The sequence below is a fragment of the Dreissena polymorpha genome, chromosome 1 (assembly GCF_020536995.1).
Source record: "Dreissena polymorpha isolate Duluth1 chromosome 1, UMN_Dpol_1.0, whole genome shotgun sequence".
NCBI classification, from domain to species: Eukaryota; Metazoa; Mollusca; class Bivalvia; order Myida; family Dreissenidae; genus Dreissena; species Dreissena polymorpha.
Window position 1 is genome coordinate 23,758,093 of NC_068355.1, and position 72,089 is coordinate 23,830,181.

A 72,089-nucleotide genomic window follows, 5' to 3' on the forward strand; every position below is an offset into this window, starting at 1 on the left:
GAGCCTGAAAAAGTGAGGTTATTTTAGCCATCAAATAGTAAATCCATCTCCTAATTAAACAATTTGAAGTTTTTGGTCAAACAATATATTTTGGACCAATTTATAGTAGTAAAAATCACAGTTTTGTGCACAAAGCAACGACTATGTAAAATGTCCAATATGAAAATATTTAAAACAAATCCTTAATATTTCGTATTTTTTTAAACCTAAAATTTAGTTGTACTTGGCCTTTTTCAAAAGGCGTTGTCACGTGATCATAAAAACCGAGCCTTCTGCTCGCAGACGAATATTAAGGTCACAGCTGCCATTCCTGTTTATTGATGAAAAACACATTTTTAAGACAGAAGGTCAGTGGTAATAGTGAAAAGGGGCTTTTTTGCTCTCATAATGCAAAAACCAATCGTAACTTACCCGTTTAAAGCGCATTCCGACAAAAAAAATCGTTCCAATGCACGGAGAATGACAGTTAGTAAACAAATCGTCAGACGGCTTTCCCGGAAAACCCGGATGTTCACGTGATACACAAAAATACGCAACGTCACGAAATTGTAAGTCTAACGAATTTGGATAACCCGACGATATATTAAGTTTGGAGCAATATGCATAATTAAAATAGCATATACTTCAGTGAAACATGAACCAGTTGTAATGAAATCTTTCAAAAAGAGTAAATAATCACATATTTTCACCTTAAAAACCACTTTCTTCCTGGACGACCAAAGTCCTTATTTTCTTATTTTCTTCATAAATCCACTGTTACCAGCTGGAACATACACCACTGTAGAACAAAGTGTAAGAGTATTATTAAATTTAACACACTAGAAACACTGAAAGAAACATCCTTTTTTGTAAGAAAAAATGTAAACAACTGGAGTCAAAAAATAGTACACTTGAACAAGTATGGTGGGCCAGAAATGATAATTTACACACAAGAAAATAAAAGATACAGAAATATTGAAAACATTTTAATAAAATCTCTTTAATTTTATAGCGTATATAAATTAATTATATATGAATAATGATATATGAATATGTTTGTTAAAGTGATGTTTTACACATCAGGGCTCAACATTAACCTAAAAATCTACTTGCCCTGAACGTAAAGCCACTTGCCCAAACATGAAATATCGGATTAACTGTAAACCTCATATTTTTTAATAAAGATCAAAATGATACACCACAAAACCTTTTTTATTTTTGCACATTTAACAAAATAATTTCAGCAATTAAAGTCGAATTAAAGTCTAAATGAAATGCTCATTTTACTTTTTTGCACTTGCCCGGGCGGACAACTACATTATGAAATAACTTGACCGGACCCAACTTTTACTTGCCAGGGGCAATAGGACAACAGTTAATGTTGAGCCCTGCACATTTTCAAAAGTTTTCAATAAAATTTATATTTATCATTTCTGGTCAACCATACTTTTTTCTTTCTATATTTGGATAAAAGGATGCTTTTTTCAAAGTTTCTAGTGTGTTATATTTAATAATACTCTAACACTTTGTTCTTCAGTGGTGTATGTTCCAGCTGGTAACAGTGGATATATGAAGAAAATTAGAAAATAAGGAAGAAAGAGGTTTTTAAGGGGAAAATATGTGATTATTTACTCTTTTTGAAAGATTTCATTAGAACTGGTTCATGTATCACTGAAGTATATGCTATTTTAATTGTGCATATTGTTTCAAACTTAATATAGAAAGCTTATATAGGGAAATATTCGTTAACATTACCCCACCCACTTCTGACCATTTCAGAAAGTGTTATGTCCTTAATTCGGAGCACTGAGAGGTACCCGACAGGGTATTGTAACTCATTATGCAAGACGCCAGGGACAATTATATTTCAATTAACACGTTTGCATTATTTTGTTGAAAGTAACCATGGTTAAAAATATTAACATCCCTACTCTTATTTGGAGTTTAATATTTATAAATAAATCGCTTCCATTATTAAATACACATTCAATTGTGTCTTAGAAAAAGGACATTGCAATCCATTACGTAAAAAATAACTTCCCCACTGGGAGCCCCATTTAGAACGCGGTCAAGTGAGGAGCACGAATCCAATGAGAATAATCTTCTGGATGATGCAGATCATTGGCCTTCACCATCACGAGTTGAAAAAAAAGAGTAAATATGTAAACAAAGACGATTTTCAGATGGTTTAATACTGAAATAGTATTTTAATGAGGATATAAAAGTTATACAAGGCTAAAAATACTTGTCATTGTATGCGCATGCGCGAAATACATAGTTAACGGGCACGAATGTACAAGAACATAGCATACTCATAAAAGCTCAGAGCTTTCAAGAAGAACTAGAGGGCATTGGACGTTTCGTCCCACTGATAATTTATAGGCGGACAGGTGTGACTCATAACATCCTACTATACTATTCATACACACATCAGATAATTGCATTGCAGAATATATACAAAACATACAACATCATTCTTTACTATAGTATAGATCTACATACATGTAGAGCTGCACAATTCAGATATATTGAATTGCAGAATTCTTCATCGTCATGGGTTGTGCCCGGTCCCAGCCTTTGGCATTAAATGAAGGAGTAGCTGCTGACACTTAAGATGCTGGTTTGTCAGAAGAATTTCCTTCAAAATTTGAAAAAGCAGATGAATCACCATTTAACAATCTTCCAGATGAAATTATTGTGAATATTTTTTCTTACTTAAATGCACAGGAACTTTGTAAAAATGCATCACCTGTATGTCACAAATGGAGAGCATTGGCTAAGGACCATTCTTTGTGGCGTGTTCTGGATTTCTCGAATAACCGTAGCTTGTCATTTTTGGATTTTCTGCAAGTAATTAGACGTGCCCCATTACTGAAAAAACTATCCTTGAAAGGAAGGTTTACATATACACGTTCGCCTTCGCCTTTTCTAATATCGCCGGTTGAGATGGGAATAATTTGCCAATTATGCCCCAGAATACAGGATCTTGATTTGAGTGACTGCAGAAGCATCACGGAAAAAGTAATACAGATTGTTGCCGAGAACTGTTCAGTTCTTCAAAAGATTAATGTTGATCATATCGATTATTTACAAACAGGATGTTTTCAAGTGTTGTCCCAATGTTCAAGTTTGACTGCTTTGAATTTTGGTTACTGTAGGAACATACAGAACAGTGATGTGAAGAAATTAGCAGAGCACTTGAAAATAATTGCAATTAACTTGGATGGTAATGCTTTGATCACTGACAGGTTAGTTTAATGTTGTTGTTTTTTATGCCCCAGAAGGAGAGCAAAGAGTGTTCGGACCGTCCGTCTGTCTGTCCGTCGTCTGTCCTTCCGTCACACTTTGCGTTTAAGTTTCTCAACATTCTCATAATTTCTTATGTCCCTTGAGATATAACCTTCATGTTTGGTATGCATGTGAATATGGACAAGGCCTTTCTATATGCGCACAAACTTCGACCTCTGAAACCTTGACCTTGAACTTATGGTACGCGTTTAGGTTTTGAAATCTGCGTTTAGGTTTCAAAAAATGCTCATAACTTCTATGTCCCTTGAGATATAACCTTTATATTTGGTATGCATGTGTATATGGACAAGGCCTTTCCATACGCACAACAATTTTGACCCCTGTGACCTTGACCTTGAAGTTAGGGTCCGCTTAGGTTTCGAAATCTACGTTTAGGTTTCGAAAAATGCTCATAACTTCTATCAAAGCGTTTATATGGGGCATATGTCCTCGTATGGTGACAGCTCTTGTTTAAATAGTATTTATATCTGAACTCCATTAAGATATACAACACATTTTTATTTGATAATATTTATTCAATAATCAAATTAATGTGTACATGTATTTGAGAATGTTTAAGTTTAATGATTATGTTAAGTGTTTGATCAAGCTCGATTGGTCATTTTCGGCTTCGGTAATACTTACATGTACCCAGTGTAATCTAAAGTATACTTACATTTACCTCAAGTACGGTAAATATATACTTAAACATACTCGGTTGATATTAGACTGTACCCATGTTGTTTTTCTGCCCATAATCCGATTTCGTAAAACGCACTACCGATTACAGTAAAACAATATTGTTTTCTTAAACAAACTTCTCTTTTAAAAAAACTGCATCAATATGTTTTTGAGTATCAGTTTCAATAATAAAGAGGCTATTTAACAAAAAATTGACATAAATGTGAACATAATTTATTTTTAAAAAGTAGCTTACAAAAACCGATTTAGCATAAAAATGTCTGGGTACGGTTTGGAATATTTTCCGTAACCGGGGTACATGTAAGTATACTTAAGAGTACCCAGGGTACATGTAAGAAGTACCGGAGCCGACAATGACCAATCAAGCTTAAATTACCTGTTTAAACCATTGTTTAAAAAAGTAGTTATCCTCTGTAGTAAGAACAAATTACCTGTTATTATTAAGATTTAAATTTTTAGATTGATTAAAGGCTAAGGGGAAACATATGCTTATGTATAATGTATCATGTGTCCCGTAAAATTTGGAGAGAAAAAAAGGCACAGACACACACAAAGATTGAACTATTGCTGTAGAATAGTACACTTGGTTTGTTTAGTTTGGCTACTTTAAGTTCATGCACACAGGCCTTTTCCGCCCTATGCTACGGGTCAGAATATGGGCCCCATTCCCAATGCCAATCTGGTTGTTTTTTCCCCAATTGAAAAAAAAATTGAATCCCAACTTCCAACGATTGCAAAGTAGATTTTTTTTCGGCCGCTAAAAATGCGCAAAATAACGTTACCTTAATTTGCAAACTAAACATTGGGTATTTTGAATACTGACACTGTGTTTATTTATATTTTATTGTCATAGGCATGGCAATGCACACTTATCACAAATGGGCATAATATTTTGTAAAATTTTAATAATATGGACTGGTTTCAAAATAGTGGTTATTTACCAGTTAACAGCTTCTTTGAAATATAAAAAACACTATTTACATGCAATTATTTTTCCCAATTGAGCCAGTTTTGAGATTATTATTTTTTCCCCACGCGAAATTCTCAAAATTCCAGTGTGGCGTTTTCCCAAAATGGAGCGGAAAAGGCCTGGCACACTATTTCTAGGCGTGATTTAAAATCCTAGGGAGGCGTGTTTCAAATGAATATTTTGGGTGGAAATTAAAAAAAATGTTTACCTTCATATATCTGCTACTAAATAAATATACTTTAAAGAAGATGGAATATGCTGCGTTCTTTGTAACATTTTTATTGAATAACGAATACATATGCGGTGTTACGGATGGTCCGGTTGACAATATTTTGTATTGTATTAACCAGAACTTGCACCTAGACAGACTTTAAAAATTGAACAATTTGAAAGAGCAGTTTTTAACTATTTTATTACTAGTACCAGGGACCTTTGTTTGTATAGGTCCCTGCTAGTACTTTACTAAAAGTATTTATCTTTTTTGTTTTAAAGTATATATGTATGTAACTGTAGCTGATGTCTGGTTTGTTAAGTCACACCCACAACCTTGATTGTATTCTTTATTTTAAAGCCATGATAATATTTTATAAGAAAATGATACTGTTATAATGCTTGTTTGTAAGTATATATTATAACTTAAATCCAATAGATATACATTTGATACAACATAGAAAAAATGAGGTTCATTTTTTTCTTTTTGCCATCAGTATCATTTTGCGGAAAAGTCCGTGTCTGTTTTGGCTATTTTTTTTTTAAAGGAAAAAATGATGGCTTTTATTTTCTGAAGGCCAGTGTGAGCACTGTATGCATAGTTTAAGATGTTTTATATAGGGGTAAACTGCCTTCTACTGGTTGTGTCCATATTCCATAAGCCCTTGTAAATAATTATATTTCAAACAACAACACAGTATAAGATTAATAAGTGTTATCATGCTTTGAAAAACTCACTTGAACAATTAAGTACTGAGATGTATTGTAAGCATAATATTGAACCTTTCATTTTCTAGTTACAACCTAAGCATATTCAAACACAGAACATTACTTGGTATTCATATAATTTATTTAATCTGCAAATAAAACATTTTGATTAAATGTTTATGATTTAATTTCCCGATATTCTTTACAATCAATTATCTTTGCACAATTTAAAGTAATGAGTTGCTATACAATATGATGTTAGAAGACTTTTATTTTCTTATGAAAGCTGCATACATTATTGCAGTGGAGTCCTTAGCTTGGTAAAGTTACAGTCTGCTCACTTGCGAGACCTCAAGCTTTATGGGGCTGAGATTACTGATGCAAGTTTGTACGCTATCTCGCAGTGTAGGGATCTGCGATGTCTGGAAATCTCATCCTGCAAGCGCTTGACAGACCAGTCACTGCAATACTTGAAGGTTTGGGTGACTTTATATTAACTCTTTCCGTGCTGGAACCGAATTTTGAAGGCCTTTGCAAACAGTTTGGATCCAGATGAGACGCCACAGAACGATCCAAACTGTTTGCTATTCTGATGGTTGAAAGGGCTTGTTTACAGATTGTAGCATTTGTATGACCCTGATAGGAGAGCATATAGCACTCTGCAGGGCATAATTTGTTTTGAGAGTTGAAATTATTCATGAATACTTTCACATATTTATCTATTTTTGGTGTGTTAGTCTACCTGTATTTCATACAGATCAAATTCGAGTTTTATTCAGGTCCATTGATTTGTGGCAAAGTTGCCGGCTTTGGACATGAAGTTTTCTCTAGCATAACAGTTTTCAAGACATTTTTTTCACAACAGTTGCAGATATTTGGTCTGTAAGTCTTCTTGCATGACTAACAGATTAAGGTTGACTTTCATTCTGGTCCATTGATATTTGACAAGGTTGATGGTCTAGGACTTGGGAATTTTCTTTTAAATAAATCTTTTCCAAAATTCTGATTTGAGATACTGACCCTAAATTTGGTACATGTGAGTTCACCTACACGACTTAAGTTCCAGTTTTATTACTGTTCATTGACAAAGTTACAGGCCATGGACTTAATAATTTTCTCTGAAAAAAACTTTTTTCCATTATTATTCATCTCCCACCCAAAACTTATAGGTTAAACAATATCTCCTATGTTTATTTGCAGAACTGTCATAATCTTGAACACCTACGATTCAAGGATGGCTCTGGCTTCACTAAGGCCGGATTGAGTGCATTCTTCAAGTCGGGGACATTGGCACATCTTCATACCCTTGATCTGTCTTGGTGTAAAGCTATCAATGATAATGTGGTGTTGGACATTGCTCAGTGGTAAATATTGACTTAAATACTAAGTATAAAGAATGATAGTTTTCCTCCTTTAGGCATTGCCAGCTAGCTCAAATGATAGAGCACTGGAATACAAACCCGAGGATTTCAGATTTGATACATAGACCAGGGGGCCATTTTATAAAAGAGCGTACAACAATTTGAACTTACAAGAGAATTTTGTTGTCTTTATAAGTACAGGAACTAGTTCACCATGCTCATCAAATATATACGGCGCTAGAGATGCCAATACAATTAATTAAGTACTGAAAATGTATAATCAAATGATATGGACTTTAGCAATAATGCATCTTCGAAAAATTTATGGCATCGTAAATGTGTACTACGATGTTTATTGAAATGGTCCCCTGGTTATGAAATACTTTCCATTCTCCCCCTATGTCTGTTTGAAGTAGACAATTTGTTAGTTTCAGGCCAAAATATATAAGTGCCTTTTATCTTTCAGACCCAGTCAAAAAGTGTGTTAAACAACTGACTACTGTCATAATACTGTTGAAAATGACAAAACAATGCCCCTAAAGGCTCTTCCTGATTTTTCTCTGAGAAATAAATATCCTGCATTTGTTATAAATTATTGTTTTCTAGCGCCTGACTGAAATTATGCTGTATTTATTTTACATTTTTTAAAACAAAGATTCAAGTTGGTTTCATAGGAGTAATATCTTTTGTATGTCACCTGAAATTAACATAACACATTTTTATGCCCCCAAAGGAGTACATATAGTGATCACACTGTCTGTCCATCCATCCGACTGTCCGTCTGTCACACTTTGCGTTTAGGTTTCGAAAAATGCTCATAATTTTTATGTCGCTTCAGATGTAACCTTCATAGTTGGTACGCATGTGTATATGGACAAGGCCTTTCCATACGCATACAAATTTTGACCCCTGTGACCTTGACCTTGAACTTAGGGTCGAGTTTAGGTTTCGAAATCTGCATTAAGGTTTCGGGAAATGCTCATAACTTATCTAAAAGCGTTTATAGGGGGCATATGTCACCCTATGGTGACAGCTCTTGTTTATGCTGTGTTCATGTACATACCAGATATCTGTTTTGTATTTCCCAGCTGTGGCCCTTGCCTGTGCAAGCTTGCACTGAGGGGCATGCCGAAAATCTCTGACAGGGGACTGGCATCTATTATGGATCACTGCTGGTAGGTACTTGGTACAGAATTGACGTGTTTGTTAAATCTTCACTATCAGTGGGTAGTGAAGGAAAGTTATATGCATATAAGCACCCCCAGCTGTGGCCCTGGACTGTTTGAGCTTGTTGGCTACATTCCACTAAATCATTGTATTATCCTCTTTGGTCAATTGGAAAATAGATCCTATTTCTACAGAGTTATCTCATCTCTGCTATTATAAAAGCGATTTATGAATACAAATGTGCCTTTTGTGTTTTTTATGGCCCCTTTCGAAGAAAAGGGGGCATATAGTGATCGGACTGTCTGTCTGTCTGTCCGTCTTTCCGTCACACTTTGCATTTAGGTTTCGAAAAATGCTCATTACTTCTATGTCCCTTGAGATATAACCTTCATATTTGGTATGCATGTGTATATGGACAAGGCCTTTCCATACGCACACAAATTTTGACCCCTGTGACCTTGACCTTGAACTTAGGGTTCGCGTATAGGTGTTGAAATCTGCGTTTAGGTTTCTAAAAATGCTCATAACTTCTATGTCCCTTGATATATAACCTTCATATTTGGTATGAACGTGTATATGGACAAGGCCTTTTCATATGCACAATTTTTTTTAACCCCTGTGACCTTGACCTTGAACTTAGGGTCCGCGTTTAGGTTTCCAAATCTGTGTTTAGGTTTCGAAAAATGCTCATAACTTCTATGTCCCTAGAGATATAACCTTCATATTTGGTATGCATGTGTATATGGACAAGGCCTTTCCAAACGCACTCAAATTTTGACCCCTGTGACCTTGACCTTGAACTTAGGGTTCGCGTTTAGGTGTTGAAATCTGCGTTTAGGTTTCGAAAAATGCTCATAACTTCTCTGTCCCTTGAGATATAACCTTCATATTTGGTATGCATGTGTATATAGACAAGGCCTTTCCATACGCACAACACTTTTTACCCCTGTGACCTTGACCTTGAACTTAGGGTCCGCGTTAAGGTTTTGAAATCATACGCACATAAATTTTGACCCCTTTGACCTTGACCTTGAAGTTAGGGTCTGCGTTTAGGGTTCAAAATCTGCGTTTAGGTTTCGAAAAATGCTCATAACTTCTATGTCCCTTGAGATATTACCTTCATATTTGGTATGCATGTGTATATGGACAAGGCCTTTCCATACTCACACAAATATTGACCCCTGTGACCTTGACCTTGAACTTAGGTTTCGTGTTGAGGTGTTGAAATCTGCGTTTAGGTTTTGAAAAATGCTCATAACTTCTATCAAGCGTGACAGCCCTTGTTTCTAATTTCTGTGTACATGTATTTTTGCAATTGAGGAAAAGTTTTGGGGTACATTTTATATGGTACTGTGCTTTGTCCATATTTTATTTCAGAAACCATGTTTTCTAAAGGTTTCTTTATTCATTAGAAATTCAATGTCTTAGAAATTGAATGATATGCCTTTATAGCTCACCTGAGCACAAGGTTCTCATGGTGAGATTATATGATTGCCTTTTTGTCATATGTGTGTCGTCGATATTGTGGCGTCAACATTCACCTTGTTCACACTCTTCAAGGCCACATTTATTGTCCAATCTTCATGAAACTTAGTCAGAACATGTGTCCCAATGAAATATTGGATGAGTTTGAAAATGGTTCCAGTTAGTTGAAAAACATGGCTGCCAGGGGGCGTGGCAGTTTTCCTTATATGACTTTAGTTAAACCTTGTTGACACTCATTTATTGTCCAATCTGCATGAAACTTTGTCAGAAAATTAGTTCTTATGATATCTTTTATGAGTTTGAAGGTATTTCTAGTTTGTTAAAAACATGGCCCCCAGAGGACAGGGCATTTTACCTTATATGGCTATATTAAAACCTGCTAACACTCTAGAAGTCACATGTTTTGCCCAATTTTCAGAAACTTAGTGTTTCTTGATGGTTGAAAAACATAGCTTCCTAGCGGCATGGAAATATTGCTATAGTAGAACCTTGTTAACACTACAAGTCACATGAAACGTAGTCAGAACATAAGTTCTTATGATATCTTGATTAAGTCAGAAAATGCGTCTGGTCTTTTGAAAAACCTGGCCGCCAGGGAGCAGGGCGTTTTTCCTAATTTGGCTATATTAAAAGCCTTGTGAACACTCTCAACTCACATTTGTAGTCCAACCTTCATGAAACTTTGTCAGATCATGACCTTGTCCCAATGATATATTGGATGAGTTTTAAAATGGTTCCGTTTGGGTAGTTTTCCTTAGACGGCTTTAGTAAACCTTGTTATGTTACATTTATTGTCCAATTCTTTATAAAACTTGGTCAGAACATTTGATCTTATGATATCTTGAATAAGTTCGATAATGGTTCCGGTCTGTTGCAAAAAAAATGGCCGCCAAGGGGCTTGGTATTTTTAGCTGGACTTTTCGAAGAAAAATGAGAGCTATACTACTCCCCCCGGCGTTGCCGTTGGTGAAAGTTTTTTATTAAGTCAAATAACTTTAACACTATCAAAGATAATTAACTCAAACGTGGAATATTTCTTTATGGCAACAAGACAGTTGTGTATGTCAAGTTGCATAACTCTGTCAGCATTATTTTTAGAGTTATGCCCCTTTTACTACTAACAAAAATGAAAAATTGGTTAAGTTTTGTGTTTAGGTCCACTTTACTACTAAAGTATCAAAGCTATTGCTTTCATACTTGCAACACTTACTAACTATCATAAGGGGACTGTGCAGGCAAAGTTATATTACTATGTCTAGCATTTTGACAGAATTATGGCCCCTTTATACTTAGAAAATTGGAAATTGAAAAGTTTTGTGTTTTGGTCCACTTTACTCCTAAAGTATCATAGCTATTGTTTTCAGACTTGGAAAACTTGCTAACTTTCATAAGGGGACTGTACAGGACAAGTTGCGTAACTCTGGTTGGCATTTTGATGGAATAATGGCCCTTTTTTACTTAGTAACTTTTAATATTTTGTTAAATTTTGTGTTTAGATCCACTTTACTTGTAAAGTATCAAGGCTTTTACTTTCAAACTTCAAATACTTTCTTACTTTCATGAGGGAACTGTACCTGGCAAGGTGAATTTGACCCTGACCTTTGAATGACCTTGACTCTCTTGGTTAAATTATTAAAATTTGCTCAAATTGCCATAACTTCTTTATATATGATCAGATTTGATTTATACTTTGACAAAACAACACTTATCTGACATACCACAATGGACTCCACCCAAACCATCTTTCACCCCCAACCCGAGAATCCCCCCCCCCCAAAAAAAAAAAATAATAATTTTTATGCCCCCGGTAGGGTGGCATATAGCAGTTGAATTGTCCGTCAGTACATCCTAAAACTGTAACATTTGCCATAACTGTTTCAATATTGAAGAAAGCAACATGATATTTGGCATGCATGTGTATCTCATGGAGCTGCACATTTTGAATGGAGAAAGGTCAAGGTCTTCCTTCATGGTCAAAGGTCAAATATACGGCGTCTGTCAGTCCCTCCGAAAAACTTAAACATTGGTCTTAACTTTTGCAAAATTGAAAATAGCAACTTGATATTTGGCATGCATGTGTATCTCATGGACCTGCACATTTTGAGTGGTGAAATTAAAAGGTCATTCTTCAAGGTCAAAGGTCAAATTTTGCAATATTGAAGATAGCAACTAGATATTTGGCATGCATGCGTATCCCATGGAGCTGCACATTTTGAGTGGTGAAAGGTCAAGGTCATCTTTCAAGGTCAAGGTCAAAGGTCAAATTTTGCAATATTGAAGATAGTAACTCGATATTTGCATCCATGCGTATCTCATGGAGCTGCATATTTTGAGTGGTGAAAGGTCAAGGTAATCCTTCAAGGTCAAAAGTCAAGGTCAAATTTTGCAATATTGAAGATAGCAACGTGATATTTGGCATGCATGCGTATCTCATGGAGCTGCACATTTTTAATGGTGAAAGGTCAAGGTCATCCTTCAAGGTCAAACGTCAAATATATTGCTTCAAAACAGCGCAGTGGGGGGCATTGTGTTTCACAAACAGCTCTTGTTTTTTAGCTCACCTGTCACGAAGATGAAATTTGGTCAGATTGTTTATCTTGATGAAATCTGGGTTGGGATTTTATTTTGGTCATCTGGAGTCAAAAACTAGGTCACTAAGTCCAATAATAGAAAAAAGCAACAATTTGTTCGTGTAGACAGTAGAGCACACAGTTTTCATCCAATCTTAATGAAATTTGGTCAGAATGTTTATCTTGATGAAAACTGGGTTGGGATTGTGTTTGGGTCATCTGGGGTCAAAAACTAGGTCACTAGGTCAAAAACTAGGTCACTAGGTCAAATAATAGAAAAACCTTGTATAGACAAAAGAGGAGGCAGTTTTCATCCAATCTTTATGAAATTTGGTCAGAATGTTTATCTTGATGAAATCTAAGTTGGGATTGTATTTGGGTGATCTTGGGTTAAAAACTAGGTCACTAGGTTAAATAATAGAAAAACCTTGTGTAGACAATAGAGGTCACAGTTTTCATCCAATCTTCATGAAATTTGGTCAGAATGTTTGTCTTGAAGAAATCTGGGTCCGCATTGTATTTGGGTCATCTGGGGTCAAAAACTAGGTCACTAGGTCAAATAATAGAAAAACTTCTGTAGGCAATAGAGGTCACAGTTTTCATCTAATCTTTATAAAATTTGATGAAATATGGGTTGGAATTGTATTTGGGTCACCTTGGGTCAAAAACAAGGTCAATAGGTCAAATATTAGAAAAACCTTGTGTAGACCATAGAGGTCACAGTTTTCATCCAATCTTTATGAATTTGGTTAGAATGTTTATTCGATGAAATCTGGGTTGGGATTGTATTTGGTTAGTCAGGTGAGCGATTCAGGGACATCATGGCCCTCTTGTTTCCTTATTCGTGATCGGACTGTCCATCTGTCTGCGTTTAGGTTTCGAAAAATGCTCATAACTTCTATGTCCCTTGAGATATAACCTTCATATTTGGTATGCATGTGTATATGGACAAGGCTTTTCCATATGCACACAAATTTTTACCCCTGTGACCTTGACCTTGAACTTAGGGTCCGCGTTTAGGTTTCAAAATCTGCGTTTAGGTTTCGAAAAATGCTCATAACTTCTATATCCCTTGAGATATAACTTTCATATTTGGTATGCATGTGTATATGGACAAGGCCTTTCCATACGCACAAAATTTGTTACCCTGTGACCTTGACCTTGAACTTAGGGTCCGCGTTTAGGTTTCGAAATCTGCGTTAAGGTTAACATTTGTTCTAATGATATCTGGGCTGAGTTCGAAAATGTTTTCTGTCCGTTGAAAAACATGGCAGTCAAGGTGCAGGGCATTTTCCTAATATTACTATTATGTAACCTTAATAACTCACTAGTAGATATTTTGGCCAAGTTTGAAAATGGTTTCAGAAACATATTAAAAGTTGCTGAGAGCAGTTCAGTTCCATGAAGTTTCAGGTGAGCGACCATGGGCGTCCGGCTCTCATGTTTCCTATATTACTTCACTTCTATCAGTTAATGACTTGGTTGTACCAAGTATTGACAGAGCTCACATGGAGTTGAATCTAATATAAGTTATATACATAAAATTCTGGATGCTGGGAATGAAGGTGATTATGATGATGCTGCTGCTGCAGTTGATGATGATATTGGTGAAGATAATACTGCAACGCAGGACAATGACTGTTTTAATTAAAACAAAACATAATTTCTCTTAATCCTCTTCCAATCTTTACTCTTCTTTGTACATTTTAGCAAATTGATGGAACTGGATTTGCAAAGTAATGACAATATCCTGGGTGAAAGCCTAGAGAGAATTCCAGAGGACTTGCCAAAACTGATTTACTTAAACATACAATACTGCCAAAAGGTAAGACTTTTATGGATTAAAACCCTGAAAGACATATCACAATAAAAAGAAGATAATAATTAAAGCGCTGAACGTCTTATAACCACAGGAAAGCACGTTTCGCTATAAAAAGTAATTCCCTGTATAACCCTTTGCATGCTGGGAAATTTGTCGTCTGCTAAAATGTTGTCTGCTGAATTTCTAAAATTAGCATTTTCTTCGATTTTTTTTCGAAGAATACAACAGAATAGCAAACAGTTTGGATCCTGATGAGATGCCACATTTTGTGGCGTCTCATCTGGATCCAAACTTTTTGCAAAGGCCTTCATAATTTGGTTCCCGCACTGAAAGAGATAATCAACTGTCAGTAGGACTATTTTGGGGAAGTTGTTGTAAAAGTTTGACTTGGTTAATTATGAAAATAAGTCTTATTAGCTTCAGATAACAAAATGAGTATCAATAAATGAATAAATATTTTTGTTTATGGATGTATATTTTTTAAACAAGTATGGTTAAATTGATTACAATAATTATAAGGATAATGGATAAAACCATAAGTTTGATTTTTTTTATAGTTGATGCAAAACGTCTTTAAAAAACCCACCACTGTTTTGGTCATTACATTAATTGATTGGTAAATATTTGTTTGTAGATTTGTTTGCTCACTGCTTTCAGATTGTTGGTAGCATAATAACGGACGTGGAAAGAAGAAAGCCAAACCTTTGTGTATGCGTAATAACTAGGGACTTCATCTTTTGTTCACTGAAATAATGTAATTATATTAAATAAACATATAATTATGTAAATGGGCTTCTAAGTATCAACTACGAATTACACATTTTTCAGGCATATGTCTTCTTACTTATGATAAAATTGTACATATCATATTATCATTGAACTCTTGCTATGTTCTTATACATATATTATATAGAAGATGCTAACTTATTCATTGAACTAAGTATGTTGCTCAAATATTTCATTGTCTATTTGTATAATAATGATCACGTTATATTTCACACTGTTGTTAAGGTGACTTATAGGCCTATTAGGCCGGGTGTTCTTGTATGCATTGTATATATGTCTGTTAATCTCCTGTACGTAAACACATGTCACTATAATAAAAGATTATCTTATCTTATCTTATCTTATCTTATCTTATCTTATCTTAATGTCTTCAAGATGATTATAGATTTTTATTTCAATCTGGCGTGAGCTTTTCAAAGCCTGTGTATTATTGGTTAATGCAAACTAACAATATAGCAGACACAATGAGACAAACTTAATGCTATAAATTACAGACCGATATCACTCACATGCATTTGCTGTAAAATACTTGAACATGTCATTGCAAGCTCTATCATGTCTCACCTAGATAAAATAATATTCATATGACTTCCAACACGGGTTTAGACTGTCCCGTTCTTGTAAAACACAACTGATATCAGTCCACTTAACCGTTTGCATGCTGGGAAATTTGTTGTCTGCTAAAATGTTGTCTACTTAATTTCTAAAATTAGCATTTTTTTTCGATTTTTTTCCAAAGAATACTATCAGAATAGCAAACAGTTTGGATCCTGATGAGACGCCACGTTTTTCATCTGGATCCAAACTGTTTGCAAAGGCCATCAAAATTCGGATCCCGCGCTAAAAGAGTTATATTGAAGCTCTTGGTCTATGGGAGCAAGACTGGTTGATAAAATTCCACTCTGAAAAATGCAACATCCTCAGCATTACTAAAAAGAAACCCTATAATATTCTCATATAAATAACATGATCACATCCTTGAAAATGTTAATCATGCCAAATATCTAGGTCTCACGTTCCGAAGTAATCTCAAATGGGATTAACATATTAACTCAATCACTAATAATGCAAACCAGGCACTAGGATTTCTTTGCTGCAACCTAAAAATTAGCTCATCAAAAGTCATGCCTAAACTAGCATATTCCTCCAGTGTCTAACACCCAAATTTAAAAGCTCAAATAAATCAACTGAAAAATGTACAAAGACGTGCGGTAGATTCGTAACAAACATTTATCACATCAAAGATCAGTAGTTATAATGATAGACACCCTAAATCGGGCTTCTTGACACGATGATAAACACGCAGAACAGGCAGAACAAATTTCTTCTTAACATGTTACATAAAATTACCCGCCACATAGTTGGCGTCACACCTCCAGATAATCTCATTGTTCCTGTCGACTACCGATCTAGGCTCAGCAGTAACCATTGTTTTAAACAATACACGCTTCATAAGACTTTCGCATTCTACCCAAGATCAGTAATACAATGGAATTCACTACCTCCCCACATACATGAGTCAGCCACAGTAGAAGTTTTCAAAACCCATACTCCTGTGACAGTCATTGTCCCCTGAAAACACTTACAATGTAAATAATTTTGAACACCCAACTGAGCACCTTTTGTACAGTTTTCGTCCCTTAACCAATAGGCGCCGGCACAAAATATTCTATTTAAAAGGGTAGCTGTATCAGAAGAAGAAGCATATGAGTCGTGTTCTGAGAAAACTGGGTATAATGCATGTGCGTAAAGTGTCGTTCCGAATAGCCTGTGCAGTGTGCACAGGCTAATCAGGTTCGACACTTTCCGCCTCAATTGGATTTTTGCTAAAATGAGACTTCATTTAAACGAAAAAATGTCATTAAGCGGAAAGTGTCGTCCCTGATTAGCCTGTGCGGACTGCACAGGCCAATCTGGGACAACACTTTACGCACATGCATTATACACAGTTTTCTTAGAAGGCGACTCATATAAAAGAATGTCACAATATTGTGTACATCTCTGCTTGATGGCATTATTTATTTGATGATTTAAGTAACATTGATAATTAAGCTGTTTTTGCCAAATTGTATTTACATTGTATATGTATTTCTTAAATTCATGTTAAAAAAACTTTTACTAAGAATATTACAATGTTTTCTTTACTCTGTATATTGATATGCTGTTACTTTATTAAATTTTTTGTCAATTTAAAGTGGATAATGATACATTAGAAACCAAGATACTGTGTATTGTTTATTGGTAACTCGAGGTGCTGCTTTGTAATCTTTGCAAACTAAAAGTGCTAGCTTCTGCCTTCTTTTTACGTGCTATATATGTATGTGTTTTAAAAATCCAAGTTATTGTGCATTTTCTATTGGTGACCAAAATGTGCTGTGTTACGTATATATGCTTATTATATGTGAAATGTTTAGTAACAACGCTGCAATATATATTTTTTCTGTACTTGAAATATGTGTTTAAACCTCTTATTTATTTACAAGACATTAAGTGGATATTTTATTGTTTTCTTAATTTATCTGACTTTTTAAGCAGACAAATCTGATCTTTTTTAATTACCATATTTGATGTTATAATAATGATGTTATAATATCATTCTATATATTTTATGTATATTTGCCTTATTTATTTACAAATTGTTTTCAGTCTTTCAGCTTTTATACACTTGCTATATTTATTCACCATGCTTTATAGTCGGTTGTACAAGCTGCCCAGGTTATGTTTGTTGTTTTATTCACTTGCCGACTTAAAATAAACCTATCTTATCCTATCTTATGTGTTTTCCGGATTTCTATTCAAATGAAACAAACACATTTACTCATAGCCCTGGTAGGGTTATTAGATTCCGAGACAGACAAACTTTCAACGTAACATAGGAAACAGAGTCTTACATTTTGCGATGAGTCATCGCAGATTTTAAGCGAGGCTGTTGTCGGATAAAAACTCCGAGCTATTGTCATAGCCAGTTCGTCGTGTAGTCCGCCGTAAGCGTCGTGCTAAAACCTTTACATTGGTTCTAAAATCAAACAGAACAGAACAGATAGTTTATTTGCGACTTAAGCATATACAGCTCATCGTCAAAAACAATAAATCAATCATAAATACATATACTTACACATGCGTCAAACTAACAACAAATGTTTATGCATTTTTACACATAGATGATTTTTGTGAGAGTGCAAAATGAAAGAGAAGGCTCTTAAATGTTAAACAAAGTTAAGTAAATGATTATGATCCGTTAGTAATTAAGAAAAATAAAATATAAACATTACGCATTTAGAAATTATTTACAAATTCACAATTTTGGGGAAAAACTATTCTCTCATAAGACTATAAATTTTCGGCTCTAAGTTTAAGTAAGTCATTCAGCTGATTTATTAATTAAAATACTTTTCGTCCGCTCATTAACATACAGTTTAATGATGCCAATTAAATAATAAATGAATCTGATACCATATGTCGGTATGCATATTATGATGTGATAACCATCTTTGATTGTTGAATTATGTTTTGCTTTGCACACAGCTGAACTGGAATTGGCACATTTTTATATTTAAAATGTTCTTAAAATAAGCACTAATTCTCTTAAATATCAGCGCTTTTAAGGAGATTTTTGTTTTGTACAGCATCAATTAACTATGTAAAGAACGTCTTCCTTAACTATTCGTTTGATGTCATTGTTTAATTGATGTACACCTTGCGTTAGCACGCAAATAAACAATATACTTGTACATATAAATGCGTCCTATCAACATTTTTATTATATGCAGTAAGTGATTTTATAAAATGCTAACTTACACTAACAAAAGCGAAACATGTCAATGGTTAAGTAAATGTTTACAAATATTTAGGAATATAATGTATGATCATGTTGTTTACTAAACATCGACATAAGGGATTGAAGTCCACTGCTTTTTTTGCGATTGTCAGTTTATTCTTCATTATCTTATATTTAGCAATTCTGAAAAGTATTACCGACTTTTCATTGAAATGCTTTATACTACAGTTGGTATTGTATCCATTTACGTTCATATGTATTATATATTTGTTAATCGAACCGTGAATCGTCTATGCAAACATTTGCATTATATCATATAAACAATACTATATAAAAGGCAGAATTAAACAAGATGATTTAACCATATACTGTCAAGTATTTGAAATAATGATTGCTTAACAATGTTAATTTTCTTTTCACAATACCATTGAATTATTAATGTAAAGAATTGTGTCAGTTACTATAGGCATTATACAATAACACAACAAAGACGCAGTACGCTGGATACTTGAATTGAATGATTAAAAAATAAGTGTCACTTTGTTCGATATATTGTTATTAATATGGCTTATCTAATATACGTTAAGAGGTCTTGAAATCGTAAGGAATTATTTATAAACATTGAGTAAATCCTGGTGTAGCACGTAAGTTACTTTATAAGTATTTCCACAAACGTCAAACGAAATTTGGAGTAATCAACCGGACACCGTTTAACTTACACAATTATATTCCTATACAGCTTCCTTAAGGTGGTTGAACGTAAACGATGCATCAGTAAGTTTGAAGTAAGATGTTGATGTCTGTATAGTAAAGATGGTGGAATTTTAAGGACACATTTTAACAAGCGGTATATTTTCATTTCTTTGTATTTTAAATGTGTGATATTTTGACCATGAATATTCAAAAACCTCAAATGAAGAAACAAGTTGGGGAAAGTTTGTCGACATGATGCTGATATTGACTGTTTTACAAAAAAGATGTATTGTTCTGTTGTGTATAAATACATTCGATATCACAAACGCGATCATAATTGTGTGCATAATTATGTGTGTTGTACGTTGCCAAAACAAACACATTTTTTATCACAATATGTCAAGTCTTTTTAATGTCCTTTAAGAATTCATACTAAATGCACAAGTAAGTTAATCAAATACAATTCGTTTATTTAATGAAAATATTTTTTTCAACGAATTTCTGTGCATACAAAGCAGTTTTTCGTTGTCATATATTCATGTCAGATGGTAAATTATATTTGAAGCTTATATTTTGAGATGAATAAACATGTGATTTTAAGTATATTTTTCGTGGCAGTATTTGAAGTAGCAGAAATAAAAGTTGTCAATAGTGTAAGTAATCATAGGCTCAAACAGTAGATAAGGTGCATTAATAATTTTAGAGGCTTATTTAGGATTTATGTAATTTGAATAAAAACTATTCAAAAAGTAACATTTGATATTGTTTAAGCTTGTTTTCGTTTTTAATAACTTAATAAGAATAGATAAAGATTATTTGAGCTCACATCATAATCTCACGTCACCATATCTATTTGCGACTATTTTAACCTTGTTCAATTGTACAAAACAAAGAAGCTCTCGAGCGTTTTCACAAAGTCTGCCACACAATTACATAGAATGCTGGAAGTGATCGTATGCAACAAAAAATAGAATAGACTATATTGAATAAACGCTTTCGCTAGTCAGCTATTAACCGAGTTGTGGCGTTGTAAACGGCAAACGTTTAAATATCTGTAAACGATTTTTCGTCGAAAAATTTAAATCAAACAATGCTTTCAGATCACGAGTTAAATTGACAATTATATTTTCTGATTTTTCTAGCAATTAAACTACACTTTGACCCCATGCTGACCGATTGTCTTAAATAACTTTTTTATCAGTGCGTTTTTCTTTAAGCAAACAGCGTCTTCATGTAACCGGATGTTGTGGTTATAGAATTGCCATGTTCAAAATATATATTACACAATAAAAAACCTCACATAATGAAAATGTACCGCTTTTTAAATAAATATCTTTATCAAACATCAAAATATCGCTTACGACCAACTACAGCATTACGTCATCCCTTTGTTTCTGGGTCTAAAACAGTCAATAACGCATTATGCGTCATTTTCATATTAATTCCCATGTCTTTTGTTTTTTTTCCAAAACACCAATTGTGGCTTTCAGTTTGTTTCTGTCCTCGTACATGAGTCTTGATGTTTTTCGGAGGTAAATAAAGACATGGAAATAATCAAGGAATACCTCTGAATTGTGTAAATGTCGGTTCTTTAATTATTCCCTGTTATGTCATTCATCTTGAAATTTGCATGGGTACTGTTTTACTTTCATTTCTTTAAATCACGGGTTTTGTTTTGGCCATATCGGGTTAAATCCCCTCGATTGTACATTATGCAGATGAGAATTGTTAAAAAATAAAACGCCTTGTAACAACAGGCGAAGTTTGCAATAGACATTATCATTTTGGAACGAACTGGAGAACTACTTTTATTTATGTATAACCTCAATGTAACTGTTGTGATCATTAAAGGTTATTCACCATTCATCCTCTTACATCAACTCTGGAAGAGGCTATACATAAATATATGCAATACGTATTCTTTATGTATAACTTATAGTTGATATTGATTTTTAAACATTTACCTAAAACGCCCACTTTATCTTTGAAAATTATTATGTGTTATGTTTTATAATATAATAAATCAATTTTAAATACTCGAAGTTTAGGCGGCTGGAAAGCTGTGTCAGGATAAACGCTAACCTGTTGGATTTATGCATGGGTACTAAGGAGGGCAACTCAAATAACGGGAACCCTCAGAATATAAGTCGATCACAAAGAATTAGAGACTTTCTTTACATTTGATCAATCTGACAAAGCTTGAACCAATCGACAATTTCTATAAGTAAACTCGCATTACCAACACTTTAATCAAATTATTAAAATGCGCTCCAAATTATTTTATCGTATTAAGCCTAATGACTCTCATAATCTACTGCATGTATGAGGAACAAATTAAAACAGGCGTAAGAATATATAAATTAGCATACCCATTTAGTCTATTAAAACAAATACAACTAAACATAATTATATGAACAGCTGTCTTCACAACCCATCTCTAAGTAACGTTCCTGTGAAGAATTTCTTGTGTAGTACGCAACTTTATTATATACATGTTTAATGCTTTTAACAAAATACAGGTTGTATCAATCGTTGAAATAAAAAATCCCGTATTACGCTACTCGCTGTTTCCAATTCCGTATTACCAGACTAGCCGGACTACTTCGACCCATTTAATGACGTCACATTACACGCACCGAAAATAGAAATATCGGTGGTCACATGACGAGACTTATATACCCTATTACGAAATATATTACGTAGTACATCGTGTGACGTCATTTCTGTGACAAAACACACTAGTTTTATCTAAACTCTGTAAGGATATGTCGGACCTGGTGTTTTTTAGCAGTAAACTATGTGTTAAAAACGTATTTTGGAGGGTGTGTTTATCATGCATAAATGTATATTTCGATAGGAATACAATAAAATAGTGTGGTTTAAACTAAGTTTCGATAAAGACACGGAAGATAGAAGTGGAGTGCATATCGTTTAAACTTTTTTGTTATAAACATCGGATTAAAGTTGTCAACTTAATTGTTATAAAAATTGGATCAACGATGGCATTAAGGTAAGCGTGTCGGAAACCTGTGTTTTCCCGGTTCGAATGTTTACACGTTAATTTACATAAACTGTATTCATACGCGTTTTAAATAAACTATGGCGTACCGTTTTAGTCATTGTTTTGTCAATTTTGTTAAAGTAAGAAATACATTTGTTAACTGTTTTCGTTAGTTGTTGTATATAATAAAAGGAATATTACGCTAGTCAATTGTTCCAAGAGTTTGTATCACTCTCGTGGCTTGTGCTATTTCGCATCACACTCGAGGCTCCGCCTCTCGTGTGATATGTCATCACACAAGCCACTCGAGTGATACAAACTCTTGGAACAATTGACTAGCGTAGTATTCCGTATGTATAAGGTGTTCTTGCTATATAAATCCTGCATCTGAAAGCGTACACGCATTCCAAACATAAATATAGACGTTTAATACGTATGCATGCGTTTTCGAATAAAGATTGCTACCTATACATATATATTTATTTATGATAACGCGTGTTTGTTAGAATCTACCATGCATTTTCCAGTGAATTTTAAATCTTTTGATAAGATTTTTAAAAACTTTTGTCTTTAATTACAATTTCGTTTAGTATGAGTCGGTCATTTATCAATTAAGTATTAAAACTAAGATGTCTGTTATCTAATCGTTGTCGTGAACAACTTTAAACATCGAAACTCTTGATACCAGTTTTCAAAATATTTTTCATAACTGACATCAAACGGCGGTTATTCTATTATCCATATCACATTAATATTAACCAAATGAAGTCACTGCCGTGGATTACACAAAGCCTATTGACACTTTACACTGGAGCTTTATTGTAATTCGTAGTTGACACAGGTGATTTGGTGATTATTCAAAACTAAACAATGTTTTAAGTATTTAAAATATTATATTTAATATCCAAAATTTTATATAAAACATAATGCAAAGTGTGTATATGTTTTGGATAAGATCTTACGTTTGTATTTTTTAAAGCTGTGTTTTCGAAAAAAAGTTGATTATATACCGTTTTTGATACACATCAGGATCCATACAATAAAAGAAATAGAAATCCTCACTTCAGAATATATTGCATAATAAACAATAGGCAGGCAACCTGTACATTGACCTCAGCCTTCAACTCCGATATAAGTACCAGGCATTTAAGGAAAACACGGACATTGATTCAATTTGTATACAATCAAACACATTTTTATTTAAATAGACAAAATCCCAAATACTTATGTGAATGAGTTATGCCCATTCGACCGTTTTGTGATACAATTGTTGTATTGCATTCCTCCTTAATCATGTCATAAACATATAAAGAAGGTTTAAACAGGACACTATATTTTGTAATATTTAAAACGTTGCTTCTTGCTTCAGTTATATAAAACGAATCACGTATGGTATTTTTAGTGTTCTGTACGTATAGTAATGCATATTTTTACATCGGCTGACGTTGATTGCACCATGATAAGGTCGTTTATGGCAGTCTTGACGAAGACCTTCATAGAAGAACACCCGTAATTGCCAAATCTAAAATTTATTCAGGGATAATACATTTATATGCTTGCATTTCTAACTAGTATTATTGTATTAAATTAGAAGTCAACGTAAAATAATAACATGACATGATGTTATGTACGTTAAACTGTGCAGCAATATTATGAAGAAAGCTGATATAAGACAGTTTGTGCATTTTCAATATATTTCTGTAATGTAATTCGCAATTCAAATATGTTTGAATGCAGCTTTTACAAAACTTATGTACTTAAAAAAACACTTTACACAGAGTTAGAGTGTATCTCAGAAGAAAATGTAGACTTCCGACAAAACGAAGAGGTAGGATTGAAATGCAATATCGTTTATGAGTGTGTTTAAATGTACTGAAGTCATGAGTTTACAAAGATAAGTATTGTGTCTGATAGATATCACTCAAAACAACATTTGGACACGGTCATTGTGTTCCATAATTTGATTAAAGTCGTGGACTCGTTGAATTAGAAATGCGGTTACAGAGTCAAGTATTGTATCTGACAAGTACGTAGAGCATTGAAACAATATTCATAAATGTTCTATCTTAAATTGACGATACTTACAAAAATAAGGACAAGAGAACGTGAAGCTCAATGACGTCAAACAAGTACTTGAACGAAATAAACTTTAAGCGGTAACTGCCTTTGTCAAAAGCGGCTGTGCAAGAACTGTAATCTAATTCCCCTCTAATGAACATTTTTAATAGTTTCACGAAAATCAATATAAATAGTGAATTGCTATTATATAAAAATATATGTTTAAAATGTTGTCTCTTGCCGAGAAAGCCGAATATTTCGTTGCGATAGGGCTTACTCCACGGTATACTATTTCTGTCAATTTACTGTAGGCCCTACCTATATGACCTAAATTCCGCTATACACTTTTTAAGCATCCTATACGCAGGTGTTGTGACTTTTTGTAGGTTATATGCAGAGGTTATACCGTTGTATATATACTCCATTACATATGTATATATGCATATAAATATAATTTTTATATACATGTGTGAGTATGAGTGTGCATGCGTGCGTACGCGCATGCGTTTGTATCTGATAAAAAGATGTGAATATAACTTTTTTTGCTCTACTTCATGCAAAAGCTGTATACTGTTTTAGCATGCTATTATTAAGGATTGTTCCCCACTCGATAACATGTTTGCATATTATGCCAACCAATTGTGCACACATCATTGTCATGCAAGGATTGTAATATATATGTAAATGTGTCAGGGGCCGAAGGCCTATATAAAAAATAAACAGAACAGACCCAGTTAAGGCTTATACATTGTGGTGTGTTTCCGTTTTTCAACAATATGCTAGATCAAGTGCAGACCATGATATCGATAATCAAGATGAGACGTTTAGCTTAATTTCCATAAGTCGTTTTGAAATGAACAGAAATTCCAAATAAGCAAACCAACGAATGTATAACGTGAATGTACAGTTTAGAATAATTACAAAATTAATACAATGCTTTATCAATCTCAGAAATAGAAGTAGACTTACTAATATTTCGACTATTATGCTTCTCGCCATTTTATATTTCCATACTAGTAAAACAATGTCAATGTAGTAATCACGGAATTTTATAGGTTACCATAAACAATCTTTATCGATAGACTGACCGAACCAAAAGAGTCATTTTAATAAACGAACACGCTATCCAATCAGTTTGAATGTCGGCTACAATGTCGCCTTAATTAACCGAGCTTTTAACCCATCTTTAAGGCAGCATTGTTTTTTTCTGATTTGCAAGCAGTGGCATATCTAGTCGGAAGCGCTAAAACCATAATATGTGGAATAAAAAAAGAAATAAAGGTTCATAACGTAATGAGTATTAAATGTGTGTATTGTCTCTATCGCCCAGATTTCTTGTATATTGTAAAATAAATAATTATCGGAAAGATAACTTGCATTTTTAAGAGTGTTTAAGATCATATTACTTATAGTGCATGTTCACAAAATGTTTGTTGTTGTAAGTACGCCGATAAATGCAACTACATACTCTATACATATACAAAATTATATTTGCGTACACTGGCATATACCGGATGTAGTTTATACTCTGAAATACGATGGTACCATTTGTAAAATGTGTCATTGGGGCTGTCAATTTCAACTGATACATATACAGTGAAAGTGACACACTATGTGTGTATGCCATTATAAACTGAGCTGCACATCTACTCAAGAATATGCGACAACCTTATCTGTAATTGTCAATTCGTGATCATTTTTCTTAAAAGTCTAAATAAAGAATAACCATTTTCCTTTCAAACACGATCCATGTTTAAATACACATACATACAGTTCACAACAAAATATACCATAATGTAAAAAGGCACTTGTCTTCCATTATATTCTGCCGACATAATAGTTGCAAATAGAAACAAAATTATCCTTAATCAAGGAGCACGATTTTAAATGTCTGTAGTTTCCTCACGTCGTTTATTAACAGAACATAATCAAACCACACGTTGTCTGCATGAGTTTACATATGATCCAGTGTACCGGAAAAAAATTGTATGTATTACCGCAATGTTACTGGCTTGAGCTGTTGGTTGATTTCGCCATATGTGGTCGGCACTGTTGGTCCTGATGAAGACCTGCATTGCCACTTCCTGGCCTTAAGTAAACGGGTTGCATCCTAATTCCTTGATGTATGATTTCGAGACCAACATACGTTGACGACTGAACAATATAATGTACTGTGAATGCATACACTCCAGGTACTGCCACAGTGAACCTTCCGGTTTTCGGGTCATAACCTTGACCTTCATTGACAAGCACATTGGTGTAGAAAACGTCTTGACCGATATCAAGGGTACAGTCTGCTGGTGTATGTGCGTGGAAATAAATATATGGAATCGTCAGCTGGTCTAAAATAAATGGTTAAAAAATATAAGACGTTCATTATCCGTAAAAAGAAAGATTCTATAAAGAATGTTCGTCGTAGCATGTCATATATTGAATATACAAAACAGATCGGAACAATTTTTTATTATGTTTCATAGGTCACATAATGCATTGAACATAGATGTTTGTGACAAAAGATGAGCTGGTATAAATAATGTAGTTACACAATTAAATGAATCATAGACAAATCAGTAGGAGACAAAACTATATCAGATGCATTTGGGGGAGGGATAAAGTGATCTTAGGAGTTCAATCAGCTACCGAGATGAAACTAACTATATAAGAATGAGATAATGTTATAATTAGCAAGTATGTAGGTTATATTTTAAGAAATTACAGAAAACAGCTAGACGTCCAAATTAACAGAGGCTGTATGGAACTACTAAACAACTGTGTTGTGACAAAAAATAATCCTAATTTTCAATTAAAAAATAACGACGAATATGAATTAGAAAAGAATAATTATAGTAAATTAAATTAAGTGAAAATACAGTAACAATGATCATCCTTATTCGAAACTATTGAGCTATCTGCATTTAAAGCAGTTAAGCAACTAACAAAGAAAGAACATATATAAGGGACTACAATAAAAAAAGACCCGTTACAAACCGTTTCAGTACCCTGTATTGAAATCCATTGCATACCAGTTATATTTAGTTATTGTCTACAGATTGTCAAAAAGTATCACACTATTAAATTGGAAATAATAACAGCAAACATCGATCAGGCAATACAACCAACTGAATGGTACGCCGTACCTAACAATTGACTTATAGTAAGCTATCTGAAGTGCTGGAGCAACTTTACTAGGATTCTGAGTCACATAATAATATACATAGATTTAGAGAAAGACACCATTATAACTGGTTACTATTGTTCAATTGTTAGATATACGGCGTACCAGTCTGTTAGTTTGAACCTTAATGTTTTTCATCGACTTTCACAAGGCGGTAACCACAGATGTAATCATGTTGTTGAGTTTTTTAAGTCCTGTCCTGTAGCAGTATTTACCTCTTGGTAATGTTTCTGGAATTTTATTATCCCTACCTATTCATTTATTATATGTACATATTATTATCGCCAGATTTAACCACTTCAAATGCACTTATGTATGCTTACCATTTGTTCGTCGTGTAAAAGTTTCTCTACTAGTATACTGCTTGCCATATTTTGTTATCTTTGCTATTATTATTTTATAGAAATATTATTGATAAGTATTTGTATTACCTGAACTGTTTGATGATCATTTATTTGCCTCTTAAAGATACACTCAGTCACATTATTTTTTTAAAACTTTTCTTCCCATAATGCACCTATCAAAAACCTGCAATTACTTCGTTTGACGTGAACATTGCCATGCATTATTACCTTATTCAGGTTCTCTGTCGGTTTGCATGAGCAAACCGGACATTAATGGTTGTTTGCATACGAAGTCGATTTAAGACTTCCGACTACAACGTGCGATGGTTCATCGTAGAATTCGCGAGTTAATGAATGCACCCATGCAGTCATGTATCGCATACAAGATAATCGCCAACCAAATACAGTATATTTCAAAACACAAGACTCAATTGGAAACGCCAAAAAATTGTTTACTGACCTTGCTTTCGTTTCATAACAATTTCTTATTGGGAATGCTTTATCACATGTTTGTACTCAATGAATGCGGTATATCAACATAATGCATACGCATACTAAATCAAAAAAAATCTTCCGACAAAACGTCTTCTTAAAAAAAAGATAGTTCGACTATGTATATTTAGCGATAATGATCGAGGTTCCCGGTCTGCGCGCGCATTTCAATAAGCGAGCGGTATGTCAGCGATTTAATTATGGGTAATGACGCACTTCCGTTGCATGAGTAAATGGCTAGTGGCGTATCTAGTCAATATCTTTATTCATAGTCAAACTATTTCTTTTTAAGACTTCCGACTACAACGTGCGATGGTTCATCGTAGAATTCGCGAGTTAATGAATGCACCCATGCAGTCATGTATCGCATACAAGATAATCGCCAACAAATACAGTATATTTCAAAACACCAGACTCAATTTGAAACGCCAACAAATTGTTCACTGACCTTGCTTTCGTTTCATAACAATCTCTTATTGGGACTGCTTTATCACATATTTGTACTTAATGAATGGGGTATATCAGCATAGGTTTTATTAATTTCAAATTAATCAGTTTCAGTATGTATCATCGATAGCATGTTGATTAAATGGTATTTAAGCTTTGATAATCACTGTACGCAGCTCAAAACGATATCGAAAACTATAGGCCCAGAGCTCAAGATAAGATGCGTATCTGCGTATTTACGCATTGAAAAATAAAATTAAAAACAACGCTTTAAAAATTGGCCCAGTAGGTAACATTACCCAATTAAAATCTTGGTACGTATTTTTGTCGATTAAAGTGCGTAATCGGTTTAACCAATAATCCAGTTGAGTGTTTAGTGTAAATTAACCTTTGAATCAAAAGTAAGTCAATCAAAAGAACCTTGTAATCAAAATGGTTGCCCATCGTGTTCTAGGTTCGAAAAAGGCACATGCGCTCGATGACAATGACTCAATGATCGACTATCCGTTATGACGCAATTTTAGTTACCCGTTGTTTATTATAATGCATACGCATACTAAATCAATAAAAAATCTTCCGACAAAACGTCTTCTTAAAACAGATAGTTCGACTTTGTATATTTAGCGATAATGATCGAGGTTCCTGGCCTGCGCGCGCATTTCAATAAGCGAGCGGTATGACAGCGATTTAATTATGGATAATGACGCACTTCCGTTGCTTGAGTAAATGGCTAGTGGCCTATCTAGTCAATATCTTTATTCATAGACAAACTATCTTCTTTTTACGAAGACGTTGTGTCTGAAGATTTTTATTTATATAGTATGTGTTTGCATTATAATATACAACGGGTAACTAAAATTGCGTCACAACGGAAAGTCGATCATTGAGTCATCGCCATGTCATTTTTTAATAGAAATGGAAAATACACCTCATTATTCCTAAATACTCTTTATGGCTGAAACAAAACCCTTTAACAATAATATCAGGGGGTAAAATACCCTTTAAACTAAATCCTTATCTGGAGCTCTGATTTATTGTTAACCTATAGTGACTTAAGGTTAACAATAAATGAAATATTTAAAATCCGCAAAGTACCTTGTAGAATATCTCGTTTTACATTATTCATGTATCGATATCAAAATAACATACGCAGGTAAGACATGATGCACGCGTTCTCTCTCAATCAATCTTCCATGGAATATTCACGTGCACGTTGCTTGTTTTTTTTTCATAGAATACGTTGAAAACCATCGGCTGTTGTGATCAAGTATTACAGCGAATGGTGGATTGTCTACAGATAGTATCGTGTTGAAAACATTTCACAAATAGGTCAATGCATTTTCACTAAAGCTGATAAATACCGTATGCATTATATATAAGTCTGATTTATCGTTAACATATGATTTATTTATATTATTGCCATTCAGCGCAAAATCCTCGCTTCACTGGCTTTTTTTTCCTATACATTGACAAGGACGACCATGATAGACATATGAGTTCATAACAGACACGAGTAGACCATAATTTATATAAATATACGCATGCATTTTGATGCATGCGTATATTTATATAAATTAAATTAATTGATTAAATTTTTATTTGTGAATTATTGTTGTACTCAACCCAAAAGTGAGAAATATAATTTTATGTACACCACCATGTTGAAGCGGAATAAAAGGACAAAGTAGCTGAAAAACCAACTGGTCGCAATATCGATGTGATCAATCTAAGCTGGGGCGATACTCAACGCAAATGATTGACGCCCTGGTGTCCCAGGGCGCGGCTTATATGTTTGGTTTTCAATTATCCCTTTTAAAATTTTATGACATCTGGTGTTTGTGTCGCTACGCTCAATATAGTTAAAATCTGCATAATTTCACGCAAGCTAATCTTAATTATTACTGACTTCACCGAACGTTAACTTTTGATGTTTTTACGCGTGTGATCTGACCGCAATGTTTAAATCAAAGCACTGAAGGCACTGAAGTTGTTCGCTATTTTATAATCTTAGACGCAACTCAGTTTACAAAATTAAATTATAGCTTCTTATATCGCCAGTTTGAAATGAACACACCCCATTCAAATTTATAAAAAGTGTGTTTTAAAGCACAGGTTGAGATGTGTTTTTTTTTTAAATCATTAATATAAAAAGTAATTTAAGCTTCATTTTGGGAAATCATGGCTTGATGCATATGCATTACTTGTCATCCCAGTATTAGATACTGTCTTTAAACGAAAACACCATAAAATCATGTGTCGTCCTTGATTAGCTTCTGCGCATTGCACAGGCTTTTCAGTGTGCACAGGGTAATCTTATTTGACATGCATTAAGCCCCGTTTTCCCTTAAAGCAGCCAATATGTACATATTTCAAAGATAAACACTAGACTTGCCAATGTTGTCTTACAAGCTGTTAAATACCATTGATTAAATACACACACTGCAGTAGTAAAGCAGACGCTCCTAGCATTCGTCGTCTGCATAAAATTCTACTGCAGGTAGTGAAGACAGGCAGTGGTTATCGTTCCTAGCGTAGCTTACAGCAGACTGACTTGCAGTTATCGTTCCTAGCGTAGCTAAAGCAGACTGACTTGCAAAATGCCTCTATAAATTAGTTGTGAGCTTACGCTAACGCTAACAACTAAAAAGAACTAGAAATGGGAACGAATATTCGAATATTCAAAAATCGGCCAAATAATTATGAGCTCGAAAAGCAATATTCGACTTTTCGATTTTAATGCAAAGAAACGTGCAAAAATTATAAGTGCAAAGTCGTAATTTTGGTAAGATTAAAGATGCCAACAATTTATTGCCATCCCGGAGGGTATCATTAAAAAGTTAGTGACGTTATTGGTTTAATCTGGGCGTTTACGTGCATGATAATACACCGTAATGAGTAGTTTATTGCCTTAGGTAATTGCCATTTTTTTCGGGAGGCGGAAAACTACAACGGACTAGGCATGGTCAGGGGTGATAACCCCAACAAAGGGTTAGGGTAAGGGTTAGGGTTAGGGGTCGGGTTAGGGTTAGGGTTGGGTTTAGGCTAACCTAAACCCTAACCCGACCCCTAACACTTACCCTAACCCTAACCCAAGCCCTCTAACCCCCCCCCCTTGCGCAATACCATACCATGCCTCGCCCGTTGTAGTTTTCCGCCTCCCATTTTTTTCACATTACAGTTTCGTAATAAAGATAACAGTGCCAACCTGACTTGCTTATCTTCAAATAGCCAATCAATTTAACAACTATTAACTTGTATTTTATCTATTATTATCAATTCAGAATTAAGTTAATTAAACATTAACCAATTAAATAATCGTTGTTTTGGAGTCCGTTAAGAAAAAAAAACGCCCAAATTTTACATAAAAAATCTAATCGAAATAATTTAGTATTGGATGGATATAAGAGAATAATGGGAATACGTTTTCCAGAAATATCTTATATATGTCGAGCATCAAATGAACTAAGTGAAAATGAAGAACATGAGAAGAATATAATAATCAATTAACGTATTGAACAATAATTACCCATTCCCCCTTTTCAAAGCTGTGTATAAGATACAATTTATAGTCGTATTTGTCGCAATCAAGAACAGTACTTTGTTTCGGACGTTCGTAAGTTCATCTAAAACCATGGTTTAATAATACGAATATGCGAATTTCACTTTCAGTTTTCTCTTCTATCCCCACAATATATATATATCTTTTCGATTGACTTTATTGTATATTGTACTTGATGACGGTCAAAAATATCGTCTTACTTTAATTTGATCTTCCTTTGAGCCTTTTCTTATTTGTTTATGTATGTAGTAATCAAATAAAATGAAATGGTGAAATATAAAATATGCCTACTGTAGAAAATGAAAACCGAATCCGAGACCTTAAATAAGTTTTGCGGATATCATACCCAATGCGAAACTAATAACGTTTTCTGCTAACACGTGTTTCGTTAATACCATTGCGTTTCAGCGTTCGTGTCACCCTACTTGTTTGGTTAGATGATGCATAAAAACACAAAATACGCTATATCAACAAATCATGGCAGATATGCAAACCGGTCAGTAGCTTAAATATAATGTTAAGGTCTTGCTTTAAATACAATACAAAAGTTACACGCAAAGTATTCAAAATAATTTTTACTATATTGTCAGCTTGGGCTTCCGTTTATTTCAATTATGTAGCCAGTTCAATCAAAATTTATCCAACGTGAATCAAATCTTAAATCTCAACATGGTGCCAAAATAAATAAATCTGTCTATATAGAAGTATTTCTGTTTGAGTTAAAAATGATATAAATTAACGTCTAGTGCGATAAAACAGCACGGTGGTCACATTAATTACAAGTTATTGGCAGTTATATCTCGAATAAAGTTATTTTGTTAACTAATAGAGCTTTTTTGTTTTATTTGTTTTGAGATATTGTACATTATCAGCGCCCGACAAACTCTGAATTATTGGATCTACAAATATGTTCTTAAAATAAACGCTCATTACGTTTCACGATGTAAAACATAAAAACGAGATAAGTTATTTTGCATCCTTTTATATTGCAGAGTTTTATCTTATGACTTTAACACTAACCAGTTGAAATATTTTCAATCACATTTGTTTATTTTACACTCGTCCTAATGCTTAAAGGGGCGAATCTATGTATACATTATAAAATGATAGCATCTCTGGTAATCGAGTGCAGTGATGCCATATAAATATTTTGAGCATATCATTTGTATCATGCTTACACCATATTCCACTTCATATACCTTATTATATTTCTCTTTTTTCTGCTCATATGCCTCGCCAGCAGTATACTTACTCAAATGAATTGATTATGTTAGATTGACACGTGTTATCACATGTCATTGTTTTATAGTCACATTGCTCGGTTTAGGTTCCTGACTACGAAACACTATTCGAAAATTGATTAAAGTGAGGGTTGTTATTTTTTCTTTTGAATAATACAATAGCATACTGAAAACAAAATATTTGTAACTCACAGCATTGTCCTAGGCATTTTATAATATTTTGTAATCATAATATTTAAACTAATAACATGTATTGCCGAAGAAATGCAATCAACAACAGATTACCCTTAACCGCTCACCTTCCTTTGTTATACGTTTAGATCTAGAGAAGACCATTTCTAAACAAACTATGAATAATTTGTTGGTTTGTAAGATTCAAAAGATAGCGACAGGAAGGGAAAAACTATTCTTAAAATGGTCAGTAACAATTATTTAGGACAATTCAAAGGCTATATTAAAAAGCTGCTTTGTTGCTGTCTATCATTTTGCTTAGTATTCCAAAATCTTTATCATAGAGTTTAAATAAGATAAAAACATTCAATGAATAGTTTATTGTCTCAAAATTCATGACTTTTTAATTAGATTACTATGTGCGAGTTTTTATTCGCGAAAGAAAGAGGAATTTGAGTTCCCTTCAGATGAGGGTGTATTGTCGATTACGTATTCTACACTATTGGGCTTAATGGGATGAATACAATTTCAGGACATTGGTAAAATATCTGCATTTTGCCTTAAATAGAAAAGTGCCCACATCTAACCTGCTTTTACCCATGGCCGATTACAACTAAGATTAAAATCCATTGAGAAATGAACTGTGTATATCGCAAAAACAACGTTATTACTATAACGCCTCTACTTATTGACAGCGCAATAGAGGCAATCAGTAGAGCTTAACATTTAAGAATACACTTCCAGTATTTCGCTTCCAGTATTATATGCAATGTAATTCATATAAACGCGCTGTATAAGATATCAAACACCCCTTTAAACGTGAAAGCAACACCCAATTTACCTGCAAAATAACGTCATATTAAAGGTTGATATTCATTTTTTATGCAGCGTATATATTATCACGTTAATATTCGTATTAAGCTTTCTAGTGTCACATATTTTTTAAAGGAGGATACCGCCATATCGAGTCCTGATTTAAAACATAAGGACATCAGTCAATTAGCTTGTTTACTCCATAAATGTTCCATTATTGCACTGATTATCTTCCACAAATACAATAGTTACATTAACCGTATACTATTTCCTTTTTTATTTCTTTGTTAAGTTAGGTTATATTATAACTTCAAGAATACTGAATGCAAACGAATGCATAAGTACCAGCGTATATGATTTCTTCAAAGTGTATCAGATACGACTTATTATCACATTGAAAGTAATAAAATATGAAATAAGACGAAGTGTAGAACAAAACCAATAGTTTTATTTCAGGTGTTAAAGTATTTCTCAAACAAGATCCACCCACCCTGCTACCCCATGATAATAAATAAAACAAAATAAAACCAACCAATCTCATGCTTCCACCTTTAATGGCATACTGTGTTTATTACTTCGAAAACCGACTCCTCTGCATTTGCATGTTTGGGACGCAAACAATCAGCGAAAATGCGATACGTTAAATCGATCGCTCGCATCACGGTTTTGTTCTTTGCCTGTAGGATCCTTAGGGCATCTGAACCAATGTGTTTGTCACGTTTTGACTACGACGAGAAAATGTTGCTTAAAATACTGAGATTTGAAGACGCTCTTGAGAAGTTCGACAAGAAGATTTCCGACATTGTTGATATGTTTGACAACAACGAAAGAAAGAGGAACAGTGAAACAAAGGAAGCAGTGGATAAAGCGAAATTAGATGTGAAGCAGATAATGGAACACATACAACAAAACATTTCAAATGTGCTTATACACGACTCAAGAAATATTCGAACGCAGTTGCAGGAAGTAGAAACACTCAGAGCTAAGATGAGAGAAGAGCTGAAGTGTAAAGGTATTGTTTCAACAAAATGCAACAATATTGATAAATGCCTACAATTATAAAGGGTTTTAAAGAACGACTTTTTTATCATAATTTTGATATATTGTTTTGTACAATATATATGGAAATATATCGGTATTTCGTTAACATTTGCAACGCGAGTTTTACATTCGCACATTTAACAATTATCAAGGCTAAATAATGTATCGATTATTCCCAAACAAGGCTCGCAATGTGCAGTTCTAGCTGATCTATTTTGTTGATTTATGTATGTGTATATAGAAAGGATTAATTTACACATATCATCTATAAATACGCATTATATGTTCTCCTTGATTAATACATTAACTTGTATCTAAAACTATGATTAGTGTCATTTTATTAATAGAGCGTCGAGAAAGAGAGACACTTGTTTTTATACTAGTTTTCTTTAAGTTAGACTGGCAGTCGACGTACTTCTGTCATACCCTGTCTTATAAATAATTAGATCCTCTTATGAACACATGTGTGTGACGAGATTTTGTATTATGTGTCATTATTTGAAAGTGATTTGAAGATTACACACGTGGCAATCAGATAATCAGCATGGTACTTGATTAACTTTGGTTTATATTTATTATTTGTACGGATCTCTTTAAATATAGATTAATAGAACTCGGAATCGAACACACATACACATAACGAATGAAGTTTTAACATTTTGTTTTCAAACCATAAATGATTTGTTATTTTTCGAGTAATATTTGTTTCATTTATTTTCACGCCTTTCAATATGCTCACAAATGAAGGTTACACATATAATTGATGATCATGGTTCATTTATTGATGCGTTTTACGCATTTTGTATGATCGATGTTTGTAGCATAACACGTTTACTGAAATATGTTTACATTATTTATCCTCGCTTTTGTTTTTATGTTGCAAATTAAATAACTGAACACATTATATGTCAAAACATAATTTCTATAACAATGCGAGCATACAATTAAAAATTGTTGTAGGATATAGTATTATTTATTCGGATCATTTAGTACCATACACTTATCTGAAACAAGAGGTCGAATCCGATGTGTTCAACTTTGGTAGGGGAAATAATTAATTATTGTCGTTTTGAAAAAACAAAACATTGTTGTAGCACATTGATGGAATGCCATTTCACACAACCCTCCAATTAATTGAAAAAAACATTCAAAAGAACATAACAAAAGTCTGTTCATACAAGTGACATTATAATGATCAATACTTTAAACGCCTGAAATTGTGTGTATTAAATGCATACATAAATCACCTGCCCAATACTTGAGTATGAAATGTTTTGAGTATACTCTTAATCAATAATGCTTTAAAAAACATAATCAAAAGAGCGTGTGTATCTTAAAAAATATTACATACACAGTTCTATTATTTGCAGAGCAACCACAGGTTATGTTTAATGCCCGTGTCCTGTCTGGCGATTATACCTTTGTAAGAAACCAAGACGTTGTATTCAAAGAAGTCCTGATCAGCGAAGGTGGAGGCTATAACTCTAACACGGGTCACTTCACGGTGTCCATACCTGGAGTTTACATGTTCAATGTACAGATTTGCTCTCTACATGAGCAGAATTCTTGGTTTGAACTTGTTCATAATGGCAGTCCACTTCAGAAATCAGCACATTTTGGTGGAAAAGGTTGGAACACGTGCGTAGATATGCAAGCCTATGCTAAAATTGCCTTGGGAGGCAAGGTCTGGGTGCGGAGTACATCTAATAGTAGGATGTATGCTGATACCGACAGATGGAACACCTTTGCTGGGATGTTAATTCGCATCTAAAAAAAATAGTAACGATTTGCTAAAATTGTGAATATAGTCATATATAATAACATATATTTTGAATTATGGTTATGTCTCTTAAGTAAATCGACAAACACACAGTGTTACACTCTGTTCGTACTAAGAATCGATAGTTATGATAGTCGAACCAATTTATTGATATTCATTCATGTTCAGTCCTTCATCCGAGAAAGTCATAGATGTTAACGTTACTTCATCTAAAAAACAAACCATATTCTGCTAAAGGTGCCCCGTCCAGCAACTACTTCTTATATTTTCGCAACTTCTTAAATTCTTAAACACTACGACTTTGATATTGTTTTTACTAAGTTTAGCATATTACAAATTTACGCAGATAAATGCAAAGTTATTGCCTTTGATATCTAAAGCTGTATTATAATGATCCACATTTTGTATCATAACTTGTATCATTAATACACTGTATACTAATACCTACGAATAATCTATACTTGTCATTGTTTTGTAATTCCGTTATATTGTAATTAAAATTCTACGCCTCTATCTTTTTTCTCAATTCTGTCACCTCGTACGTTTTAGAAATAATTATAAGCAATATAGAAATACTACCAGTTTTGCATATTTAATAGAAAGTAGCATATATGTTTGTATTGTATTGCTTTCATGATTTTACGAATAACTTAATAAATATCTTTTAAAGCAATTTATTGTTTTGTCGGCACCAAGTATTTTCGAAATAATTTATAACTCAAAGAAATAGTTTGTAATCAGTTAAAAGTCATAAGCAATAATGCAAAGTTATAAAATTAAAAAGTACATTTAATAATTTCATGAACTCGGATATTATCATTACGATGAGTTAAAGATCATCTTTTACAATTACGTTCACTATTTGGAAATATGCTAAATGACTCAGGGCTTCACTTATCTAGTTTGCGAAGCTCTAAACAATCAACTCAATGAATTCTTATATATGCGACAAACCCAATAATTTACATTCAGCACTCAAAATCCTGAATGACACAGGTTCCCGATCATTGATAGATGCATATTTAACATAATATATATACAATCCACTTATTTAAACTATGTACTATAGACTGGCGCCCGGAATGTTAATGATCTCGATATGAGATGGTAAATGTAGATGCACCAAGAAAATAGCCTTTGATTGAAGAACATAAGAGGTAGCTCAATAGCTTCGCAGGCTGGGACACGACAATAATATTCTTTCCCAGGCTATTGCTAAAGCGAGCGCACTGTAGAGGGAAGAAATTGCTTACATTCACAACAAGGTCACACATTCAAGAATTCCATTTGAGGTCACTCATCGGGATTTGCCTAAACATTTCTGCATTTATTGGCAACCACTGGTCCAAAACCATGACCTCGACAAAACTACAAAAAGTATTCCCTGAACAGCCATGTACAGCCCAGAGTACCACCCGAACTGTGAAAACTGTTTAAAGAGAGTCAGTCCCATGCAACACTGCTCATTGCCAAACATGCAAGATTATGCAACCTACACAAACATTTAAGAGTGTCAGGCGCCATTACGTTCATCAAGGGTACTCACAACAGGAAAACAGTAAATGCAGCATACCTCATGTCGTGTAACTTATACAACAGACAATGTGTTGCGGGACTTAAATGTCTTTGAGCAAACGCATAAACTTGCATAGGTCTGATTGGAAAACACGTATATTTAAAGCGGGTATATACGATTTTTATATGTGCTGAATTGTAAAATATTGATACAAATATGTTATAATAACACACAATATGCAAGAAAAATGATACATTTAAGACGAATTTCATAAAATACAGCAAATACAAATTAGCGCCCCGAGCCGATTGTGACGAAGATAATTCGTAATTATTTTCCTACAATAACCGATGCATTCGTCTTTTTAGTAAGTGTTCGTGTGTCGTATGAATCGATATCGCTGCAGGAATTTCAAATGAACCGTTAAACTAAATTTAGATTCACATCGTACATGCATGATATACATGCTGGCGAATTCGGCTGTACAGCCTTTTTCGATTTCAGAATTAAATATCTGGCTTATTTAGCATTTTTCGACACATGTTCTTTTTAACTTTTATTTTAGTTTATATTGAAATATATGTATTATAAGTTTTTACACATTTTATATTAATAAATAAATATTTGACAAGATCGTATATACCCGCTTTAAGAGATACCCCGTCGCAGCTCATTTTAGTGTGATCACACGTTTGATGACATCGTTATGTGCTGTATTGAAGCTAATAAAAAATCGTCAGACTGTAACGTAACGAATATTTTGGGCATCATTGTATAAATCAATTTTTATATAATCTTTTATCAAATCGACCATAAATATATAAAAAATAATCACATTTTGAATTTAAGAAATTAGTAACGTTATTTATATCAACATTAAATAATTTAATTTAGAAAATGAGAAATAGATGTTTTATTATAATGAATGTAATAGTATAAATTAAATTAGAATGGTGATAAAAAATATTTCCTGAAACATAAGAAATGAAACGCAAATATGTTTACATTTAAATGCACCTAGGATATTGCCTTGCCTCAGGTATATTTCTCCAAATTAAATGTCAAAACATTCTGTATGCAAGGGTCAAAGGGTCAAACGGATAAAGTAATTAAGTAAATTTCCGAAAACGTTATTTAATCGCTTAATTGCGAATCAGCCAATCAACGAATGCGGAGTTATATTGCCCAATTTAATTTGTATACAGCCATGTTTGTTAGAATATTCACTTAAGTAGGGCGAGCAGTCCTAGATAGACCGCTGTACAGATAGGTCATAATTTCTTGTTGTCGCGGGCGCAGCCCGTTAAGGGTCTTGCTGTTATCTTGTATTTAACGAACATTGGAAAACGTTGTGTTAAAATTAAATAAGCAAAAACGAATCGCAATAAAACGGCCATGGACTTGTACACTTTATCGTGTAATTTATTGGTTTTGACTGACTATGTTACAATTATTTGTACACAAACATCACACAATCAGCTTATCGATGCAAATCGATTCAACGCATCTCGGTTTCCGGAAATTGCCGCACACAAGTGGTGTGAGCTTCTTTTATGGAAATTGAAAATGATATGTTTTATAACAGGAGTTTTACATGAAAAAATAAATCCACTTGCATACATGCCACAAGTTTGTTATAACTGTTTCATTTAAATGTCTGTGTTGCCAAAATAAACTATCACTAATCCTTTTATAACCTGCTAAGAACAACACTCGCTATCTTAACACCTTATCAGCATCAAAGATCTATTGATTTTGTCAAGTGCTCAAGCTATTGCGATATGACTACGACCGCGATTTGGTATCAATACAAATGTCCATTGTAACTTTATTATCCAAGGAAAAAACACCCTATTAGTTGTTTTCTGACGTCGTGTCGCGTTTATCATATCAATAGCATCTAAAGCAATCAGATTATTTACCCGCAAAATATGCGCAAAAAGGCGCTATGACGTCAGAGGTAAAAAACAACAACAATTGATTTGTGGGTTTACTTTTCACAACTCGAAACAACTGACTCGTGACCGTTGTTCTTCTGTTCAAAAATGACATTGGGAGTGAAATATACTGGCCATTGTTTGTTATATACAGTTTACCGTTATTCTCAAGTGTAATATATAATGATGATTTTAGTCGGGGGAAATCCAGACTGTTTGTTTTGTGCAATTGATCGCTGTTTTCAGTTGACTGAAAGGTCAGTTTCGAATCTACTCAAATGTATTCTAATTCGAATTATATTCTATTCGAATATGTCAGGATTCTTTCGAATCCCTTATGAAAACCTTATGTTGTGAGTTCTTCTCAACCGCAGCCAGCTGTTGTATGCGGCTCTGACATAGCAGGGAGGTCTCCAACATAAGTTGTATGTCCACGTTTGATGCCTTCTTCCCTTCTTGGAGCACAGCTTCCAAGCTGCAGAAGACAATCATTGAAATGACCTTCTTTCTTTGGAAAAAAATGGTGCATAATATGGGTTACCTTTGTTTGAACCTAAGGATAAGTATTTTTTTCTAAGTCTAGGACCATCTGGGAAAACTAGGCTTGATGCATGTGCTTAAAGGCGATATAATAATATATTTTATGTATATGAAATTAAAAAAGAGTTTATGATACCTTGATAAACAAGATAAACAGAGTGTGGGCTAATGAAAGTGCATATCCAACACCTGGTTTATTGTCTTTAGTGTAGACTTTAAGAAAGCTCAAAAACAGTGTAACCAATTCGGTCCGAATGAAATGAAATTTACTGTGCCAATAATATGTTACACATGCATTCATGTTCTGTCATCTCTTAAAGCAAAGTTATTTTTCGTTGTTGTTAACATCCATGAACATGAAATAAGAATTATTAATGGTACACAAACCAACAATAGAGTGAAATAATATATGATTATATTCTTTATTAATAGCTTAATAATAAACACTGATTTTACTATATGCACAGACAAAGTAAAAATAAAAGCCCAATGAAATGTTAATATTAATGTTCTAGAACATGAAGTTTTAGAATTTGAAAAAAATAAAAATAAAAACAGTATAATGGCTGATATGTTTGCACTGATATGAGTTTGTTTTAGTATCAGTTACATGTAGGACTGAGTCAAACAGGTCCCAGGCCACTGTGTTCTCCATTACATTTTAAGTAACAAGTAAGATTTTCAAAGGAGCTAGAGACTTAGCACTAAAAAAGGCTTTTTCTTGTGCCGTTTCGAATAAATATTATGGGGAAAAGTAGCCGGCGCCTAGATTGGTAGTGACCAGTTAAATCGCCTGCTACTTTTCCCCATATTCAGACAAAATTGGTCCCAGGCCAAATTCCTGCCTGCCTGATGACCATCTATACATTAAGGTCATTCAGCTGGGAACAATTGAATAATATCTTTCATTCATATAAAGGGGAATTGGATACACATTTTTAAAGAAGAGTTGAAAACACAAGCTTCAGAACGGACGGACTAACGGCAAGATGAACAAGTGCAATACTTCATGACTCCCACTCCATGGGAGGCATTAAGAAATAAAATGAAAAAAATTAGAACTTTGTTTTTTTTGAGAAATGAACTCTTAAAGAGTCACACACTATAAACAAAATTTTAACATATATAAAACAATACTCACCATGCTTTTACCTCTGTGAAGACAAAATCTTATTTCCATTTATATGCTAAATGGGTTTGGATGATAAAAATCATTTTTAATTTACATTAGTTATTTTTTAAGAACACATATGGGGCAACTTTTCAATGATAAAATGCTACAATATAAAGAAGTGAAACTCCAGCTGCTGGAGCAGTATTGAATTTTCATTAAAAACAATTAGTTGGTCCTTTATTTAAGGCAAGTGACCGATTGCCCAAACAGTACAAAACAGCACAATACAGCACAATACAAACCAACATAAACACAAAATATGAATAAAGCTGGGGTCACCGCCTTGGAACGGTCAATGCAAAGCATTGGGGGTTTAAACCTGGTTATAGAGCGCTCAACCTCACACTTGGCCTAGCAATATTCATAATACATTCAAGTGTAAATAAAATTTAACGTCATAGCATTGTAACTCAAATTAAACAATAATAAAAGGGAATTAAAACGCATTCAATTTAATTACTATTTAATTACTCAATTGCATTGAAGATACAAGAGTAACAGAATTACAACTTTTTGACGAACGATCAAATAAAACTATTAACAATTGTCAACTACATTCCTTCTTTATAGAAAAGATTTGAGAATGGAGAATCATAGAGTTAATATCTCAGATAATCATCGCGCAAATACAGGAAGAAGCAAGCCATTCTTAAAATCAAAGCGATATTGGCCTCTTCGAAAATTCGGAAAGCCCATATTTACAATCCTCTGTTAATTACATGTATCGCTTTACTCAACTAAAGCCCGCCTATAGCGGGGTGTCGTATTGGAAAATCAAAATTTGTATGAGAGACAGCGCTGGTATGCAGATGATACCTGCAGTTAAATCAAGCAGCTTTTGTCTCAATAAAAAGAGCGCGAAAATTATGCAGAATGTACAACGTTGCGTTATTTGCATGGAAAGGTGTATTGATTGTTGTATAAACAAGGCAATGCATGCATCACGTTGGTTGTGTTGTCTGCTTTTTTTTTCAAAGTCATTACATTTATGTCAATATTTTGTAAAATGACCTATATACTATCGAAACTCATACTCATAAAAGAAAGTTGAGGCAGGTTTTGTTTAAAGAGAATTTTATTTTTTATTTCGTAGTGGGTTCGTAGACATTCGATTTTGGGTGGGAATACAACTGGGGTAGTGGGTTTAGACATTTAAGCATTTGTTGAAAAGCATATGATGAATATTTTATTACAAAATCATAAACATAGACTCTTTTTTCTGTAATTGGCCAATACTTAAATTATGTTTTTTATACCAAATAAAAACATTTTTGACAGAAATGTGGCTAGTAATTTAAGTTTGTATGTTTTCACAAAAAAATAAAGGCAAAATAATTTACACATCAGGTATTTCCATAGTATAATTAATTCTAATTCTAGGAAGGAACCCTAACAACACTGATTTGTTCATATCTTTCATATCAATCTGTAGAGTGATATTTGTTATAAGAAAACACCATTTTTGGTTATAATTTTTATATAAAGCATTACATTAAAATTATTAAAGACTTATAAACATCAGCATACTGTTAATATTTTTAAAATTACATGTATAGGAATAACGCAGCATTTGTAACAAGTTTTGATTATTTTTAGCTAAATTATTTGTATCTGAAGAAAATCTGTACTTCACATGTTTCGAACAAAAAAATCAACTTCCATGAGAAATAATTTTCTTAAAAAGTTCAATAACTGAAGTTTCATCATAACTATGTCATAATTTCCAAAATAAATGAGTGGCCAAATCTTAAGGGATGGATGAAACTAAAAGAAACAAGCAAATTTGTTGAATTCATATCCCCCGCCACATACATTTGGTTTGTGATGGACTGACGGACGGACCAGGCCCGTACCCAGGCACTGGGCCCATGGGCCCACCCCCCCAGCTGGCTGTCGAGTTACGATTTTTTAATAATGGGCCTACTGCAAAATTTTCTCTCATGAAACGGCCCACAGTAAACTTCCCCGCAAAACAAATGCGCAGATGTGTTTTATTGCCCCTGATACACAAGGGAATAAGCGCTAATTTACTCGCCGGTGGAGATGTTTTCTTATCACCTTGTATACACATCCCCGATCTGTCAATTACCCGCTGTGCTCAATGCTTCAGCTATCGATGGTTGGTGTAACACGTCTTTTGATTGGCCAAGGAAAGAGAAACAACAAATGGATGGAACTGGTACAGAATGTCTAAACGATAATAATATTTTCTCTTTGAATTCAAACCTCCTCTAGAGTCATACTTTATGAGGCATTTCTGTGACAACTGTGTTGTAGATGATAAACATGATTTTATTATAAATTTACTTTGAAACTTTGGAGGAGGTTCGATTTCAACGAGAAAATACTAGTAGGTTATATGTCAGTTACTGACATATAACCATAATAGTATTACGTTTGTATAGGTCCCTGATTGTTCATGTAATACCGCAATCTCCAAGCGGAGTTGTCGTTCCATGCTCTTACATACAATCTCGGCCATCACGAGAAAATCCTAGGCTTACCAGCGTTGATGGTATTTTTTCTGAAGTATTATTTTATAAAAAGAAGTATTTTTTTCGTTTATATTTTGAAAATAGTGTAAAAGTTTAGGCTCATAATACACCAATATATTACCGGTACTTTAAATAAAAAGGGAAAAACTCACAACGGTACAACCATTGTTTCACGTAGCAAGGCTAGCATCACGTGGTTGGTTATAAAGTCAGGGATTTAATCTAGCTATGCTGGTTCCAGTCGTATATCTGCGCGGAGGTTGGTAATACCGGTACTCTTATGTATAGTCTACAGTTTGTTTTTGTAGAAACTAGTTGAAAGAATCGATTAGCTGCCTTTCGCTTCCAACATTGACAAAAGGAAGGGCGTTCAAACATTTCTGTTAAAGTTTCAACTATCGATAATTTAGCTAAATGTTGCTGACAAAACACATCGTATAACTATATCAAATATTGTGAAAATAATTTGAACGCTAACATACATAACAGACCACTTAATTTTTTTTCCAAACACATACATCATACATTTAAGATACGCTTTGTTTCACAAAAACAACGCTGTCTGTTGTTGTTTTTTTCTCGTGGAGATTTGGCGACTGCAATCAATTAATGAAGCATCGCTCTAAGAAAACTGGACTTAATGCAAATACGTCAAGTAACAATACAAATGCGCAAAGTGTCGTCCAGATAAGCCTGTGCGCACCGCATTAGGTCCCATTTTCCAAGAGCGGGGATCAATTGTATTTTCACTGTCAAAAGTTATGAGAATCACATATCAAGCTACTCAGTGATGTGTTATAGATTTACTCATCTACTCTATATCGCTGTTGAGCGCAACACTGTTCCGACTCCATTTTACAAAAGTTTTCAGGAAGAAGAAAAAACTGTGGTTTTATGTTGCTCCTTTAGATATGTCATATGTTTTTTCTTATAATGATGTAATATTCAAATACTATAAAATAGCTCTTTACTACAAAAAAATATATATTTTAAAAGAGATATTAAACATTATTGCAGTTAGAACAATTTTCCCACTTAAAACTGTGTCTTTATGGGTTTTTTATTTAGTGGAACACTGTTCTAACTCAAGTTAGAACAGTATTCCACCTAACAATTATTGTTGTTTGCTAATATTTAATATGTGCAACACTGCTCCAAGTGACTTTATGATTCTATCTTGTTTAATTATGGTTGTTTTAAACAATAATCATTTAACACATAAACTATCAGGTTATTTATGAACACTTTATATAATTTCTGGTACACAAAACTTTACATAATATATTAACATTTTGTTTGTTAATAATGCAAAATGCTCGTCATATTCTTAAGTATTAATATATTACTATTTAAATATCATAATGAATATTCAAAGTATTAAACACATTCAGTTGCTAATTTCAAAGAACACTGTCAAAATCCATACTTAAGGCAGCTGTTGACAAAAATACTATGAATAACATACTTGTACATACGAAATGAAAGGCAATTAATGCAATTAACTACGTTGATATAACTTGATACATGATTAAACAATATAAACACAGAAGGTACAGTTATGGTGGCTTAAATATCTCAATAAGAATACTTCATAGGAAAAGGTTTCAGAATAGAAAAGTATGGAACGCCATATCTGACTTTATATGAGCACTGTCGCTGTTTGCAGTACATTCATCATTAGTTTCGGTGGGATAAGCTCATTGTCGTGTGAAATCTTCTTTACGTTCTCTACATTCGTTATTATGTGCAGTACTAACAGCATTACATGCAGTAGTTACATCATCATGTTCTGTCAAAACTTAATTACATTCGGTACATTCGTCAATATGTGCAGTAGTTACAGCATTACTTGCAGTAGTTACAGTATTACGTTCCGTGGACAAAGTTTTATTTTCTGTGCAAACTTCATTATTTTCTGTGCAAAGTTCTTGGCGTTCTGTACATTCATCAAGAGCGGTAGTTACAATATTACGCGCAGTAGCAGCTTCACTGTTTGCTTTGCAAATTTCATTATGTTCAGTACATTTGTCATCGTGTGAAGTAGCTACATTAGTATGTTCTCTCCAAATGTCTTTATGTTGGGTACATTCAACATTTTGTGCAGTTATTACATCATTTCGTGCTGTGCAAACGTCTTTACGTTGAGTACGTTCGTCATTATGTGCAGTTGTTACAGCATTACTTGCGGTAGTTATAGCATTAAGTTATGTCAAAATGTCTGTACGTTCGGTACATTTATCATTATGCGCAGTAGTAACAGCATTACGAGTACTAGTAACAGCATTATGGTGTGAACAAATACCTTTACCTTCGGTACATTTAACATTATGCGCAGTTGTTACAGTATTACGTACGGTAGTAACAACATTATGTTCTGTCCACATAGATTAACATTCGGTACATTTATTGTTGTGTGCTGTAGTTATATGATTACGTGTTGAGGTTTTAAAATTTTGTGCTATGCAAATTCCATTGTATTCAGTACTTTCGCCGCTACCCGTACTGGTTACATCGTTACGTTTGATAGAAACGACTTTATGCTTGGTAGTTACGCCTTTTCGTTCGGTGGATAGGTCTTTCTAGGAACATTTATACGTGTCACCGGATGACGTAATTTTCCCGCAAGTGTGAAACAGAATCTTTGACTATTCACCCCAAGACAATTCACCCCCTGTACAATTCACCCCCATAATCTGATTTCCTTGGACAATTCACCCCCAAAGACAATTCACCCCCAAGACAATTCACCAAGATATTTTTATATGAGATTTTAGTGTAATTTGCTTTTGTCATATTTGAAAATAAGTTGTGAGCAGATGTTTAGGGGTTATAACTTTGACTTTGCAGCAAAATTTTTACTTGAAAATAATAAAATGTAGTATGTCAATGAAATATGACATTGTACATTTTTGTCAAATGCAATTCAACCATTGTTTTTTTTCTATAAACTGTGTTACAACATATAAAATTGAAATAAATGAAGTATTTTTATATAATATTTGTGCATTCGTTTTAAAAAATATTATTAGGTTACTATTTTATTATAAGTACTTTGTCAAATATTGAAGTTGATTTATTAATTTCATTGAATTCTTAGAATTTTACATTATCATCATTACTTATTTATATATGTTAGATGGGATCATTAATTTAATAAAATACAATGGTTTAATTGCGAAGAAAACATTAATTAAAGAAAGGAAATTTAATCTGGTTGGGAGCGTGCCATTAATTGGTATTACAATCAAGCATTCACTGGGCATTCTAAAGGTCTAACATCTATAAGATAAAACAAACAACTTCATAAACATTAATTATGACTTTTATTGCAAATGTCTATAATGTCTACGTAATGCTTTAACTAAGTGCACATAATGATGTGTAATGAACGAAAAGACACAGCACGTAATGTTTTTATAACAGCACACTGTAACTATTGCGCATAATGACGAATGTACCGAACGGAAAGAAGTTTGCACAGCACGTAATGTTGTTACTACTGCACATAATTATGTAACTTCTGCACGTAATGACGAATGTACCGAACGTAAGACGTTTGCACAGCGCATACTGATAAAACTACTTTACATAATGTTGCATATACCGAACGTTAAGAAGTTCGCACTGTATGGAATTATGTTAGTACAGCTCATAATGATGAAACTATTGCACGTAATGACGAATGTACCGAATGTAAATAAAGTTTGCACAACACGAAATGATGTTACTACTGAACGTAATGCACATAATGACAAATGTACTGAGCGTGTAGACGTTTGCACAGCAAGTAATGATGAAATTACTGCACATAATGTTGAATGTACGTAACATAAAGAGGTTTGCACAAAACAAAATGATGTGACTACTGCATGTGATGATGTAACTACAGCACATAATGACGAATGTACCGAACGTAAAGAAGCTAGCACAGAACTGAATACTGTAACTACTGCGTGTAATGCTGTAACTACAGCCCATAATGGCAAATGAACCGAACATAAAGAAGTTCGCACAGCACGTAATGATATTGCTACAGTGCGTAATAATGTAACTACATCACAAAATGTCGAATGTACAGAATGTCAAGAAGTTATGACAGAACAAAATGTTGTTACTACTTCGCATAATGCTTTAACTTCTGCATATAATGACGAATGTACCGAACGTAAAGAAAATTGCACAAAGCATAATGCATATTCCACTGAAAATAATGATTCATGTACTGCAAACAACGACAACAGTCATATGAAGTCAGTAATGGCGTTCCATATAAAAGGGTATTGCTTTAACACATTTTCCTTATTGAGACCTTTATTAATGATTATATTGATATACATAACCGTCTAACGATTTTATAATGTGCATTGTATAAAAAGACTAACTTTTGCCTTTAACTTTTAATATACGGGTAATATCTGTTACAAATTGTAACAGTATGCAAAAGTAACTATAATAGCTGCAACATTTTATAAATCTACAAACAACCTACAAACTTTGTATGAAAAATGTCTTTACATTATCCTTATAATCTCACAATAAATTGTGACAATCATGGCGTTTATTTTGAAATATCTAAACAAGTCTGGACACAACATAGTTAATTCCCAGCAGTTTACCCACAATTATGGACACAATTTTGAAATATATCAATAAGTCTGGACACAACATAGTTAATTCCCAGCAGTTTACCCACAATTATGGACACAATTCTGAAATATCTCAACAAGTATGGACACAACATAGTAAATTCCCAGCAGTTTACCCACAATTATGGACACAATTCTGAAATATCTCACCAAGTCTGGACACACCATAGTTAATTCCCAGCAGTTTACCCACAATTATGGACACAATTCTGAAATATCTCAACGAGTCTGGACACAACATAGTTAATTCCAAGCAGTTTACCCACAATTACGGACACAATTCTGAAATATCTCAACAAGTCTGAACACAACATAGTTAATTCACAGCAGTTTACCCACAATTATGGACACAATTCTGAACAATCTTAACAAGTCTGGACACAACATAGTTAATTCACAGCAGTTTACCCACAATTATGGACACAATTCTGAAATATCTCAACAAGTCTGGACACAACATAGTTAATTCACAGCAGATTACCCACAATTATGGACACAATTCTGAAATATCTTAACAAGTCTGGACACAACATAGTTAATTCACAGCAGTTTACCCACAATTATGGACACAATTCTGAAATATCTCACCAAGTCTGGAAACAACATTGTTAATTCACAGCAGTTTACCCACAATTATGGACACAATTCTGAAATATCTTAACAAGTCTGGACACAACATAGTTAATTCACAGCAGTTTTCCCACAATTATGGACACAATTCTGAAATATCTCAACAAGTCTGGACACAACATAGTTAATTCCCAATATCTTAACAAGTCTGGACACAACATAGTTAATTCACAGCAGTTTACCCACAATTATGGACACAATTCTGAAATATCTCAACAAGTCTGGACACAACATAGTTAATTCACAGCAGATTACCCACAATAACAAGACCAAACATAAGTATGTCATGACATCATACAATAATGACATCATACAATAATGACATTATAGCTTTACTATGATGTAATTCTTTATTCTAGTGAGGTTATAGATTTCAACAAATCTAGGACAGTTTTGCACTTAAAATCAAAGTGATCATGATCATTTTAATTTGCGCAACACTGCTCCAACTCAAGTTGGACCAGTTTTGCACTGAATTAAACATATTAAGTGAGATAGAACTAAATGCCAACTGGACCTTTTTGACCATTATATTTAGAAATATGTTTATTTTTTTAAATATTATGTGTATCTATTTAAACCAGTGACAAAAATGCAAAAATGTCATTTTTGTAAAAAAAGTGAGTTAGAACAGTTTTGCGCTGAACAGGCGATATGTTCTTCTATCTGTCGAATTTCTGTCTGTTGAGTAAAAGGACGCGATGTTCAAACTAGCAGTTCTTGCAGTGCTACTAAATTAGCATTTCTGAAATCAGCAACGGGTTGAATGTGCCTAAACGATATTTCTAACGTTTTTAATTACTACGCAGTAATGCATATATTGGTAAACAACTTTTAGATTTCCGAAATGGATGTTGGACCCGGGGAACTGTGCGATTTTTGGACGACGTGATATTAATTGATTAGAACATGGACACAATCAGCTCTCAAAGATCACAATATGTTTTTATGAGAATCGGGGTAGTTCTTAGCTGCATAACAGCCACGTCAATTACGGGGTGGTGCACACGTTTTGCTGATTTATTTCTCAGCATTGGGTACTTTTGATATTATATACATCATAAAGCATATAATGTGTAAATGTAATACATGTATATACATAATAGGTAACCTACCAACAGCCAATAATCCATGCATAAATCAAATATGTGTGCGCGCGTTCTTCGAAAAATACTGTTTAAGTGGTTTGCCGTATACAGCTGTTTACCTCGAATATGTATATACTAGTATCGTGAGTCATCGGGATGATGCTAAATATATTGGTCAAGTCGTCAAGTCGATGAATTATTCTTATTACATTAATCCAAAATGGTATCTTAAAACACATCAATCTTCTATTTACCTGCTGTGTGCATAATAATAATAACATTCTCCGAATATTTTTTTTAAGATATTGCAGGTCGATTAACGCGATTGCGATGGTCAATATTGTTATTTTGAGTGTCTGAATGTAATGCATACATTATATTTGTAAATCTGTGATTTTTTATTGTCATTTCCCCCGGGTTCAATCACCGTTCCGGCGCATGTGAGCTTGGTTTTTGGCCATCTTACAGGACAGGTGAGTTTTCCTCCATGCGCTCTGGCCAACCTCCCGTCGCACAAGACCACACCGCTATTGAATATCTTTCAGTAAAAACTCAATAGCTTGAAAGTGCAGACATAATTCGAAAATCGACCTAATGTTGGTGAGTCTTGTATTTTTATTAGGTAGATGTGCTGTGATTCACTCCAGGTCCTCACATAATGCAGCCCAACGCGAAACGACTACATAAATACACGCACATACATGTATATATAGAAAAAGGCCGACATTATACATTTAATTACTTTGAAAACGATACATTGAAACATACATGAATATACGTAACTTACGTAAAGATATAATTAAATGTGCGTCCTTGTCGTCCTCATTGTCAAGCTTGGTCGAAAGTGTTTAAGATTACGTTAATCATACAGCTTTGTGTCGTATATATTTAATGGCACTGGTGTTGATTTGTCGGCATCGAAGTAAGCATTGTCTTTGATACAATACTTCATGGAGTCTTGTGAAAGACTCGAATACTCGTGTACAGCAGTTTTGGTAAGAGCTTCACATTTATTGTTTGGCGACGATCCTAACATGAATACGCATATATGAGATATATCGACTATGTACATAAATAACATTATAGTTGAAATATATATGAGGAGGTAAGCATAGCAAGTGAAATCTATCGTCTATATGTCACAATAATTTCGCTCTTTCTGGGGGTGCAGTAATTTTATTATTCAAATATTATGTAAACGGACGACTGATATCCCAGTGATCGGGGGGCAAATGTCAAAGTCGATTGAATATGTATATAGTTATCAGACTATAAACACATGCATTTGCATTTTGCATTTGCAAAACAAATATTCAGCTTCACCTATTGTGCAGGTTTTATAATTTGTATTTGAGGTTTTATTTTGTCTCCTAAAATATATGCACAAATAACATTATTATTATTGCTATTCTAATTTCTCGCTAATTTGAAAATAAATAATGTGTTGAATGATTGATACTTCTATTGGTGTTATTAAATGACACTTCTTATCGAAAATTAATACATATCATAGTACTTTTGCAACTCAATAAGCATACATGGAATGTATTACTATCATTATAAAGTTAAAGAATAATAGGGCAATGACAACAACAATATAAACTTGTTTGATGTCACGTGTTTCGGTATGTTTGAGGAGCTAACCCAAGATGAAGTGAAAAAGATCATCAATCATCTTCAAACAAAATCATGCGAACTAGATGTATTGCCAACAAGAGTACTAAAATAATTTTTTAAAAGACTAACTACCGTTTGTAATAAAATTGGTTAATCTCTCTATGAGTCAAATTGTTTTTCCTTCAAAATTTAAACAGGCAATAGTAAGACCACTTCTTAAGTAAATTGGACTAGACCTGAGTTATGCCAACTATAGACCAGTGAGCAACTTATCATTTCTATCGAAAGTGATTGAAAAGTCTGCTCTGTTTAGACTTAATATACACGTAAATGAAAACAATCTCCTTCCAAAACATCAGTCAGCCTACAGACAATTCCTTTCTTCTGAATCCGCTTTACTTAGACTAGTCAATAATATACTCGAAGGTATGGAGGAACAAGAGATTACAGCACTTATCGCCATTGATTTGAGTGCTGCCTTCGATACAGTCGATTATGACATTCTACTGGACATGTTGCAAAATAATACGGTGCATGTGGCACGGCACTAAACTGGATAGACTCGTATCTTCGTCCAAGAACTGCCGCATAAGTGTTCATTCAGCTTTATCGGCGGCACGTTCTTTGGAGTGTAGCGTCCCCCAGGGTAGTTGTCTTGGTCCATGGCTCTACCTGACGTACGCTGGAACACTGTTTGATGTCATTCCTCCCTCCATCAAAGTCTACGGTTTTGCGACGACCACACCGCAAACAAGCGATTCAAACCTACATCTTTTTCTGTTGAAAGAACTGCCATTCAAGAACTTGAAAGTTGTGCACTCGTTATTAACAACTGGATGAACGAGAATAAACTGAAAATTAACGCATCAAAAACGGAATTCATCATGTTCGGTAGTAGACCCCAATTAAATAAATGTCAATCTAAAGAAATATATATTGCTGGTGACACTGTTAAAGCAGAAAAATGCATACGGTATTTGGGTGCATATTTAGACGAAACACTAAATTTTAAAGAACACATCACAATTAAGTGTCGTACAGCTATGTACAACTACCTTAAAATCGAAAACATAAGGAAATACTTAACAAAAGAAGCAACAGAAATACTTGTTTTGTCTTTGGTAATATCCCATCTGGATTATTGTTATCTGATCTTGTATGGAACAGCCCAATGCGAAATAAACAAAATGCAACGTATCTAAAACATGTGTGCAAAATTGGTACTTGGCCGACAGAAATATGACAGTTCAAAAGATGCTTTATATGAACTTCATTGGCTACCAGTAAAGGCAAGGATAACATTCAAATTACTGGCCTTCATGTATAATTGTTCTGTTGGTCACGCGCCAAAATACCTTACAGAACTTTTAAAAGAAAAAGTATCAGCACGTAACCTCCGATCTACCGTCTTGCATAACGGATGTTATGATGTGGAACGCACACAGAGAAAAACATTCTTGGACAGGAGTTTAGGAGTTGTTGGTCCGAAACTGTGGAATGACCTTCCATCAAGCATCCGGACTTCCGCCTCAATAGACATTTTTAAAAGGAATTTGAAAACATTTCTCTTCAGAGACTTTTACATCCTAGTTTAATTTGAATACCTGTGGTAAAAACAATAATCGAGACTCAGTTGTAAGGGCTTATTTGTCACTAGGACTCGGAGGACCAAGAAATTAAAGAACTGTGCGGGCTTCTTTGCTCGAAAAGGAAATTTATTGTACAAGTGACTGGTAACCAAGAATCATTAGGGCTTCTTTGCTCAATGATTGAGTTACAACAATCAACCAGCTGTCTTTTAGTCACGCTTAGGCCCTCCAGTTGTGTCTTATAGTCACACTGTAATTTTAACCTTCAAGTTGTGTCTTGTAGTCACACTTGGTCAGCCTATTTGTGATTTGTAGTCACGATAGTTCAAATAAGGTTAAAACCCAATAGAAGTGTCCTTAAGGATGACAGGTGACTAAAAGCTGTGGTATCCGACAGCCAGAGTGCAGAAATATCCTTTTGCGTATCCTTTTAGGTAATGAAAAACAGTGTCTTTATGTTGCCAAATATTTGCTCATTATAATTATTGTCTTAACCCTATTTATATCAATTTATTACATAATATTTTACTTTTACTGCGTTTTAATAGTGTAGCCGGTATTGTTTTTTTGCATAAGTTTCTTACAGCATTATTATTTATATCACACATATTTAGATCATTAATCCTTTAATTAATGCTGCATAATATTATCAATACTTTTTATTTTTTATCATTTTTATGTACATATATATGTTTTGTACAGCGCCATTGAATATACTTATATAAATAGGCGTTTCATCAAATTAGCAAGTTTCAAGTTTCAAGTTTTCACTTACGTATATTCGACTAGATCATCGCATTGTACTGCACGATTACAATTGTTATCTGAAGTATATTACTGCATAAATAATATATATTGTTTTCGGTATATACCATGTTCTTTCCATGAATGGTAAGCTACGTTCGAATATCAAAGGGTTTTTATTTTCTTAAAAATTTAAAAACAACTGTTGAAACATCAATATAAACACATATAATGAAATATTGAAACTTCAAATAAACGTTGATCGTTCTGCACAAATGCACTTTATTTAACATTTCGTACATGTTTAATAATAGACTTAGTATAAATTTAATAATAATCTTAACATTTAATGTTGATTTTTTTATCTTTATGTCCCCCACCCACTATAGTGGGGGACATATTGTTTTTGCCCTGTCTGTTGGTTGGTCTGTTGGTTTGCGCAAACTTTAACATTTGCAATAACTTTTGAATACTGAAGATAGCAACTTGATATTTGGCATGCATATGCATCTCATAGAGCTGCACACTTTGAGTGGTGAAAGGTCAAGGTAAAGGTCATCCTTTAAGGTCAGAGGTCAAATATATGTGGCCAAAATCGCTAATTTTATGAATACTTTTGCAATATTGAAGATAACAACTTGATATTTGGCATGCATGTGTATCTCATAGAGCCGCACATGTTGAGTGGTGAAAGGTCAAGTTCAAGGTCATCCTTCAAGGTCAAAGGTAAAACAAAAACGGCGAAGAAGGGGACATAGTGTTTCTGACAAACACATTTCTTGTTTAACTTTCATTTTCAACACTAATTACCCACTACACATTCATAAATTTTATTTATTGTGCGCAATTTGTTATTTCCTTATGAAGTTTTTGTCTGTATTTGCAACCATATATATACATAAAACAAACATAGTAGTCTAACCGATATTGTCGAGGTATGAACACTGTGAGCTTGTTTTCCTACACCTATTAAAATTTCAAATAATCATATGTGCAGATACATGCAAATTATTATTTATTTTATGGACAATAATGACAATTTTTAAATCTACATCATGCATATGTAAGCATATATTAGTGAACATAATATAGTGAACGGTGGTATCTACGATTTAAAATGCTGAGTATACAAGCATTCACTTAAATGAAGGCATTTACCTTAGCGACCAAAAGCACTTGTGAATATTATTGGAGGCTGAAAAATAGTATATAAACATAATCATATACATATTTTGAACGTGTTTCAGTAGCAATATATCATATAGTATCGGTTTGGAATGTATTATTTTAGTGATTTAAGTATATTTTTGCGATGGTATTTATATGTATATATGTTAAGATAAATTTAACAACATTGCAGATGGTTTCGTCAACATTTATGTAAATTGTCATGTGCACATAATGAATGTAGCTTACATTCAAGTTTCTGTCTGTTTTTATAACGATGGCTTCTACAACTGAAACAACAGTAGCAACGCCAATGACCGAAGCTGCAACAACAACACCAACCGACTTCTGCTTGTCTTCTTGTTCTAATAAAGAAAGCACACACTGTTAATATTAAGCTATACTATTTAAAGAAATACTCATACTCACAATGCACTGATTTATACAATGATATCCGTCACATACTCACCATATTTTACTGGTGTGGTGACAGTTATAGCTCCAGTACCATCAGACTGCCCTACAACATTTATTGCAAGTGTACTTAAATATGTAACTATATAAAGGTTGTAACGTAAGGTGACGACATTTTTTTGATACACTGCTTCGTTTTTATTTATCTTATTGGAAACATAACGTCTATGATATTGTTGAACCTGATTTTTACTCAACATTTATGGACTGAAGGCTTACTGTTCTTTCTTTACACGAAGGTCTTAGGGCATTTCAGGTCTGTCTGATAGACAAAAAGACAATAGGAAATGTAGAACAATGCAATAAGATAAGAAACTCATCAGTTGTTTAATATGTAACGCCAACAGTTTAACCAGTAAACACACATCTGTTATCCTGTATTAAGGTTGTTTTGCAAAGTATAAAAGACGTTAACCAGAAAAGGCAAAATCCTCTGCATCTAGTTATAAGGACAACTGTTACTACTACGTGATAATAGATATACTCAATAATCTATTTTTAAACAGGTATTTGATGTGTGTAAATGTCTGAAGAATATTCGTGTTTTTCAAACACATTAAATTTATTATTACTGTTAAGTCTTATATTAGAAATATATTACAGCGTGACTGAATAAGTATTTAACATACACTGTACGTCGAGGTAGAAACTAATTTCGGAGACCCCCTCTGTGATCTCACAACCTGTTATTTCCATCCTGTTGAAAACGTTGCACGTATACCATCCTTCTTCGGATTCAGATATATTTTTGATAATTAGATGTTCACCATTCATGGCTTCCATTAAAATATCCAAATGAATAAAGATTTTTCCGGATTTCCAGCAGTAAACGGACAAACGATGCCTAGTCTTGTGTTCATGAGACGTGTCTGACTTTCTATTCGATGGGCCACTGAGGGTACTGCAATGCAAGTTGTTCGCAGTGGTAAACAGAATAATGAAAACCAATTTAATATAAAATGTGTTCTTAAACTAATAGGTCATATTATGCGTAAAACAAATTATGCAGGACATTGGACGTTTCTATATCAGCATGGTGTCGAACATTAATAGGATATATACACTCTTCCATATATAACATTTATAACTTTTTTGACTTACCCTAAACATCCAGTCGAAAAGAAGACACTGTTTCTCCTTTGACTGTCTCACCGAAAGTTGGTTTCATTACATTTTTCTAGCAATACAGGAATAATATTCGTTCTGATGTAAACTGATATTTTCCAGCATTAAGATATTGCCAAACCCATAAATGTTTGGGTGACATGTATGTATGGGACTCGGATTTCCGGTAGATGTACAGGACACATCAGTAACTTTTAAAGACTGTGTTGGAAGCACTTGTCCACGTGTAGAAAACTGAAGAAACGGTAGCTTCGATGGGCTTTAAATGTGGAAACTTAATAATACATAGTATCACATTCAACGCAATAGCCGGCAGTGACATATATATATATATTATATTGAACATAATTTTACAATCAAAGCCGATTTTATTGTCTGAAACGTTATTGACAGCAACAGTCAAACAATTGTCCATTATAATTTCTTTACGAATTGTTTTGAGAATATTAACACTTATTTGATTTGCATTTTTTTTCTATATCTGGCAAAAACACTTAATGTTCTGATCTCGTTTTCATCGGATTCAATGTACGCATGGTGACAAATTATAATTACTATAATTGATACCAAGGCTTACGCAATATATCTAGCTGATGCATGGAATCTGATACTTTCTGTCCATATCCGTTTATTGCATTACAGTATATCCTCTTTTCATCATCATTCGCAGCTGCATCAAAATTGTGGAGAAAATAGTTATATCAGTGTCATCAGTGAAATTATCCGAAGTGTGGTCGTCTATATACCATCGTATTTCAGGCGTTGGCCGCCGAATAGATCAAGTACAGCTAATGGAAATTAATCTGTCATTTTGTATCACCGATAGTATATGACTGTGCGGTCGCAATTGCACATACTCGACTGGGACTATAACAAGAACGCATTTTTTTTGGATTAGGCGAATGTCTTTAATTGAGTGCGCATAAATTACGATTGCCACAAACAATAATGATGTTGTAAATAATATTTGAAATATGTATATACCTTTTTATTTAATATGTTTACAATTGACATTGGGTCTTCAATTGAGCAGAAGTATTTTCTGCTCAGGCTAATCAGGTCCACAAAGGCTAATTTTCCGCTTTTATGGCATTTTTCGTTTGCAGAAAGTCGCGATTTAACAATAATACAGTAAAGACGTAAAGTGTCGTCAATAATTAGCCTGTGCGGTCTGCAACCCCATAATTTCCATACAATAATAATATCACTGCTTTCTACCTCAAGGTATGCGAAGCACGTTGCTTTTAGACTGTGTGTTCCAGTTCGTTAGCAATAATTTGATAAGCGATCTATGTTTGTTGAATAAGATGGATAGTTGAAACATTTAGCCCATATCAATAGTTTACGGAAAAAATGTGCATTGTAAAAAAATAAATGTCTGAACAAAAGTCTGCAAAAGCATTGCTTTAAGTATTTTAAGGTGTCTCTTAACAATTACACCATATGTGTTAAAAAAAGTTGATCGGATAGAGAATATAGCACATAAGACAATTGACTTTTATTTCGTACAACCTTAAATCCCCTAACACAACAATCAATAGCTGCTGACCAAATGTATTCAAATAAGATTGCTTTTAGCATTTTATTGTCTGTTTGTAAATCATACTATTACAAGAAAGCTAATTTTGTTGACTAGCATCGCCTGTTAGAAAAGCACATAAGACTACTGACTTGCATATTTCACGGCCAAAAGTTCACATTAAACCAAAAGACTAGTGTCTAACCCTAAGAAGGCAAGACACATTGAGTTGAGCCTGAGAATGTCTGTTTGTCATCAATTACATTATACGAATGCTATTTTTAGCAACATTACACTAGGGAAGTTTGGCACATTTCAAATATTGATTTGCATATTTTGGGGCAAAACACAAAAACACATGTTGACAATAAAAGCACTGTTTTTCTGTGCCAGAGTATGCCTTAAACATTGCTTGCAGAATATATTGACTTGCATATTTTACACATATATAGTGCATCAAAATTTGAACACGAAAATCACTATTTTCATACCAAAAGTATGCAAGACAGAGTGTGTTTTTTGCGTACAGTGCCCGCTTATAATCAAAACTTTATATGGCTATATAATTTGTCGATTAGATGCACAGTAGGAAACATGTAGCACATACGACTTGCATTTATAGCAAAAAAGCCAGTTTATACTACGAAATGAAAACCTCTTGCACTAAAGTCAAGTGTTGAAAAAACACAGTGTTGATCATTTTCATATCTGTTTTGCCAATCACATAAAGCCAAGATGTATATGGTGAAAAAGATGACATGTTGGCAACAAGTAGTGTATAATAAACTTGACTTTCATTTTGAAGGCCTTATTGCAAGATTGTACTTCCATATGGAACATTTAATACCCCACGGTGTGCAACATAAACTGTGCGCCTTTTTAACAAAAGTGTAACCAATTGCATTGTTATTAAGCTTGCTATGTTAAATAAGATTCACAGTGAAAGTATAAAGCACATAAGAAGCTTAACCTTTATATTTCATAGCATTAAATCCACATTTGTTAACAAGAACATAGCACACATAAAGAGTGCAAGCTTTAAATTACTAAAGCAAAACCACAGCCCTATTTACACTGAAACATTAATGTGACGAAAATGCAGTTTGACAAAGTCCTCATAATTCCTGAAATAAATATATATGACACAATATGCAATTCCATAGGAAGGTCCTGAAAGAATTATGCCCAAAAATTAGTAGCCGCCGAATATTCAGTTCTATACAGGAGTTTGCCCAATATTGAAGATACGAATACCAGCCCATTCAAAATCCTTTTTTTCGCTAATTATTTACCTAAATCAATTTACAAGTTGAAATGGAAATGAATCATATGGACATGCGTTACAGCACCCGTCTTTATCCCAAAATAAATTGAAGCTTTAAGGTGTTATTTGCAAAACTCAACGTCATTTGCAAAACACAACGTTATTTGCATTATAAGTACTCGTCGTTTTTCTGTGTAAGTCGCACCCATGACATTTATTTTCCGAACGCGGCCCAATTGTCGGCAGTATCCTTAAGTCGGCATGTTGATGTAAACGTCATTTCCTTTTCCATTGGACATTGACGAGTGTTGGGCGCTTGAAATTTGAAAGGTTAATACATTTACTTATTTCAGATATTTAAATCAGCCTCACAAAATTAAAACAAATATATTTTAGCAAATAAGCGCAAATCCCATGCTCAGTTGAACGTTACAAATATCAGAGCGGGCAAAATCCGTGTCCGATTTATCTCGTCAAAGGTGATAACATCTTAGTTAGGAGCCTTCTGAGTGGTATGAACACGTGACCATAAACACAAGGCATTGACAAGTTGAATGCGTTATCTTCCTTTGACCTGAAACCGAAACTAATATATGGGCACATGCGTACATTATGTTGACGACTTTTTATTGCACACATGACGACTTAAGAACACACCCATACATAAAAACAACATTAACCTTTTTTTTTATTCAGTCATAGAAAAGAACGTTAACGTTACTTTATTTCGCAGAAATTTGTCGCAGAAATGGAGTCATCAACATACCTCTCTGCAGAAGACGAGAATTCGCTTAGTAATAATATCGATTACACGGAAAACGTGGTTTTCCATTGACAATCAGCGATATCAAAGGCTTTGCATTTTAAATCGCAAAAGAACTTGGTAATGCTTATTCTTTTGAAAAAGATGGTCCGTCGAGAAAGTGGAGGCGAGGATTCAAAAAGCGGCATCCCGAATTAGGTTTTAGGTGCACTGATGCGTTAGAAAGGGGGAGGGTTGTTATTGATAGCACACATGTCATCAAGAGGTTCTTCGATCTTATCAAGACCACACAAGATTTAATCAATCTATTTTATCAGCACCAAAGAATATATAATTGTGTTGAAGCGGAGTCGTACCTCAATAAGTCCACCCAGATTGTTGTGGTTCCTATCCGCCAGAAACACGCACACTCTCTCGCTGTTGCAACTAATGAGCATATTTTCGTCCACTGTTGTGTAAATGCGGCTGACAGTGCAATATCAAACATGGTCATTTTTTCGGAGAATTAGCCGGGAGGTCTATACCACAAAAATGCTCTATAATCTGCGGCTTAGTCTAGATTCATGAATACACATATGTATTTTGAACGGGTTTAGAAAATGTTTCCTTAAGCATTGCGTACCAGAAAGGCCAGTTATTCTTATTCAAGACGGCGCATCATCTCACGTTAGCGTGCCATGCTTAAGTCAGCAATTTATAGCGATACAATCTTATTCAGTCAGCCGCCGAAAACAATACACAACCTTGAGACATGGCAGTGTACAGAAAAATAAAGATAGCAAAGTCAAAAGTCATGTCACAGGTATTGCTTCGCTGTGCATACATGCAAAACTATGGAAGCACACACATAAACACGCACGAACTAACACACACACATACACGCACACGCACGCACGCACACGTACACGCACGCACGAACGCCAGCACGACCGCGTGCTGGTACACACGCACGTTAGTACACTTTACTCACAAATTCACAGACACAAACCACGCCCGCGTACGCACGATTGTACGCACGTAAGACAGTCATTATTTCATTACATCTAAGTAAAATAATACTCATGGCGCTTTGCTTGAAATTAGGTTATCACTGCCAACTCGAGCAAATATTTAACACTTCATATCCGCATGTGTTATTCTGTAAATGCTTTACATGAAGGCGAAGCTTGTGAAGTCTTATCTTTGGGTTTTGAAGAATCCTTTTTTTAGTGTTAGCTTATCTTTGAAACAAAAACGTATTCATTATCGAAGGTTTTCGCAAATGCGGAATTCATCCGTATAACCCGAATGCGATTTATAAGAATCTTCTTCTTCGTTAATGTGATGATGTCAGCGCGGATAATATTTATTTTATTCGGACATGTTTGAGTCAGACAGATGATGCATGTTTGTCTGAATCGTCAAACAATGCAGATATTTCGGCAAATACGTCAGCATTGAATCTATCGAATCTCTTTGTCGGAATTATCCTCTTCAGAAGAGTTTGGGGAGCTGAGTTTTATTGATGGGGACGATGGGATACTGCCGTTAGATACAACGCAGACAACGTACACTGAAATTCAAGTCGTAAGTTTAGAGTCGTATAACGATTACTGCAAGACAGCGTTAGCTATAAAAGCGTTAGCTCTGAAAGCGTTAGCTCTGAAAGCGGTAGACAGTTCGTTGACGCCGAGGAAGATGCGTAAATATGAAGCGTGTCTGAACATGAAATTTGATTTAGACCGCGATAACGTCTTCTTAAAGTGGAAAGAGCTGAAACAAGACATGACCTCACACTGTATACAGGTGCCGTCAACTTAATATGTTAGCTTGCCGTTAGAATCTGTGCGGACACAAACCCTCCTGCTCATGCAAATAAAGATAACAATACTATGCAACACCCTTTAGTGAAAGCGGGTCGAGTTTAACCTCGAGTTAAAAAGACTTGGATTTTTCCCTTAATGTTTATTTTACTTCTTAAAATAACAATGCGACATTACATCTTATAAGTGGTGCCCAAATAGCTAAAACAATTTTGATTAATGACGACAATAGGGCCGACATTTGTTTTTAATTTTGATCTAAGTAACGCTTTTTTCCGCTTGTTTTTATATACTGTATACAGTATAATGCAATTTCGACAATATGTATATAGTCCCTTTTAAATGCTTATACTTCAGCTCTGATAGAATATATCGTTTAAATTGTTGAAAAGGCGTTTAAATTAAGCATAATCGTTTTAAATATAATCGTATATGTCTGAGTCCTTTTCCTCATCAGGCGTTTGTTTTGTAAAGACATACTCATTTTGATAAAAAAAACACATGATTAATAACAAAAACGAGCAACTTAAATGGAATTTTTTTACTGATTATGCTTAAACATGTAATTAACACGTTCGAAAATTATCCATTGATTAAAAGAGATAAGTTTATAATCATGGTTGCTGTTCGCGTTAAAGTTCAGGAACTAGTTATAAATAAGCACACTATTTAAAACAAAGTTGGGGTATAAACGCTTTTAAAGACCGACATATATCATCAAATATTATATAAAACGATATATATAACATAAATATTATATAATGCACAAAGGTTTTAGAAAATAAATATATTGCTTTATTTCATTTCTGACAAATTCCTTAATATTTACTACGATTAAGAACATGATGTTTGCATATTCTTAAATATACTTATTACATCTTTAATTAATAAATCCCAAAACCCATAAATTATTACATCATCGAGTGTCTTTAGACGCGTAATAAAAATTAATAACCGAAGGCCCATATAATATGGTTGTGCTTGAAAATAAAATTGTGTTGTTTTTATTCGTCATTGACACACCTATCTATACTGGACCATATTTTGAGCAAACCACTCAACAACACCAATATAATGAAATGAAACTCCAGCTGCTGGAGCAGTATTGCATTCTCATTATATAAATGAAATTTAACCACAGCATTGCAACTCAATTTAAAATTAAAGGGAATGAAAACGCATTCAATATGTGTGACCATAAAATTACTCAATGGCAGGAAAGAGACCTGATTAACGCAGTTACACAGTTTTGAAGAACGATGAAATAAAATTACGAACAGTCGTCAACTACGACGGGTCAGTTATGTTGCACTTGGCACTTTCTCATGAACATTCGATCGCTTAGTTTGCTTAAAACAAATAAGGTAATATTCACCATGTCTCTTTATTCACAAGTGGTGCTCTGTAATTATAGATCATTGCATAAGGTAAACAGTTATACTTCTTATAATTGGATTTGATATGAATACAGAATCAGTACCGTTTTTCTTACTTAAATATTATTATTCAATAACGAGAATATAATTAATCGAATCGTCAGTTTAATTGAATAACATATAGTTCAACTTAAAACGTTTGATGTACACTACTTTGAAAACTCAAATGTATAAATCTTTGTTAACAACATCATTTTTATAAATATTTTAAATATTAAATATTTAATAAATTAAGTTTTATGTTTATGTATTATAACACGAATACGTCGTTTGAAATCTCTATATTATTTCAATACTTTTGCTACGAATTATTTAAATGATTAATACAATTTTTGTTTTCAAATGCATTTTCAATTAATCAATTTGATCTATGTATGTTTGAAAGTACACACATTTAGAATATGGAAACTTGTTGAGAAAAGTTATGCACCAGTTGTTGTTTTTTTCTTTACTTTTCTCGCGCGCCTTTGTAACTCTTAGACGTATGGATACACGTTTGCACAGAACACTTAAAGCAACACACATATTTTATGAGAATACATATGTAATGATTGACGTTGACAATTCGTCTGTAATATATGCAACAATATGTCGGTACAACCACAGAGTTCCGTAAGAATTTGATTACAATATATAAATGCATTTGCAATATTTCCTTATATTATTAAACACGTTCATAACACTTGATGGCACATATAATATGTGGACGATAAATGCTTCTTTCTTGGAAATCCATATTGATGAATCGGTTAAGGTAAAAAGAGCAGTTAAACCATACCTGCATGAAAACTGTTCAAGTCCAATCCAATAACCTGCTTCCTTTTTTCAAGCACATTGTAAATATTTAACATTGGTACTTTAATGGTTCACAATGATAATTATATTGATCATGTCAACAATGAAAGTTCAATTTAAACTTCTTATTTATGACGCAACTTAAATAAAAAAATGTAAATCGTTTTGCTGTAAAGTAATAATATGGACTAATACTATTTAATTAAAAAACAAAACAATTTATATAAATAAATATAAAAATATACACACGCACAAGGTCGTTATCTCTTGACACAGGAACATCACCTTCTTCAACACTTTTTTAAGCCATTAAGTGCCTAAACGGTAGATTTTCTTAAAATATGTACCATTTTGCTGAGAAAGGTTGCATTGTGACGAACGAACAATGACCACAAACGGCTTAACACTTCTCGAACTCGTAGAAATGATTTGATGTTGGCTCTCGTCTGACCGAACGTTCAGCGCCGATTTTATAAAGTGTAAAAGAATCAAATATACCGAATAAGTACAATAAACAAATACGACTATATCAACTAACAACACAGATTTGTCTTTTACCCACACCAAACACTAACATAATCGTTATGTTTGAATATTTATTTCAATCGTGTACAATGATCCGTCCTTCACCTTACACTATTAATCCAACTTTTGGTTCCGCTCCTCAGAGTTAACGAATATCTGAAACCGAGAATCGTATTTAACTTGAGCGTCTGATCGACATCGAGCTGGACTCGAAATTACCGATAAAAAATGTCCGATTTACCACGATTTCGATGTTTTAACGCAAACAAAAGGACAAATCTGTGTTGTAAATGTATACCCTCGTATTTGTTAATTGAACTAATGTGGATTATGTTCCATAGCTTTGAAATTTCGAAAGTTGTATGTAGGTGATTTTCCTGTTTCAAGAGATACCTACATTGTTCATAGATAATATATCCTTTTTTGTGTCAAAATGATGAAAAAGTTTGTTTCACGACATAATGATAGTGTTTAAGTGATTTAGCCACGCGCCCAGCACCTGTGGTTTAGTAGTTGTTCTTTATTTTGAAAAGCGCCGAATTTGAAATCACGTTAAATTGGCGCTTAAGGCGTGACCCAAGGCGTGTATACGTCACAGGTAAATAATAGTCTTGAGGATTCCGTTATGTACATGATTAAGTATCGTATCTTTGATGCTTTTTGCATTTTATTTGCACAATTTTTGCGAAAATCAATATGGAAGAGTTAAGCTTCAGAATGTATCTTACGAATATTGATCAATTCTGGTCAGTTGAGAAAAAATGTTGTGAGAAATATCAACTCGGCCGGCTTCAAATCCCAATTTCAGGTGAAACATATTTTTGGAAAGAAATTAATATAAATTAAAGTCACCAACCTTTCCATGTCAGTTAGATCGAAGTAAAAGCGAATATTTTAGCACAAACACGATTCGCTGTTTTGCAATGTGCATTTTTACAAGTTTTTTAATTGCATTAGGAATCGTTTCTCAAGACGGACATTAACAAGTATGGCTTGTCTAGTGATATCTCTGGCAGTGTATTTCCATATTTATTTATTCTAACACTATATTAAAAAAATATTTTATTTTTTGCTTAGTTAAATACCATGTTTAATTATACAGCAAAGTGAAGGTAAAAAGTGATGCTATTATTTGATGTATTTTTTAAATTATAATTTACATAACAATAGTTGTCCTGCATTGTTTGAACAAAAATGTTTTATATGTTCATCTTCATTTAAAACTTTCAAAAAAAACGAACTTGCCATTTAAACCTGTAAAACACTGATGTTTGTAACACAATCACAGAAAGCTTAAATAAAGCATAATACTGTAGAGATTGGTTGCTCGTTTGCCAAATAGTTTGAGCTTTTTTACGTAGTAAGAGGGTTCCAATGAACTTGTTAATGACAAGCAATGGTGTGAGGAACATTTGCATTTACATCATTTGGAAATCAGTCAATCAAAAACACTTTCTCCGCACGTTGCTTTAACAAAGCGTTTAAAACCATTTGCACTCTGTTGATTGTGTCCTATACAATAAGCCTTACATATTTGCTTCCAAATGATTTAACGCCAATATAAGATGCATGTGTTATTGAATTTCTTATATCTTATTTTCTGCAACACGAGTGGGATTAGTTTTTACTCAAACCTTTGTTTTATAATCCATGCATTTATATTAACATAACACTGTTGGTACACATATACATTTAAACTTAAGATATATATATAGAGAAACATACAAACAGACTATTGCAGATGGTACAGTCAAAAAGACAACACTAATTGTGATCAAATTGTGCTCAATACTCGGTGTACTAACCGGCAGAGATGCGATCAAGCAGATCAAGATCGTTTATTTATTGTATTTGGTCCATTTTGCAATAAATTGCAAATTTATATAGATAACATTACGGGCAAGAACCTGAACTAGCAACTGAACTACTAATACAGTGGAAGCCGGCGTAATGGTATCCGATTCTAGAACTTAGATAAAATATGTTTTAAATTTCTATGCGTTATTTTACAGTATTGGAAATTGCAATGAGAACCTATACATCAACGTTACTGAAGGGGTTGAGACTAGAGTATGGTAAGATAACTTCTTAGTTCACTTACTACCAAGAACTTTATTTCATGATTAAAACAAAAATAGCCGTAAGTGATAGTTTTCAATTAAGTGCCTATATGTTAATACATCTTTCTTTTCATATAAATGTACGTTCTGGTAATCCTAACCTTAAGTCGTAGACTCAACACAATATACCTATTAAATCTGGAGTGCATTTAGATGAAAGGCAAACATGCCATTCAATAGTTTGTCAAGTCAAATCATTCTCGAATTGATGGCCGAGTAAAGAAACAAAATTAACATTCACTGAATAAAAACCCAGCAATATATTTATATATTGCTAATTGAGCGTAAAACTAAAAGACGAAGACGAAGACGACCGAACATCCTTTTATCAATTCACACAACAATAGTTATAATTATACCCAATTAAGTATCACATGTCAACTCATGATCTACGTAACAATTCTACGGCATCTTCGTAAGATGCATACCGATTATATGGATTATCATCTGGATTATCATCTGTATGATTCATAGGTTCTGAAAACACGAAGCAGTTTAGCAGGCAACTCTTTTATTTTCATTTCATCATTCTTAATTTAGTCCGATGCGCTGTTGGATATTACCTCATGAATAAAGTAAATTGCAATAACACCGAATTAATATTGCGTTTTTATTTATATATACTATTATGATCTGATATACACGTTTATTTACATGTCTTGGTTGTAAGATTATTAAGTTACTAAGTGTCCCGATTGTCTTTTCTCCCGGTATTTACTTTCAATATTTTGTATTGTCGGTTTCAATATATGAAATTAATGAAACTCCCGCGACAGTCACAAAATGCCTGTTCTGAACCACTACTTGAACACACTCATTTTTAAAATAACATCAGCTTTGCATGGCATGTTTATAACTCGGAACACCACATCGGAACGGTCACTGCAAAGCTTCATGAATGTATACCGGCCCTATAGAAGACCTAAAAATATTAATCATGCCAATACATGACGCGTTAATCGACTACTTCACATTTACTTTCCTTTTTGCCTATACTATCCCTGAATAGCTTTAGGCATTTTATAATGTTTAATGTCATAGTTTGCGTTGAATTGGTAATTATTTATTTTCACTGCATTTCCTTATTACTTTTGTATCAGTTTCATAATTGTTATATATATCCTTTTCTTGACAAATATAGTGCCCCAGATCATGTTTTTTCCTTTTTGTTATTCAATATAAGACATACCATGTATACATGTATATGATCATAAAACAGAGTGAAACAATTTAACAGCAATAATGTTCAAACATGTTATACAAGATATGCTAATATATATTTTTTTGACCTTGTGGTTTCATTTTGATTACAAAAAAGGTTAAAATGTATGGTTGTTTGTGTTTTTAAGAGAGAAACACAACATAATAATTAAAGATGAATAAGGATACCACAGCCACTTTTTTCTTGTGTGCATTTTTGGTGCGGGATGCGGCGCTATATGATATGCCCGGAAAATGTTCTGACGGTTTAATAAGGGGGGTGGGGTTTTAAAAAAGACCCCCCCGCTAATTTTGCCGGGCTAATTTTGTTTTCAATATACAATGTCAAACACTAATTGTACTACGAGAGTTGTATCGCATAAGTCATTACAAAAAAATGGTATAAATAGGAGATGAATACGTTAGTAAGTCTAAGAACGTTTGTTTGCAAACATGTCTGTGTACAGTCGTTTTGCGAGGCTTAGAAAATCTGAACCACGAGCCTTCAGTCGCTATCAAACTATGGACCAGAGACTTCAAACCTTTGAAGACAGGCCATCCAAACGCAGCGTGTCAAAGGAAGACCTGGCTAGCCAAGGGTTCATCTACGACCCTTGTGTCATCTCCGACACGAGAGAGAATTTCTCCGACACTATTTTTAATTGCGTTAGATGCGTGTTTTGCAATGCGCACATTTCCATTTGGAACATGGACAAAGTAGATGTGAGAGTTAGGCATCGACAGCTGTGCCCCGCTTGTCCTTTTGTGTTCGATTGGAACATGAACAAAGAAGAAATAGTGAGACTCAGTCATCGACGGTTTGGTCGTGCTTGTCCTTTTGAATTTGAATTTCTTGACTATGAGTTATGCGATAGGTACTTGGAAATCGAGTTTGAAAAGCAATATGAAAGAGATAATTATGGAATTGTGGAAACAGAAAGCGATCAAGATGTTCATTCTAGCGATGATAACCAAAAATATTCAAATAAATCGGTAGAAAGTCTTCAAACAAAAGATGACCAAAAGTATGACGAATACGATAATTATAGTGATTTGGATGAGCTGCTAATGGCGAAAATTGACAAGACTTGTACTCGTACCCGCTACAAATCTTATCAAAAACAAACTGAAAAGCAGCGTAAAAAGGCTGAAAACAGGCTGAAAAAGAAACGAAGAACAAAAATACGCAATGCAAAACGAGATCAAAAGCAAACATATTACCAGGACAGAATCGACGATGATAATTACATACCTCAAAAAGGTTCCAATGATCAAGATGTAAAGAAACATGATAGAAAAATGTGTTGGGTTTGCAGAACTAATGATGCTGGCGATATACTGGAAGAACAGGTTTTCGAATCTTACGAACAGTTTTATCAAAAGCAAAAATATTACCGGGGCGAAATCGACGATGATAATCACATATTTCAAAAGGGTTCCAATGATCAAGATGTAAAGAAACATGATAGAAAAATGTGTTGGGTTTGCAGAAGCCGTGATATCGATGATATGATAGAAGATCAGTTTTTGCAATCTTACGAACGTTTTTTGAAGGAAAAAAATAAAGAAGAATTCGACAATTGTTTTGCGGACGAAATCGGTGGCGTCGATGATGAAGAACAAAATCAAATTGAACGTGTACCTTATGTTCAGTCGTCATATGAGCTTTTGATTGACGAAAAACGGGATGAAGAGGCCCACCATATTTATTTTTCTGATTATGAGGCATTCGATGAGGCATACGATCGATACATTGATGAAAATGTATATCAACACATGTTTATTAACGAAAAAACTTTCTAGCCTTGGCTCGCCATACGCACATTTGGTACATGGACACAGAAGATGAGAGACTCAATAATTAACATTTAATGCATGTTTGTTCTGTTGTGTTCGATTGTATATGTTCATAAAAAACTTGAAACAATTTTGCGTGTTGTTTGATTTGTTTGTAGAAAATACTTATATAGGAACTTTCCAAAATGACAATGCATCAAAAACTCGTCATGTATATGTTTGTGCATATAGTCGCCCTGTTTTTTCCCTTAGTTTTACAAACAAATGCGTTAGGACGTCCTAAACCAAATTTTTATGAACCGTCTTGTTTCAAGCATGTACAGAATACACCGATTGACGTTACGAATGGTTTATTTTATGTGTTGATAAACGTAACCTATGAGTATTTGTCATTATACGACGATGTCAAAGAAAATTTACAATTTTTCAACAAATGGATGCAAAACCCAGAGTTTAGTTTAGAAGGTCATGAGCAACAATGCAAA

At 33.8% G+C, this 72,089-nt stretch overlaps 2 protein-coding genes across 2 annotated transcripts; both read left to right on the forward strand.

Moving 5' to 3' along the window:
* The first annotated feature begins 2,402 nt into the window (after positions 1 to 2,402).
* LOC127874456 (F-box/LRR-repeat protein 4-like) lies at positions 2,403 to 15,257 on the forward strand. Its single transcript, XM_052418802.1, has 6 exons — positions 2,403 to 3,227; positions 6,162 to 6,333; positions 7,058 to 7,221; positions 8,307 to 8,393; positions 14,151 to 14,265; positions 14,920 to 15,257. Exons 1-6 carry the CDS (start codon positions 2,926 to 2,928, stop codon positions 15,013 to 15,015), a joined length of 936 nt encoding a protein of 311 aa, XP_052274762.1. The 5' UTR covers positions 2,403 to 2,925; the 3' UTR covers positions 15,016 to 15,257.
* A 20,173-nt stretch (positions 15,258 to 35,430) lies between these two features.
* Positions 35,431 to 38,154, forward strand: LOC127866022 (uncharacterized). Its single transcript, XM_052406661.1, has 2 exons — positions 35,431 to 35,832; positions 37,232 to 38,154. The coding sequence occupies exons 1-2, from the start codon at positions 35,451 to 35,453 to the stop codon at positions 37,630 to 37,632; spliced, it is 783 nt and encodes a 260-aa protein (XP_052262621.1). The 5' UTR covers positions 35,431 to 35,450; the 3' UTR covers positions 37,633 to 38,154.
* Positions 38,155 to 72,089: the final 33,935 nt, after the last annotated feature.

Bases quoted from the DNA above. Each gene is read 5' to 3' on its own strand.
- LOC127874456 (XM_052418802.1), top strand. From the start codon at position 2,926: ATGGGAATAATTTGCCAATTATGCCCCAGAATACAGGATCTTGATTTG. The intron at 3,228-6,161 runs GTTAGTTTAATG...ACATTATTGCAG, and splicing joins AATGCTTTGATCACTGACAG to TGGAGTCCTTAGCTTGGTAA. The intron at 7,222-8,306 runs GTAAATATTGAC...TGTATTTCCCAG, and splicing joins GTGTTGGACATTGCTCAGTG to CTGTGGCCCTTGCCTGTGCA.
- LOC127866022 (XM_052406661.1), top strand. From the start codon at position 35,451: ATGCGATACGTTAAATCGATCGCTCGCATCACGGTTTTGTTCTTTGCC. The intron at 35,833-37,231 runs GTATTGTTTCAA...TATTATTTGCAG, and splicing joins AGAAGAGCTGAAGTGTAAAG to AGCAACCACAGGTTATGTTT.